Source organism: Taudactylus pleione, unplaced genomic scaffold, assembly GCF_031769625.1.
Source record: "Taudactylus pleione unplaced genomic scaffold, aTauple2 ptg000053l, whole genome shotgun sequence".
Lineage (NCBI taxonomy): Eukaryota > Metazoa > Chordata > Amphibia > Anura > Myobatrachidae > Taudactylus > Taudactylus pleione.
Window position 1 is genome coordinate 18038699 of NW_028284455.1, and position 60948 is coordinate 18099646.

At 43.4% G+C, this 60948-nt stretch overlaps 1 protein-coding gene across 2 annotated transcripts; it reads left to right on the forward strand.

Moving 5' to 3' along the window:
- The first annotated feature begins 10172 nt into the window (after nucleotides 1-10172).
- Nucleotides 10173-49912, forward strand: UBE2E1 (ubiquitin conjugating enzyme E2 E1). 2 transcript variants are annotated; one of them, XM_088463482.1, is made up of 6 exons: nucleotides 10173-10263; nucleotides 10489-10703; nucleotides 23783-23833; nucleotides 44393-44525; nucleotides 46569-46716; nucleotides 49136-49912. In XM_088463482.1, exons 2-6 carry the CDS (start codon nucleotides 10510-10512, stop codon nucleotides 49231-49233), a joined length of 624 nt encoding a protein of 207 aa, XP_088319608.1. In that variant the 5' UTR covers nucleotides 10173-10263; nucleotides 10489-10509; the 3' UTR covers nucleotides 49234-49912. The 2 variants fall into 2 exon arrangements, with proteins under 2 accessions (XP_088319608.1, XP_088319603.1); XM_088463477.1 differs by lacking the exon at nucleotides 10173-10263 and having other exon boundaries at nucleotides 10325-10703.
- Nucleotides 49913-60948: the final 11036 nt, after the last annotated feature.

The following is a 60948-nucleotide window of genomic DNA, read 5'->3' on the forward strand; positions in this document are numbered from 1 at the left end:
AATTGATGCTGTATGTTACATAGGTGTAATTGTTGCTGCATATCACGAATGTAATTGTTGCTACATCTCACATGAATACAATTGTTGCTGCATATCACATGGGTGAAATTGTTGCTGACTGTCACGAGTATAATCGATGCTGTATGTGTAACTGTTGCTGCATATCACGGGTGTAAAAGTTTCTGCATTTCAAGAGTGTAATTTTTACTGCATATCACAACTGTCATTGTTGCTGCATGTTACACTAGTGTAATTGTTGCTACATGATGTAACATGGGAGTAATCATTGCTTCATGTCACACGGCATAAATGCTATCAAAATAAAAACCTCCATGCAGCTCCTGGGGGTTATCACCTGACTGATTACGAGACCCTCTTACACTGATAAGGAGGACTATAGGCCTTATTCAGAGATGGACGCTATTTGCATTGCTGCTATCATTGGATACAGCAATGATGCAAAAATATGCTAATACCGCTGGAGGCGACTCAGGGCAAAAGAAGCCCACTGTCATCTTCCCATATTTGAGTGCTGCGTCATCGGATCACCATCTCTACCATTGGTAGGGGCATCGGCCAGCTGAGTAAGCCTAAGGCTACTCAGAATGGCCGTCTCGGCTCCGTAACCGAGGTCAGTAAATCTGCATCGGAAGACGCAGATACTCCCAGGAAATGGGGCCATCACATGCCAATTTCAGGAATGTTGACTGATACCGCTTATTCCCAGCCCTCAATCGGCTTAGGGGCACTGCGGCTGTAGTGGCAGAAAGAGACCTGCATATGCGTATGCGCTGATCTCCCACTATCGGAGATGTATGTAAACCATTGGGTTTGCGTACATCTCTGAATAAGGCCCTATGTCCAAATCTGCTGTCTTGTTACTGTTATTTATTATTTTAAATGATGTGATAAATTATCTGTTTGCATCAAGTATTACAGCAGCCGGGATAACATAACAGGTGCAAATCACATGAAATTAAAGCTGTGATTGGTGAAATATATTTAGAATACTTTTAAAATTAGAGATGGAAAAATTCCAGGCCCAGGTAAAAGAGAGTAAGTGGAAAATAGAAAAGAAGCTGCGAGGTAGTGGTGCCAATGTAATGGTGTATTACTACAAGCACTGAAAGGGTAAATGTAATGGTATATTACCACCAGCACTGAAAGGGTAAATGCAATGGTGTATTACCACCAGCACTGAAAGGGTAAATGGTAAAAAAAAAGTGGAATAAGTGCAGGTTAGAACAGAAATATCACTCCAATTAGGTTGAAATTAGCATTATGGTATGGTATTTATTATAAAACATAGGGACTGATTTAGAGATGGGCGCTAATGCGATCGCAGCTGTGATTTTGTATGGAACGCAGCAGCGAGAATATGCTAATAGTTCCAAAGCTTACCCAAGGATAATGACGCCCCCCGCTGCATTGCATACGACGTTGCTTACCTGTGTAAATATCTGTAACATCGACGTACATCAAGCGGCCATCTTGCCCTTGCGGCAGGTCTGACCAGCCGCAGACTCGGCGGCTCTCCTGACACGCAGAAAGCTCTTATACTGCATAGGAGACCGCAAGGGCTGATTTATGCACTCCCGTGTAACAGCATTTAAACTACACACCTGCATTTTTCTGACCACACCCGAACGCTAACCACCTGTCACTCACTTTGCGAATGGGTTCTCTATGTGTGCTGAATTGCAAGACAATCGCAGCGTGTGCGGCTTATACGCATGCGCAATGGCAAACAATCGCTCGATCTGTGGAAAAATCAACAAAGCGTCCATCTCTGAATCAGGCCCATAATAAGCTGGAGAAAGTAAGTTGTAGCTACTGAGTCAGAGATGGACACAATGTAAATGTTTACTCAACTGAGCAATCTGTGTATGCACCTGAGTCGCACTGCTCATGCTTTAGGTTTCATTACTGTTGTCACTCACATTGAGGATTTATTTGCAAAGTAATTTACAGGCAGAGACTGTTTATGTGCAGCAAAGGGGGGAGGGGGGACAATGGCGTCTCAAACTTAGGTGTGTCTCAGGCAGCAACTATAATCCCGAAAGCAGTGAGAATGGCTCCGGCGTTGCAGTTCCGGTGGTCATTCTGAGAAACTATAGGGTTACTAATAATCGTCTGACGCGACCAAAGCTGCTTCTTTGTACGCAGTGGCTTGGATTAGAGAAGTCACCTGGTGGGCGTCTCAATACAGATCCTGCTGTAACATTTGCATATTTGTAGAGCCGCTGCGTACAGATTCACAGCAGCGGTGGCATTAGCGTACATCTCTGAATCATGCCCCCAGCATGGCAAAGGAATTGAGCTGTCTATAGTGCAGCATGCATGACTTTTTGCCATTATTGATTCGTCATGCGTTTTCATAAAAATCAAGATACGCTGGGTTTGTTATTGAGGGTTTGCTATTTAGTTTGAAGAGTGAAACTAAAGCCATTCAGTTCTATGGGGTTCTCTAGGGTCACTGGACTCGATTCAGACCCGCTCGCTAGATGCTTATGCGTGCACCCAGCGTATGCAAATTCGGCTAAGTGACGGCATAGCAGGCAATTGCACAGTAAGGCATAAGCATGCCCACTATGTCCCGGCGTTCGACGGCTTTTTGTATGTAGACGTCCACCAGCCTGTCTTAAGAAACCCACTTGCGCACGTCATCTCCAGGAAGTGCATGCAACCTTCAGTACATCAGGTACCATCAGAAGCGAATGCAGCGCTTGAGGTTGACTATACCCTGCTGCAAGCACTTCAGTGTAAAATACAACCAGGTGACGTGTACTATGACGCTGCCTCTTAATCATGTACGCCTCTGAAACGGCGTTAAGACCGTTACCACCCACTAATGGCCTCTCCTGTCACTCATTCTGCTGGGCTGTCTATGCTTTACGAGCGACCGCTTCCCGATCTCTCGCACTGGTTCGCGCACGTGCACTGCGATGCATGAGCAGAATGTGAAAATCGGCCAGCTACGTGTGAACGCTTCTCAGCGACCGGGTCTGAATTAGCCCACTGTTCCAAAGGAAGACATTTCCACAGTGATTTTTTGTAGTGCAGTTGCAGTTCCACTTTTAACACTCTAAACTTCCTTCATAGTCCTACCGACTCCATACTTGAGGAATAAGCAAAATACCTATCCGTTTTCCTAATCCCACTTTAAGGATGAGAATTTCTCTATTGATAACCATAAGTATGCTTTTGCTCTACTAGTATCCCTGATAAATGATAATTCCTTTAGCTAAATTATGGCCTTTTGAATGCGGTATCTTTTTTTAAATGTAACATTTTGGGCCCCATTTATTAACATAACTTATTACCAGTGGCAAATTGAGTTTATTATTGCAGAATACCAACGAATACCCCTCCAGCGAGGTCCGGCAAAATCCAGCGATGATCTCCCCCTCAGCGGCGTCTTTTCTGTTGCTAGCAGCTTATCACGGCCAGCGCTGGGTTTTTGTGCACATGACACTTTTATCCAGCAGTACCTGGAAAGCTTCGCTGAAGCCGGAAAGGCTGCTGCCGGGTCCCCATAAAAATGGTGTGAGCGATGTAGTGATTATTGCTGTTTGTTAAATACTGAAAGCATGACATAACCCCTTTAGTGAGTGCTAAAGGGGTTATTTATCGTTGATGTATGGGGACCTTAGAACCCTATAAAAGACATTATATTGACTATTCCCCACGAGGTGAGTTCCAGTATTTGTAAAGGTAACTTAGAGGTCTATTCATTAGAGGGGAAGCAATCGGGAAGCCAACTGCCTAAATACCGGCAGCCGGCTTCCCGACTGTCATATCCCGGCAAAGATGTAGACGCCCGCATTTCCCAGACGCCGGGAGACCGGCGCTCGGCATCCCGATCGTAGGGATGCCGGGCACCGCGAGCGGATAGCCGCGGGGGGGAGGGTTAGGTTTAGGGCTCCCGGGGGGGACTTAGGGTTAGGCACCCCCCGGGGGACTTAGGTTTAGGCAGCGGGGAAGGGGGTGGTTAGAGTTAGGCACTTAGAGGGGGGATTAGGGTTAGGCACTTGGGGGGGAAGTTAGGGTTAGGCACCCCTAAGGAGGGTTAGGGTTAGGGGGGTTAGGTTAGTAGATACTTACCTATCCACGATCGGGATTTCCAGCGCTGTCGGGCTTCCGCTGCTTTAAACTCTGCTCTTGTCGGGCTGCCGCTGACGGGAATCGAACCGCCGGCCATGCCCATTCCCATTAGAGAGAGGTAACCCATCGATCTCCCTGAGAAGCCCATCAGCCAACAGTAGCTATAGTTGGATATCGCAAACATTAGCATGGGGAAGCCTATTTAATAAGGATCGTGCCAGTACATATACTCCCACAATCATCTTAACTCTATATCAGGATGGCTATTGTGGAAGATCTGTAAAGTAACATTATTAAATAAAATATATATACATTTTTAACTATTTATTTCCCAAAAAAGCAGAACTAGACCCCAAGTTAGGCTTCAATTTCCACTGTGAATTTGTGCCAGCTTGAGAAGGCCCAGAGACTAACTGGCCAAGTGGCAAGAGCCCTTTTACCGCATCCAGCCAGTATCAGCATATTGTTAAATAGACGCCAAAACTAGAAACTGTAGTGGCAGATTTTAGATACACAGACACTAATACCAAGTTGAATTGTGTATGTCAACAAAAGAGTTCACACGCATGTGCAGATATTACCTGAATATGACATTTGTGTCTGGAGAGGCAGAGTAGTGAAGTGGAATTCCATCATAGGCCACAAGGTCATTTTCACGTAATTGTAAACAGATGCAGATCTATGCAGAGATGCTTACACACCTGTCCAAGCCATATCATTTGCAGGTGCAAATTCATGTTGATAATGATGACGGCCGATACCTTGTCACTTACGATTGGCTGATTGCAAATCCTATCAAACTGATAGGGGCTTTCTTCTTTGCTTGCAATATATTGGGGTCAATTCAATTCTAAGCTCGCTTTGATTTTTTTGAGGAAATTTGTGTTTTTTATGCACACCCCCTGAACAGGTGAAACAGTATGAAAATATCTTTATTTTAAGGTAAAAATGTCAAGACATAGGGCCTGCTTCACTACTATACGCAACTGCAAATACGCATGCAATCTGCCGATTGTTTTGCACTGCAAATGCATACACATCGCAGTGTGCCTTCGCAAACCGGCCACTGCTATGGGGACTACGATCGCAGAGGTTACGCAGACCCATCGCAGAGTGACTGACAGGAAGTGCCGTTTGTGGGTGGTAACGGGGGGTGGTCGGCCAAACGCAGGCATGCCAGTGCAGGGGCGTGCATAAATTATCCACTGCGATCACATAGGCAGTGTAAGGCCTCATAGCATGCATGGTTGTTAGCAATTTCTGAGTAATGTCAGGGCTTGTGCAAGGGTGCATGAGGCTGCGATGGTACTCGATTTTACCGATGGTTTCGCTATTCTGCTAAACATTACGGATGTGTGTAAAGTGGGCGTCCTTATGTTGTGCTGAGTTTGCATTTTCGATCGCAGTTGAAAATTTGTGCGTACGCAGTATTGCGATCCGAAGTGAATCAGGACCATAGTGCAGATCCTCTTGTACACCTCTCCCAAAGAATAATCATGCACTTGGAGGGGTTTAAATAGCATAATTTAGCCAATAAAGACATGTCAGTTTTCATGTAAATTTCTCTAAAAAGCTCAGTAATGGGTTAAATTATGTGGGACAGGTATGTGGAGGTGTAAATGATGTGGGGCAGGTAGGTGGAGGTGTAAATGATGTGGGACAATTATGTGGAGGTGTAAATGATGTGGGACAGGTATGTGGAGGTGTAGATGATGTGGGACAGGTATGTGGAGGTGTAAATGATAAATTATGTGGGGCAGGTATGCGGAGGTGTAAATTATGTGGGACAGGAACGTGGAGATGTAAATTATGTGGGACAGGAACGTGGAGATGTAAATTATGTGGGACAGGAATGTGGAAGCGTAAATTATGTGAGACAGGTACGTGGATGTGTAAATTATGTGGGACAGGTATGCAGAGATGTAAATTATGTGGAACAGGTAAGTGGCAGGGTAAATGATGTGGGACAGGTACGTGGATGTGTAAAAGTTGTGTGACAGGTACGTGGAGGTGTAAATTATGTGGGACAGGTATGTGGAGGTGTAAATTATGTGGGACAGGTACTTGGAGGTGTAAATTATGTGGGACAGGTATGTGGAGGTGTAAATGATGTGGGACAGGTATGTGGAGGTTTAAATGATGTGGGACAGGTATGTGGAGGTGTAAATGATGTGGGACAGGTATGTGGAGGTGTAAATGATGTGGGACAGGCATGTGGAGGTGTAAATTATGTGGGACAGGTATGTGGAGGTGTAAATTATGTGAGACAGGTACGTGGAGGAGTAAATCATGTGGGACAGGTATGTGGAGATGTAAATTATGTGGGACAGGTACTTGGAGGTGTAAATTATGTGGGACAGGTACGTGGAGGTGTAAATTATGTGGGGCAGGTATGTGGAGGTGTAAATGATGTGGGACAGGTAATGTGGAGGTGTAAATGATGTGGGACAGGAATGTGGAGGTGTAAATTATGTGGGACAGGTATGCAGAGATGTAAATTATGTGGAACAGGTAAGTGGCAGGGTAAATGATGTGGGACAGGTACGTGGATGTGTAAAAGTTGTGTGACAGGTACGTGGAGGTGTAAATGATGTGGGACAGGTACGTGGAGGTGTAAATGATGTGGGACAGGTACGTGGAGGTGTAAATGATGTGGGACAGGTACGTGGAGGTGTAAATGAAGTGGGACAGGTATGTGGAGGTGTAAATTATATGAGACAGGTATGTGGAGGAGTAAATGATGTGGGACAGGTATGTCGAGGTGTAAATTATGTGGGACAGGTATGTGGAGGTGTAAATTATGTGAGACAGGTACGTGGAGGAGTAAATCATGTGGGACAGGTACGTGGAGATGTAAATTATGTGGGACAGGTACTTGGAGGTGTAAATTATGTGGGACAGGTATGTGGAGGTGTAAATCATGTGGGACAGGTATGTGGAGGTGTAAATTATGTGTGACAGGTATGTGGAGGTGTAAATTATGTGGGACAGGTATGTGGAGGTGTTGTATTGATGGAAGAAGGGTTTTTCAACTTGCAGATGATGTAAAAGTGTTTATTCCAACTTTTTACAAACTCATATAAAGAGCACTGAAAAGTTACTATACAGGCATTTTTCTGCACCACAATATGCTGGAAAGACTTCAATTTGCTCAAAAACACTTGCTATAATTTTTCAACCATTAATCGAAAGCGCAAATAATCAGCAATTTGATACCTTTTAAGAACCTCTGGGTCTTTCCTTACAGCCACTAACAGGCTTCTATATTGTCCTGCTATCTCGTTTCTCCAGGATGATTTTCCCACTTTTTATGTACTTCTCCCAGGTTGCATTTTGTAGAAAAGTTGCACAACCTCACAGCGAGTACAGTAAATTAGCATTTGTAATTTCCATCCATGCCTGAGCCAACACTCGATGTGGATATTCACCCATATGCAGAGTTGTATGCATCTATTCAGCCACTTTATATACACTTGGTTTCATAGCCATCATCTTTATCAGTGAGTACTTTCATCAGCCCTATCCCTGGTGATAAGTTCCGCCTGAAAACAGGCTTATTCATGCATCTGCACAATTCTAAATAGCCCGCAATTTTGGCAACATGTCCTTGCTAAACTTAGCCAACATGCAAATGCCCTATTGCCACCCAATTATGGGCCTGATTCAGAGACAGGCACTAATGCCATAGCTGCTGCAATTTCGCATGGAACACTGCTTCAAAAATATGCTAATAGTTCCAAAGCTTAGCTGAGCATAGGGACGTCCACTGCTGCCTTCTTATCTGCACCCTATGTCACGTGTGCCTAGCTGGCACACATACGCAATGGTAAACAATCGACCTGCGTAAAAATTGGCATTGCGTACATCTCTGAATCAGGTACCCTATGCATATTTGCCCACTCTCTCTGTTAGGGAGACTCCCTGAAATAGTAGCAATCTCCCTGACTCCCTGAAGAGTCTAGTAATCTCCCTGATTGCACCTTACCCCATTATGTAGCTGTTATATACTTGGAAAAAAATAAATAAGATATATATACATTCAAATGAGATTATCAGTGCCAGTTTCCTGCATTGGTTATAAGGTACAATGATGTATCAGTGTTTTCATCAACAAGTTGATCTTACTGAACAACAACTGCTATTTTGGGTCTTGCTTACATTGGGATGTAAAGGCCCCAACACACAGAGCGATATAGCGGCCGATCCAATGGATTGGGATGATATCGCAGCTATATCGTTCCGTGTGTGGGCATATCGTTCGCTGCGCGCACCCGTGGGGTCATCCGTCACTTCTCCAGATCTTTCTGCATGCACAAGAGATCTGGAGAAGCGATGAATGAACCCATGCAGGTCTATGAGGGGGGAGTGGCATATCGGGCGGATCGCTCCGTGTGTGGGGACTGCCCAATATGTCGGCCGTGATGGATCACATCACTGGGTACACATCGTACCGTGTGTACCCAACTTAAGTCAACTTTATGACACGCCTCTCAGGTGGAACAGTACACATCCATTTTAACATTGTGCTAATAGGTGTACTTTTTACAATCTCCCTGAAATGCTTTTTCAGAAGTAGGTAAAGGTGCCTACACACTTGCCGATGTGCTCATGATCCGACATCGTATCCGATTTCCCTTGAGCTCTCCCCAGCAGCTCCCCAGCAGTCGTGGGCACGATTTGGTGTTAAAAACTGTCCAATGTGACAAATGATCTATCGTGCCTCCTAACTATTCTAGTGCATCGTGACTGAGATTGTCATATCTACCCTACAGCACGGCCGATCTGAAGATGCGATGTACGACCTGTGGGGATGCGCATCGGCATTGTGATCGTACACTCACGATTTGGGCATATTTTACAAGATTCGTCAGAATCGGGCAAATCATGTAAAAAATAGCCAAGTGTGTAGGCAACTTAAGTATGGCCCTATGTCCCTTCAGCTGCAAGTTGTGATGTAACTTAAGGTGGCCATGCATCTGCGACGGATCGTCGCGATGCAGGGATGTAATCGGAAATTTCTGATCGCCCACCATTGATGTATTTGTATGTGTATATGATATAACAGAAATACAGGGCAGGTTACTACTTAAAATTAGTAACCTGCCCTGGTGCTCTTCTGGATGTGAAACACTCCATACAATACTGAAAAAAGGAGGCACTTCTGGGTACTTTCACACAAGAATCCAAACGATAAACAGTGTCTTTGTCTAAAGGTGGCCATACATCAGCGACTGTTAGTCGCGATCCGGCGATGCGATGGGAAATGACGGCGTCTCCGGGGTGGAAACGCCGACCTACCACCATCAATGTTCTGCGATCCGGCGCCGGATTGCAGACATTTGCCATGTTAAATGTCGGCGATTTGACGATCGCGATCATTTTTTGATCGCGATCGTCAAAATCCAACATGTTGGACTTCTGCGATCCCGCGTTGCCGGGTTGCAGTATCGCGGGATCGCGGCAATCCATCTCAGATGGATGGGGCCCAGCATCATTCGGCTTCGGAGCATGCACAGTGCAAATACACCCAAGATAATCCATAAAACTGAGTTTCGTTTAACTCTGCATCAGTCCTATGTGTTTTTTGGCACACTAAACATAGAGTACGTTATTACTGAAGCAAAGACGCTGAGTATTCCGCGTTCATTATGTTTTTTTATAACAGACATGCCAAGTATTTACTTATTTCATATGGAACACTAAACAAATTCTTATTGCCATAGCATCCAGCTAGGCATTCTGTTTATTTTAGGTTATTGTCACACTGACTGCTCAAAAGTGTGGTTAAATGGCCACGCTGAAAAATACATATTTAAGATGGCATATCTACAAATTACATGAATAATTATGGATATTCTGAATTTTATCTAATAAACAGTTATTTCATATAAATGTATCACTGTTGTGAGGTTTGCTTTTTTTTGGGGGGGGGGGGGGGATGGGGGGTTGCTAGTACAGAAACTGGTATTAACTTATTCAGTTGCATAGTTACATTCTTCCTTTAGCTTACAGACGTAGACTAAATACTTTTAAGCCACTTTGATTCCTGCCCGAGACCTTTTTTCTACCCTCTCTCTAATTGTAACCTTTTGGATCCTCCATTACATTTAAATCCCACATCCCCCTCCCCCTCCCGGTGTATAGGAAGAGACTGTTGGGGTGAGTAGTGGCTGCTGGCTCTGCATTGTGTGTAAGTGGGTGCACAGAGAGGACATGTAGCCAGGAAATATCTGTTGCCAGCAGACTGGTCTGTGATAGCGGGCACTGGGCAGATTGGGCTTGCAGCAGTCATTGCTGCTTGTTGTGTTTGGGGTGGGGGAAGGCTATTGCATCTGGTCACCCATCTCCTCCTCCTCCTCCCTCTCTCTCTCTGGCTTGGTGCAGGCTTGTGTGTGTGATCTCGCTATGTCGGATGACGATTCCAGGGCCAGCACCAGCTCCTCTTCATCAACCTCCTCCAGCCAACAGATAGACAGGGACCCGGGCAGCCAACACAGCAACAGCAACTCCTCCAACAGCAGCAGCGGCGGCACCAAGAAGAAGGAGAGCAAAGTCAGCATGAGCAAGAACTCCAAACTCCTGTCTACCAGCGCCAAGAGGTAACGCTGCTCTGCGCTGCCAGGGGCTCCCTGCTACCGGGGGGGGGTCCTGTGTGTGGTGCCAGGCCGCGCGCTGCTGGCCCCTTCTGTCCTTGGCAGGCAGGTCCCAGGCCCGCCAGGCAGTGGAGGGGTAACCTGACAGTGTATGTATGTGTGTGTGGCCTCCTGCAGACAAAGGCTGCGCCCATGTTACCGCCGTGCTGCTGGCTGCGCTGCCACCACGCTAAGGTGACTCCTGATCAGGGGTCTCGTTGGGACAATGGGGGCAGCTCTTTGAGACAGAGAGTGCGGGTGACACAACAATAGATAGGCACGAAGTCTGCTTCCCCTTTAACTCTCGGTGGGCACACTGCCACCCTCCCTTCCCCAAGCGCTGGTTATTGCCCCCTTACTCCCCCCCGCCCGCCGCCAGTGCCCCCACCATTGCGGCAACGAAAGGGTGTCGTGTCCTCCCGTCTCATTTGCATACCAGGGTACCGCCCACGACGGCTCATTTGCATGTTAGCTTTTTGGGGTCCCCATGGAGTGCTGAGTCGTCACCCGCGGAGGAATCCCACGTGGATATCCCCAGCAGCGGTGTCCCCTCAGGGTGGGCAGGGGCAGGCGGCAGAGCAGCCACTGGGAGGGGGTTTTTAACGGCATCGGCGGCCATGTTGTCGACCCCCCCCCCCCCCCCCCCTCTCTCTCTAGTCCTCCGGGGTATCTGGTGTTACTAAAGAGGGCAGGGAGCCCCCTATGTGGGGCAGTAGGACGGGGACTATAGTGACTGAGTGAGGATAGTAAACGCTTGAACAGATATACCACAAAGCAAACTGGGTGAGCAGGCTAGACAGCACCCACCTGTAATGTGTGTTACATGTGTACTGTAGCTGTAGTGTCTGTGATACATGTATACTGTACCTGTAACGTTTGTGCTACATGTGTACCTGTAGTTTATTTGCTACACAGATCCCACAAGGTGTGTCTGTGTTACATAGATCCCACCTGTCATGGCTACATGTATACAGAATGTGTGTTACACAGATCCCACCTGTAATGGGGGCTACGTGTGTACAGGGTGTTTGTGTGACACAGAAATCCCACCTGTAATGAGGGATACATGTATAACACACACACACTTTGTACACATTTCCCACCTGTAATGGGGGCTACATGTGTACAGGGTGTGTGTGTGTGTGTTATACATTTCCCACCTGTAATGGGGGCTACATGTGTACAGGGTGTGTGTGTGTGTGATACATTTCCCACCTGTAATGGGGGCTACATGTGTACAGGGTGTGTGTATACAGCCGCTCCACATACCGTCCAGCCTAAAGGACCATGTGTGATACTCAGCAATAATCATCTTTATTTGTTGTTAGCTTGGGACTAAATCGAAAAGGTAATGGTAGGATGGCCTCCAAATGTGTTGAATTAATAATTTTATTAGTCTGGTCATACTAATGGCTTAAAGCTTATAACTACGACTTATGTATAATATATGACCAATTAAATATTAACCCTCTCATAGCATACACTGCTTGTGTGCACAGAATGTATCTGCACATATTTTTACCAAATTATTGTACCACTGTGCCTGTTCAAACTGTACACTAACCTAGGTCAGGCAGCCTGTAAGATAGATCTTCTCAACTGGTTTCCTGATTTTTAACTAAACTTTTTATTCCTTCCTTGTTCAGAATATACATCTAATGTCTTAGCTGTAAAGTTGTATTAGACCTTTAAAATTAAAATTTCTTATGATCTCTTCATTGAAAAAAATGGCTAAAGTATATATGTCTTATTTATATGGCGCCACAAAGCTCCCATAGCCGTACATAGAAAATGGTGCATACAGCAAATTACATAGTACATGTGTGATTAAACATAACTGGTACAGATAAATTCACAACTTGACAAATGCAGATAAATAAAATCTGCATATTATGTAATTACTTATGCTGGGCATACGCTATACAATTATCGGGCCAATCTGCCTGATATCAGCGGATTGCCCCGTGATTGTACTGTGTGTGCGGCCGACCAATGTTAAGATATCGATCGGTCGGGCATGCCGGATCGCCCAGCATGCCTATCTGATGAAATATTCTGTAAATTAAATGTCGTCCGCATCGGGCAGTGTATGCCCAGCCGCAGCTGACAGACATTTCCTCTGTTCCTTCACAGGGGAGGAACAGAGAAATGTCTCCACCCCCGGGGGAGGAGCGCAGCTATTGGGGCCATTACACTGCAAAATATCTCTGTGTATGCCTGTGATATCTGCAGGCTGCCAGGTAAAATTTCTGTCGGTCTGACAGGCATTTTATCTGGCAATGTATGCCCAGCATTAGAGAGAGGGCCTTGCTCACAAGAGCCTACATTAACTGCCCCTTGCAACCAGGGGCGTATTTATAATGGGCGCAGGGTGTGCGGTGCACACAGGCCCCTGGGTCCAGGGGGAGCCCGCTCCGCACACTATATAACACACACACACACACACTCTCCTGATACACATTGAATAAAACTGCCTTCCTCTTTACCTCTCCTAGCGCGGAAAGGAATATTTAGCATACAAATCCGGGCGGCACTCACGGCGACTTGATAAATAAAATCACATACTCGTTGTTTATCAACGTGTCAGGATGCAAAACATGTTGTCCTGAGGAAGGGGTGTCAGCCCCGAAACGTTGACTTGTGCTTTGCACTGAATAAATCCCTCTTGTGAGGGTTTATGGATTATAAGCCTCTTGAGTGCCGCCTGTGTTTGTTGAATATATGGAATAGGGGTACTTACCCCATGAGGAGGGCACCAGAGCAAGTTGGGCTATATGCCCTATGTTATCAGAGTGCCGGAGGACCGCATGATATATAATATATACTTCCCTCTCTGAATTCCCGCGGAGTAGTGCTACACAAAACGCCTGGAAAATGGCCACCATGGCCATCCTCCTGGCGTCATGTGCAGTAGGAAATCACCGGGAAAATGGCCTGGAGTCTACTGCAGTCAGTTCGCTGACGGCAGCCGTGGAGTGAACACTGACACCCTCCTCTCATAACTCTCCTGCTCGCAACATAAGCTGTAAGCAGAGCACTATATGACAAGACGCAGGAGGGGAAAGTACCCGTTACACTGACCTCAAGGCAAAAGAGTATACCAAAGGGGGGAATTCTATTAGTCCCGATAATTTTTCGGGGCTGAAAAAAGGTGGTATCCTCTGGCTTTAACGTTCGGGGCTATTCAATTAAAGCCCTTTTTTCTGTTATCGGTCGATAACACACAGAATCTGGGAAAAGTTCCTGTACCTATGTGTTAACCCACTGTGCCCAATAACAGGCTAATTATCACGTATATCTTTTTACATCTGCTCAGACCTGAAAGAAATACGCGTTAACTGCAGCCTGCGGGATGCCTTTGGGGCTTATTGAATAGCCCTGGGGGATCAATTCGCCCACAGAAGATTATTGTGGCTAATTGAATTCCCCCCTAGTGGGGGGAGCTTGATATAATGGTCCTAATTCAGAGTTGCATGCTATGCCTTTATTCACGCAAACTGCCTGTGTTGGTTTTTCATTTGCGCATGCGTCAGTCCCGCCGCTCACGTGTCACGATTTTGTTTGTGCAGTGCCGCAGTTCTAATTTAGATGCACGGTATGAAGTAAAGGCGTTTCTGGACTGTGGGAGTGCCCTAGTTATACGTACAGTCTGTGTACTGCTCACGTAGGAGGCCATACTTTGATGGAAAAACTTCACCTGCCATAGGGCTGGTACGAGTCTTGATGGTGTGTTAAGCAGTGTTTAAGCGTCTACAGACTGTAACAGTGGGCGTCTCAGTCCTAGCACATTCGGACGCATGGATGTGTACCACGGACAGACTTTATAGCGTCATCAGCATAAAGATGCAGAAGCAACTGCTACAAAATACGTGGCCACTTTTACGTCAGACTCGGAATCGGCCCCAGTTTATGGTTGAATATATGTGAAAAGGTGGATTGCTGAGATCTCACTAGGCATACCTAGTCAAAGCCAAACAAAATAATAATATTTTAATAGAGAATTACAGTGACTGAAGTTTTGCTTTGCTGGTAGTCGCATTAAGCACAGTAGCAAGTTTACAAAGACATGAACTAGTGTGAGTGCACACATTAATGACTAAAGCCCTATGTAAGTGTCATAGTTCTCACAGAGACCCAAGGAGTGATGACATGAACTTGACAGGTTTGAGTATTAATAACAATGAAATTGGAGAACCACCAGTTGCATGGCAGAGAGTAAATCTATGTCGTGGGTGTCTAAAGCTGCACGATTTAGAGGGTTACAATTACCTGGACTTTGCATATGAGCTCCAGCACCCAGTATCACGCTGAACTTTGGGCTGCATTCTTACCTCAGCTACAGCAGTTAGAAAAAAAAAAGAAAACAAAAGTCAAAATAGTGTTTGCAGGTTTTGTATAAGTGCAATCATGTCTAAAGGCCCCCATATATCAGCAATCAATTGTGTATAAAAATCTGTAATGTACGGGCTTCACAGATCGCAGATTGCAACCAAAAAGTGTTTGGAATTGTTAAATAAGATTGTCCAACATGTTGGATTTCACAGATCGATTGGGTCTGTAAATTGTAAAGGTGCCCACACACATACCGACTTTTCATCCAATTTGGCCGATTTCGACGAATCATGACGACAGATCATGTAAAAAATGGCCAAATCGTGAGTTTCTACACTTGATCACGATGCCGATGCGCGTCCCCGCTCGTCGTACATCGCATCTTCAGATCTGCCGTGCTGTAGGGCAGATTAGCCAATCTGGGATACAATGCACTGGCTGCACGATAGATCTTAAGTCAGATTGGACATTTTTAACTCCAAATCGTGACCACGACTGCCTGGGGAGAGTTCAGGGGAAATCGTGTACATTGGCTGAATGGGAGCAAGTCGGTATGTGTGTGGGCACCTTTAGTGTACGGACATGATCAGCAGATTTGCAGACCGTCGCTAGAAAAAGGATGGGCCTTTCAAGATTGGCAGATCTATGTTTGCTGCAATCGATCTGCAGATCACTGAAAAAGATCTGTAATGTATGGGCGCAGATTGCTAGATTGGGAAATCCTAAAATCGGGCAATAAATCTTCGAATTGTTTAATTGTGGTTTTCAGATGGCTGATGTATGGGGGCCTTTACCCTATCTGTGGTTTCTAACTTCTATGGGAATTCTGAAACTGGCAGGGAAAATGACTGTTTAGGTCTCTGTTTTATGGCTACTGAATAGTAACAAAAGCATAGCCACAAACTAGACTAGATGTGAACTGCAAGTCCTCAGTTAAACAAAACTTTTTATTTGTGCATATATTTATACTAAAATGATGGAAGCACACTGAAACCTGAATAAGATCAAATTAGAAAACACTTTTTTTTTATTGTATTGGTACTGCCACAGCAATAATGTATAGAACTACAGTGATATGTTGTAGCGTGGAACATGCAGCTGAGGAAATGGGGCCACATCAGGGATTGGTCTTGAAATTATTTGGATATGTCTGATGAATTGTGACTGGCATTGTCAGCAACAGCAAATGACATATTGGAGGAATTATGGTATGACATCTAATAATACAAGTAGTTTAGCACTTGAATAAAAGTATAGTACAATATAAACCTGGGAATCAGTGCTGTACAAAAATAAATTTAACCATCTGAAAGGGCTTCAGCTTATAATAAGTTCAGGCATAGAGGTATAATTATGTTGTGATATAACATTAAATGCATGTATACAGCAGCTTTGACATTATGGACAAATCTGATCAATAATATTGTCCGGGAAGGGAAGAAAGTAGATGAGGACAAGATGCATACATGCATTCGGCAGCATGGCCCCCGCTAACTATATCGCCCGTCGGATCTGCCCCGCTAACTATATCGCCCGTCGGACCTGCATTCACGCGTGAGTGCGTATAATCAGTGACATAGTGCATACACACTGGACTATATGAACGATTTGAATGAACTAAAGAACAGTGATGTCAAAGCGGGTAATCTTTGGCAGCATCTGTATTACAACTGACCAGATAGCTAAATTGCACTAGTAAGGATGAAAATAAAGCAAATAATACCAGTAAACCAGTGATGTACAGTGAGGGCAATGGCTGGGGAGGCACACATGGAGATGGGTCTGAGTGCAGGAAGACCTGGGGATGCGATACAGAGAAACGTGGGGACCAGATGCTGCGCACAACCTATTCCTTCTAAACTATGTATATTCTAAAGTAGTTGAACCCAAATGATGAAAGGGTACTGTCTAAGTAAATAAATGATGCTTTTACTGATAAAAAGTGTCACAATTTTAGTCACTACAAATGCAATACAATATATGGTGCCTGTATAACATTGGTTGCATATGTAAATAAACAAAAAAAAACGATGCTGCAATTTGTCAACAATAATCAGAAGGAAAAGAATAGACAAAAATATATAGTGTATAGCAAATGTGCCAATTTAATTGTAGATAGGCACTAGTGCTGGTCTCAACCTTAGATGCCAGCAACTGAATAGTCAAATTATGATAGAGATAGTTATTGTATGGTGTTAATCAGGGAGAAATAGCGGCGTCCCGCTAGCTCCAAAGGGGTACCTCGGTGGTATGCTGTGAGTCCTGTGGATGTCTTGTACGTTGTCCGGGTTAGTTCTCCTTGCAGTGTGGGGGTGGCGAGCGCCGGGGATCACTCTGTGTCGCAGACGCCCTGAGTGCCGAGATCACGGACACTGTCCCTGTTGCCAGGGGCAGGTCCGTGCACGTGCACCAGGTGCCGGACAGGGGAGAGGGGTGCCTACGGTCCTAGCTTGCGCAAGCCGGGGGCCGCGGACGACTCTGCACCAGAGGATACTTACCCGGATGCCAAGCTGCCGGTCCCGGCGGTCTTCTTGTCGGCGGTGATAGCGCGCTTTTGCTGCTCGCTCATGTATCCAAGTTCCGGTAGTAGTAAGCTGGAACAGTTGGCGGCAAGTATGGTAATAGAGACGCTGTTAGATGGGGATTGCAGTGTTCCGCCAATGCGTTTCGACCTATCGGGTCTTCTTCTGGGAGTAGAAATGTTCTAGTAATGCTTCTTGAGCCTTCAAATACAGCGACATTGTCTGTGATTGGTTCAGATTGTGACGTCATTGCTGTGCTTGGTTTTAGTGATTGACAGGAGGGCGGGTCACCTTGGTAATTGCGTTCTCCTGACAGTGCTATCTATAGTGTGTGGCTAATAGGCTTGGATAATAGGGTTCCACATATATAGATAAATAAAAATATTGCTTGTATAGGGGTGTGTGTGTGTGTGTGTGTGTATATATATGTGTGTGTGTGTGTATATATGTATATATATGCATATGTATGCAAAGTATATATACACAAATAAACACAGAGAGAAAATAAAATAAATAAATGGATAGCTAAACCAAGAATACTGAATAAAGAATAAATTAATAAATGAATTGAGATTTATCCTTCAGTTTCACCCACGGTGTAAATGATACATAGAGGCGGATAGGGGTTTTCCTTATAATATTCGATACTCTGTATGCGTCTAATTTAGACATTGTCTAAAGGGATATAGTTAGCTCAAACCGGACCTCAATATTATATTTTAATATTGTATGATGTGTAAATGAAAAAGCAAAGCAAAAGGAGACAGTACTTCTGTGGTTAAATGGCTGTATTACTATCCAAGTAGGGGGTATATGGTCTGCATGGTAAATGGAATAGTATTCTTATTTTTACATATTATAGATTTTACCTCATTGTCACGATTCAGACCTTTGGGATGAAAAGTTTGTAATTTATACATCCATTCTAGTTCCACTCTGTTGATGTAGTTATCAAAATTGCCCCCTCTCCAGTTTGGTTCAACTGTCTGTAATTCTATAAAACTCAAATGTTTCGGGTTATTGTCATGATGATCATTAAAATGTTTGGATAAATTATGGCTGCCCAGTCCCTTATTTATGTTTCTGACATGTTCCATGATTCTGACTTTCAGGGGTCTAGTAGTTCTGCCCACGTATTGTTTTGGACATGTACACTGTAGAAGATAAATGACATTCTTATGGTTGCATGTTAGTGTTTCCTTGATGTTGTATGTATCTCCTGTTGAGCAAGATTCAAATGTTGTAGTTGGTTTAGTGCTTATGGCTCCTGTGCTTCTGCATCCGGAGCATGAATGGCAGTGGAAGAAGCCATTTGATGGCGTGCATAAGGTGGTCTGTATTGTTTTTTATGTGGAATGTGGTTCTTTATCAATTTAGACTTCAGGTCCGGTGCCTTTCTATATGTTATTTTGGGTTTATTGGGTATTATTCCTGCTAGCATATCATCCTCTTTGAGTATTCCCCAATGTTTTCTTAGGATCTTCTCTAATTGTCTACTTTGTTGTGAATATTGTGTAATGAATCTGACTTCGTCGTTAGGTGTTGCTTCCTGATTTGTACCTGATACCTTATCAGTCAGTAATTCAGCTCTGTCTCTATCTTGTACTGCCTCTAGTGATTGAAGTACTAGGGTTTGTGGGTACTCTTTCTCTTCAAATTGTTTGGTAAGATCTTCACTCTGTTTAAGAAAATCTACTTGTCTGGAGCAGTTTCTTTTTAGACGTAGGAACTGTCCTTTGGGTATGTCTTTAAGCCATTTTGGATGGTGCCAGCTTGTTGAAAGGATAAAACTATTGACATCTACAAGCTTTTTTTGAGTATTTGTGTGTATCTGTCCATCCTGTATGAATATATTGAGATCCAGGAAAACTACGTCCGTTTTACTGTAGTTGGCTGTAAAGATTAAATTGTTCGAGTTGGTATTAATTAACCCCTATCCGCCTCTACGTATCAATTACACCGTGGGTGAAACTTAAGGATAAATCTCAATTCATTCATTAAATTATTCTTTATTCAGTATTCTTGGTTTAGCTATCCATTATTTATTTTCTTTTCTCTCTGTGTTTATTTGTGTATATATACTTTGCATACATATGTGTGTGTGTATATATATATATATATATATATATATATTATAGCAATATTTTTATCTATATATGTGGAACCCTATTATCAAGCCTATTAGCCACACACTATAGATAGCACTGTCAGGAGAACGCAATTACCAAGGTGACCCGCCCTCCTGTCAATCACTAAAACCAAGCACAGCAATGACGTCACAATCTGGACCAATCACAGACAATGTCGCTGTATTTGAAGGCTCAAGAAGCATTACTAGAACATTTATACTCCCAGAAGAAGACCCGATAGGTCAAAACGCGTTGGAGGAACACTGCAATCCCCATCTGACAGCGTCTATTACCATACTTGCCGCCAACTGTTCCAGCTTACTACTACCGGAACTTGGATACATCAGCGAGCAGCAAAAGCGCGCCATCACCGCTGACAAGAAGACCGCCTGACCGGCAGCTTGGCATCCGGGTAAATATCCTCTGGTGCAGAGTCGTCCGCGGCCCCCGGCTTGCGCAAGCTAGGACCGTAGGCACCCCTCTCCCCGTCCGGCACCTGGTGCACGCGCACAGACCTGCCCCTGGCAACAGGGACAGTGTCTGTGATCTCGGCACTCAGGGCGCCTGCGACGTAGAGTGATCCCCGGTGCTTGCCACAGCTAGCCACCCCCACACTGCAAGGAGAACTAACCCGGGCAACGTACAAGACATTCACAGGACTCACAGCATACCACCGAGGTACCCCTTTGGAGCTAGCGGGACGCCGCTATTTCTCCCTGATTAACACCATACAATAACTATCTCTATCATAATTTGACTATTCAGTTGGCGGCATCTAAGGTTGAAACCAGCACTAGTGCTGATCTACAATTAGATTGGCACATTTGCTATACACTATATATTTTTATATTTTTGTCTATTCTTTTCCTTCTGATTATTGTTGACAAATTACAGCAGCGTTTTTTTTTTTGTTTATTTACATATGCAACCGATGTTATACAGGCACCATATATTGTATTGCATTTGTAGTGACTAAAATTGTGACACTTTATCAGTAAAAGCATCATTTATTTACTTAGACGGTACCCTTTCATCATTTGGGTTCAACTAGTTTAGAATATACATAGTTTAGAAGGAATAGGTTGTGCGCAGCATCTGGTCCCCACGTTTCTCTGTATTTACCCACTGGATGAGGTCAGGCATCCCCCAGTGCAGCAGCATACCTGTGGCAAGCAGTACCATTTACACCACCTGCGCAGGACCTATAATCTCTCAACAAGGATGCGATGTACGACCCCGGGAGAGCGCGCAGCACGATATCTGGTACGATATCGTGCCCATACACGGCACGCTATAGCACCTATATCGTGCCGATCCGTCGGATTGGCATTTGTATGGTGGCCTTAAGACGGGAGGCTCTGCCTCCCCTAGCTGCACATCCCTGCAGAAAACCTTGGGGTAGCTACTGCTTTCTAGGTTGTGTGAATGATCACATTGAACCCTGGATGAGAGAGTGTTACAGGGTCCAGTGATATGGAATAAGTAGGGGTATCTGCTGTCAAGAATGGTATAACAGAAAAATATACTCTTGAATCAGTGCAGAGTGTGCATAATACCCATCAATCTTCACCTGAAAAGGTATAGTATAGACTAGATCAGATTCTCAAACTCTGGGCCTGATTCAGAGCCGACCGCTCTGACCAGAGCGCTCACTCTGAATCAGGGCCCTCCGCCATGAAAATGGAGCGTCCTCCTGGACGCTCGCATAGCTGTGGGTGACCACCCACAGCTTATGCGAGCGTCCATGATGATGGTCGCGATGGTCAAGACCATCGCGACCATCGGGCTTGCGACGGAGACCCTGTGGTAGGGTCTCGCTGCCGCAAGCCCTGGAGTGATTTTGGCTCTATCAGAGCCAAAATCACTCCCACTGACAGCACTAGTGATGTTAGTGGGGCCGGCTTCAGACGGTAGGCGTTCCCATGGGAACGCCTCCGTCTGGCAGCCACGCCCACCAAAGTGGGCTTGCTGTCAATCAACATCGACAGCACGCCCCCTTTGGTGCGAGACCCGGAGCGGCGGAGAGCCCGTCGCTATCCAGGTCTCGCGCATGCGCACGACGGAGCTCCCTCCGTCGTGCGCAGTGGGGCAACATCGACCCGCTTGCGAGCGTCCTGCGCTCACAAGCGGGTCTGAATGACCCCCTCTGTCCTCAGGATCCCATACAGTTCATGTTTTCTAGGTCTCCTCACAGAATCACAAGTGAAATAATTATCTCCACCTGTCGATCTTTTAAAATGTGTCAGTGCATAATGAATACACCTTTGCATCTGCTAGGTGACCTGGAAAACGTGAACTGTCTGGGGTCCTGAGGACCGAGTTTGAGAACCACAGGACTAGATCAATTTAATGCAGATGTTCCCAAATGCAGTCCTCAAGGCTCCCCAACAGTTCAGGTTTTAGAGAGAGCCATGGTTGAGCACAGGTGACTTAATTAGTGCCTTAGTCAATTTGATTTAACCACCTGTGCTCAACCATGGATATCTCTAAAACCTGAACTGTTGGGCAGCCTTGAGGACTGTGTTTGGGGACTTCTGATATAATGGATGATATAACCCATAGGTTCTCAAACTCTATCCTCAGGACACCAAACAGTGCATGTTTTCCAGGTATCCTCACAGAATCACAAGTGAAATAATTAGCTCCACCTGTGGTGGATCTTTTAAAATGTGTCGGTGAGTAATGAATACACCTGTGCATCTGCTGGGTGACCTGGTAACCGTGAACTGTGTGGGGTCCTGAAGACTGAGTTTGAGAACCACTGATATAACCCATAAGAAAAGTAGCCAGGTGGTATTACTCTGGGTGGATCAAGTGGGTGACCTCTTCAAACTGTGAGAAGAGGTATCCCCTGTTTGTGCATAACGGGAGCCTTGTAAGAGGGTTAAGCACATTTTCCCAGGAGGCTTTATCACTAGAAGCTATTGTTCATGTTCTGTACTCTTCTTCACTTCACATATGCACTCTACTTTGTGCTGATCTACCAAGGAAACAATAAGGCGTATATTTACTAAAGTGCGGGTTTTTAGAAGTGGAGTTGTTGCCCATAGCATCCAATCATATTCTACTTATTTAGCACCTTCTAGATTAGATAATAGCTAGAATCTGGTTGCTATGGGCAACATCTCCACTTCTAAAATCCTGCAGTTTAGTAAATATACCCCTAAGTATCTTGGACTACACCAGTCACATATTTTACATTTGTACTTTGTTTTTGTATCATATTAAGATATATTAGAAGATATTAAAAAAATATTTATTATTTACAACCTTGATTATTGTGGACATCCGTGTGCCCCTTTTAGTTTGGGTCCATCCTTTGTTTCTCTTGTTGTATGCAGCCTTACACTACCTGTATTTCTCAAACTTGACCTAGTTGTTTCAAACCATGTGTTGGTCTCTTGATTCCAGTACAGTTAAGAACCTCTTTTTTATCTTTCTTTTTTTTTTATTTTTTGTCCAAAGCAAAACATTTGTATGAAATATAATTGGTACTAGTTAAAATGTCTGTTAGACAAAGACACTGTTTATTGCTTGGATTCTTGTGTGAAAGTACCCAGAAGTGCCTCCTTTTTCAGTATTGTATGGACTGTTAAACAATCCAGGAGAGCGCCAGGGGAGGTTACTAATTTTAAGTAGTAACCTGCCCTGTATTTCTATTATCATATACACATACACATACAAATACAATAGGCTTTAATGAACTGTACTCAACTGCAGTGCCTGAGGTATGTGTCCACACCATTTAAATAAGAAATACAAGCTCTGCACTCAGCTAATTACACTCCACACTGTATTTTATTTAAATTCAGGGAATGTTTGTTCCAAAATACTGCAATCATTTGTCACTCACGCTGGCCAACTTGTCAAAGTCTCCCTTCTGGCCAGTCCCTATACTGACTCACAACAATATAAGAATTGCTCTACATACTTTGCCACCAGGAATCGCACAGGACAAATCTTTTCTGAATTAAAAGTAAAAATTGTTCATTGCCTACTTACCTGAGTCAGTTGAGCCGTTAGCATTGCCTACACGCTAATATGTTGCTTTTATTTTGTACAGGATTCAGAAAGAACTGGCAGACATCACTCTGGATCCTCCCCCCAACTGCAGGTTAGTGACTCTGAGCCATTACTTTTCCTTTCCACATAATATTGTTCTGTGTGACTTTACAGACTTGTGTAGTTGCTTGGTATAAGATAGGAGTGGTGCCGCTTTTGAAATTGATTCATTGTTTAATTCCTTTTTTCTTTGACACAAGAAAGAAGTAGTAATTTAGAAGTGCATCTGGGCTCTTGGCTAATGAAATGCTGACACGATAGTATTCTGTCTATATTTCACGCCTTAAGACTACTTTATTTGTGAAAGCATTAGCATTGGATTAAATTATTTGCTTAAATGTGCATAGAATTACTTACCCTGCTGTAATGTGGTACAAGTGTTATATGGGCATCGCTCTTTTATGTGGTAGTGGTGGTGTTCTGCTATGCCAAGAGAGGGGATTTCCCAAAAAAATAAATATTTTATACCAATCAATTGGAGGAATCCAAAATCAGATTCTGTAACACATTGTGAGGTCCAAACCTAGATTCATTGCACACTGCAGAGTAAACACCATCTATTGGATTACTGACCTGTCTTTTTACATCCTCGAGTCTATTACATAATGAATCTCTCACTCTTTAAGCACTTACACATGGGCAGTTTATTTCAAAGTTATGATGGATATAACTCCTCATAAAACATGGACTATTCTGTCTGTTTCATCATGGGTTTTATATACAGATTATTCATTCAGCATCGGTAATCCTTATCTCAAGATATGTTAGTTCATTCAGTGCAGAGTGAGGTGAACGCAGCTGAGACTGATGAATGCCCTGTGTAAAGTGCTTGATTCTTCACCTGTGTCTCAGGTTTCCATCACAGAACACTGGCACTTTTATGGATATTAATGATTAAAACTATATATGTATACGTTAAAATTGTGTGTTCCATGTAAATAGTAATTGGCTCTTTGTATAGCTTATTTAAATATTGCATTATTTGTACTCCTTCCACCAATTGTATGATCCAGGTGAGTGCCTAGTGTCCTATTGGAGAAAGAGCACTATATAAATAAAATTATCTGATCCTAATTAATTGGTTGATATAATTTACTTCTCAACAATTGAAGTAATGCACATGTATATTTCAAGGAGTTCAAAATAGCTTTAGGAATAGGATGCTCTTCCTAAATTGAAGTGATCCTGCACACTTCTGGCCCTTACACACGGTCAGATAAACTGCTCCATGTTAACGATAACAATCATATTGTTAAAATTGTACAGTTTCTGGCTCCTGCAAACGATGGTCGATGCACGGGCACGAATGGTCGATGACTACCGTTGCCCGTGCATGCAGGCCAACCTGGTTGATATCAACCAGGTTAGCCTGCTTACTATATGGACCCGCGTTCGTTAATCGCGGGTCATTATAGTCGTTAGGGAGTTAATACATGTGTTGGATGCTCAATAACTATCATCCAACACATGCAGGACGATCAGATAACTATCGTTATCTGATGGTCTGATCGTGTGTACCCTCCATTAGCTGTTATGCTGGGCATACACTGTCCGATAAAATGTCTGTCAGACCGACAGACAATTTATCTGACGAGCTAAAACCATCAGATATCGTGGCGATACTATGTGTATGACCACAATATCTGCGTTTCATTTACCGTTCTGTAAAATGGACCCCATGGCTGCTCTCAACCCGTCTTCAAAAGGCCACAGCCTGTCAATCAGGCTACAGCTTAGGGGGCACTGCATGCGACAACGCATGACCCATTCTGCATATGCACAGAGTGGGTCCTGCGCGTGCGCTGCACTCCCACCATCGTAGTTGTATGCAAACCATCGGTTTTGCGTACAACTGAATCAGGCCCATGGTCGAAACTTAGATTTTGGGATATACAGTATGTGCCAATATTTCCCCATGTGTGACCATCATAACTGCGTTCAGGTTTGTTCACTTAAGTTGGCCACATACTATGATTTAGAACAATTGGAAAATGATCCTGTCACTCTGTCTGAGCAAGAAAATAGTGTATATAATTTTTTTTTTGTAATGCAAAAGGAGACCAAATGGGCTTTATACATTCTTTTCCTCTATTATGTGGCTTCTAAACTCCCTATTTAGTTTATCATTGCTGCCTCTGCAGTGATCTCTCCATTTACTGGGTGCTTTCGTATGTGGGGATTATCCCCCTCTTTAGTCATGATGTGGGGCTCTCCTCTCTGTAACTGGACTCATGCCCCCTTTTCATGGGTGAATTCCCCTCTTCATATATGGGCTCCGTATGACTGCTTTGTGTTGTATTTCCCCCTTACAACATAGTTGGTCGTGATTCCCCCTCTCTAACAACCTAGGGTGTCAGGGGACACAAGGAACTCCATCCTCCGCCCCTGTCTGAGATCACCCTAGGGACGGGCATTGCTTCCCGATATTTCTGACCTATTGATATTTCTGCACGACTCAATACTATTCTCCCCAAGATATACACTCGGCGACATATCCGGCAGATGGATTTTAAGTTTGACAGATACCTGTAAATGCCACTCAGCTGCTTTCTCCTACTCTCCGCAGCCCCAGAGCTAGTGGATATTGCTACTGTCCTTTCTACTTCAGGGTCCATTGGGGGTCCACACTGTTGACCTTGGGGTATAGCTGGATCTGGATCCACGGGCACCACGCAGTTAAAGCTTTGCTGCTCCCAGGATGCACTTGGGTCCGTCCTCCTCTATACCCCGCCCCCGAGCCACAGCACCTCGGTTTTAGTTGGTGCCCGGCCGGAGTAGGGTCACCCTGGGCAGTGGGGCTGCATAAGCAGCCCCTAAGCTTTTATTTTTTATTATTTTTAAAGAAGATTTTATTTATTTATCTTTACTATCTTCAGAGCGGCAGCATCAGACTGTCCATCTGGACGTCCACGCTGCCGCTCCAACAGCCCCGCTGGCGCTGCGACGCCAGTACTGATCTGGGGATCGCAGCGGGACCCCGGAGTCAGTACTATCGTGGCTCCAGGACCTCCCACTGACTGCTGCCGGACGCACAGGGCCAGGTAAGCCGCGTGCAGCAATCTGCGCTGTGCGCGAGGAAACTAATGCAGTCTTCAGTCCCGGTCTCTGGGGACAGACCGGCGGCGCTAGTAGCGGCGGCGGGCTCCCCCTTCAAGGCATACCCCGCGTGACCGCTGGACCACCAGGGAATAGTTGCTGGAAGGGAACCAGCGTCCCTGGGGTTAATTGCTAGCCAGGGGAGGCAGCCTTCCCTGGTTTAGCGGCTCCTCCCCTCAGCCCAGCACGCCTTCTCTCGTGTGCTGGCGTCGCTGGGCTGTTCCTCTTGCGGCCACTCCTCCTCAGAGCTGTCTGGCGGCCATCTTCTCAGTGGCAACGCAGATCTCCCAGGTGGCGCGTGGACCGGTCCCCCTGCGTACCTCTCCCCTGCAAAGGAGAGTGTTCGCAGCGTTGCCCCAGCCTACCATCCCCCGTTCCCCGGGTGTTACGCATCTGGTGCAATCTCCTCCTGGGTCTCAGACTGTGGGTCCTTATGCGGGATTGCCTGTATATGTGCAGTCTCCCACGGTGACGCAGCAGTCAATGGTACCCTTTAAGGGGTATCCTCAGACGGTACCCCCTCCCTGGGTGGATGTCCTCTCCAGCTCTGTTCAGAGCCTGGTGGCCTCGTCATCGGCTTTTCAGTCGATGTTACACAGTGATTTGCCCCCAAAGGCGTCCAAGCGACCCGTTCCGGCTTCACTGTCGGTGCAGTTCACAGACACGGACGTGTCTTCGGATGACAGAGAGATCTATGAGGACTCTGACTCGGATGCCGGGGCCCAGGAGGTGGAGACTAAGTCCTCCATTAATGTGCCGGCATTAGTTAGGGCGGTGCGGGCCATCCTTCATATAGAGGAGGATGCGTCAGCTCCTAGGTCCTGTCCGACCAGTTGACGGATCATATGGCAGGGGCCTGGCAGTTGCCCAGCAAGAGATTCCAACTGCAGAAACGATTGGCATCCAACTATCCTTTTCCTGAGGCTCATTGCAGGAAATGGGAAACTCCGCCTGCGGTGGATTCCCATGTCACCCGCTTAATTAAAAGCGCTACGTTGCCTTTAGCGTCTATTTCCTCCCTGAAGGATCCCACGGACAGGAAAGTTTTAAAGTCTATCTACTCTCTCTCTGGGGCTGGGGCCCATCCGTCCATGGCCATCTCTTGGGTGGCTAAGGCCATCGAGAGTTGGGCCAATGCTTTGGAGGATACATTTCCTGGATGATGCTCCGGATATCCAGAGAGCGTTGATAGGACAAATGAGGGATGCGGCTTCCTACATTGGGGAAGCATCATTGGATGCAAGCCTGCTGACCTCTGGGGTGTCGGCTGCAGCTGTGTCGGCGCATCGGTCCTTGTGGCTGCGGTCCTGGAGAGCTGACGCAGAAAGGGCCTTGAGGCTTTACCTTTTAATGGAGAGTTGCTTTTTGGTCCAGATTTGGACAAAATAGTGGATACTCTGGCTGAGTCTAAATCAGCCTTCCTTCCTTCGGCTTCAGCACCTGCCAAAGTACGGAGCTCTGCCTTTCGGTCCTTTCGGGTTCAGGGCAAGGCCAAAGGAGCCCAAGAAGCAGGCCTGGAGTGCCAGGCGCTATTCTTCCAAGCAGGAAGATAAACCTTCTGCCTGATGGGACGGGCCTCCCTCTGGGGGACCCCAGAGTGGGAGGCCGACTTCTTCAATTTGCTCAGTGCTGGCACAATACCACCACGGATGCCTGGGTTCGAGAAGTGGTCTCCCAGGGGTACGCCCTGTCTTTTCGGCACAGGCCGCCCCACCAGTTTTTCTGCACGAGTCCTTCTCAGGACAAAACCAAGGCTTTACAGATTCAGGAGGCTATAGAGTCCTTGCTGAAAGCAGGGGTCATTGTTCCCGTTCCTCAATCACAACGAGGGACTGGGTACTATTCTACTCTGTTTCTGGTGCAGAAACCCAATGGTTCTCATCGCCCTATCCTCAATTTGAAGTCTCTGAACAAATTCTTCAGAGTTCCCAAATTCAGGATGGAAACATTACGTTCCATCATTCTGGCGATGGAACCTGGGGATTACATGCATATCCAGGACGCCTACCTCCATGTTCCGATAGCACCTTCGCACCAGTGGTATCTGAGGTTCGCTATCCTTCAGCATCATTATCAGTTCCGGGCGCTACCCTTTGGCCTCTCCACAGCACCGAGGGTATTCACAAAGGTTATGGCAGTCATGGCCGCACATCTTCGGAACCAGAATGTACGGCTGTTGCCGTATCTGGACGACCTCCTGTTGCTGGTGAGCTCCCCGGAGGCTTGCCTGCAAGCGCACGGGTGGTTAATAAATTGGAGAAAGTCCTCCCTGATTCCATCACAGCGGATGGTTCATTTGGGAGCCCTGCTGGATTCTCGTCAGCAAAGGATCTTCCTGACTCCGGAGAAGGTCTCTTCCTACAGCTGCGGATACACAGTTGCCTGAGCAGTTGCCGCCTGTCGGTCCATTCGGCTATGAGAGTTCTGGGGTCCATGGTGTCGACATTCGACATGGTGGAATTTGCCCAGTTCCATTCCCGGCCCCTGCAGGGGCTGATTCTATCGGAATGGATCCACTCTCTGATGCTGGTGTTGTCCCCGGAGGTTCGGCAGTCTTTGGCTTTGTGGCTTCAGACAGCTCATCTGGTCGAGGGGCGCCCCTTTTGGATCCCGGCCTGGGTCCTGCAAGTCTCCGGGGTTGGGGGGCAGTGACCGGCTCATTGTCACTTCAGGGTCGTTGGTCTGCGGAAGAAGCACTTCTCCCCATCAACATCCTGGAACTGCGGGCGGTATACAGGGCCCTGCAGTCGTCCGGCCCCGCTCTTCATGGAAGGGCGGTTCAGGTGCAGTCCGACAACGCCACCACGGTGGCATATATCAACCACCAAGGAGGAACTCTAAGTCGGGCTTCGATGTCGGAGGTGTCTCGCATCCTTGCTTGGGTGGAGTGCCACATTCCAGTGATCTCGGCGGTCTTCTTCCCCGGAGTCCTCAATTGGGAGGCGGACTTCCTCAGCCGTCATGACGTGCATCCCGGGGAATGGTCGCTTCACCCAGAGGTGTTTCAGCTACTCGTGGACAGATGGGGGCTGCCAGAGCTGGACTTGATGGCCTCCCGTCACAATCACAAGTTGCCCATTTACGGGTCAAGGACCAGACACGCAGGTGCATGTCTGGTGGACGCGCTGTCTGTGAAATGGACGTTTCACCTGGCGTATCTGTTTCCTCCGATATCCCTGCTTCCTCGGGTCCTGCGGAAATTCAAGCAGGACGGCGGCACGCTCGTGCTGGTGGCTCCGGCGTGGCCCAGACGTCCTTGGTACTCCAATCTGAGGAGCCTCTCCATCGACGCTCCGTACCTTCGGATTGCTACACTGCCAGATGTTTACACCTTTTTCCAAGGTGTTCTCCGAATCCAGCCTCCCTTCGTGCCTCCTGTGGCTTCTTGGGACTTGGCGGTGGTGCTACGTACAAAAGATGAACCAATAAAATGTAAAAAGATTAGACCCATAAAAAAATATTCTATATAAAAGTCAAACAAATGAGGGCTAATACCATTTAAATCCATATTTTATAAGAATCACTTTAGTTCAAAATCTATGTTTTGTCCACCTGGTGCTAATGAACTAATCTCATAGATTCACTTCATCTCGGTTTGCGCTAAACCTTTCATCAACTTTTTTCTTTCGCCAATGATTTTGAACTTGTTTAATTCCTATCACTCTTCTCAGAGATTTACAGCAGTTATTGTGACACTCTAAAATGTTTTGATAAGAGTGATTCTCAAAACCATTTATAATATTCCTGAGATGTTCAGACCAACGTTCTTTTAGCTGCCTCGATGTACACTCTACATATTGTAGGCCACAATTGCATTCTACCAAGTAAACACAATTTATCGTGTTACACGATAAGATTTATTTGTGACCGAGGATTTAAATTCCACTATTTTACTTGGCTGTGTGGTATGGTTTCTACACATGAGACACAAACCACACCTATAAAATCCTACTGTTTTTATTCTCTCAGATCTCTTTGGTGGAATGGCACTTTTCACTAATTATTTTTTTTTATATTTGCAGCTTTCCCTTTTAATAAACTGCAGTTGATAGGGAATGATCGAATTTAATATAGGATCACTTGATAAAAGGTGCCATTGTTTCTTCACTACCTTCTCGGGTTATTCCCAGATCGTCACCCTTCACACCGGACCCAGGTCTTGCAGTGACCCAGGTCTTCCAGCATTCAGTGGGCGCTTATCCCTAGCTGAACAGTTTTTTTTGCGTGATATGGGGCATCAAGACCCGGGTTGCACTTTTCACACTTGAGCCGGGCCGCCGACCCGGGTTGCAAGTCCCGGGAAAAATCCTGCTAGCGAGTGCTGAGTGGCCCACAGGTACTTGTAAGTACAAATGGGATTGAGTTGATAATGGCATAACTGGTTTACTTTCTTTTATTTACTTGTTTATCACTGGGTCTTTTTGTACATAAATGCTTGGTACAACATATAACAAAGAACAATTCTGCACAAATAATTGAATGTTTCTGCATTGGTCAAATGGTAACTCCAGCTTAAAACTTTTTTTTTACTTTTTAGACGAGTGTTGGAGCCTTCCCAGCTTTGTCTTTTACGTGGCATGCCATTAAAAGTAACATGACAAGTTACATGTCCCAAAAATGACATCATCTTGGTGTCTTCTCCAAGCCTGGAGTCTACCCTGAGTGAGCAGGTCTGCATGTCCCATGCTGGACCTCAGCAGTCGGTACTTTGCTTATTTCTCATTCTGTGTCGGAGAACTAGTCATGGCTTTGTTACCCTGTGAGCAGAAAGCATTTGATAAAGATTATAAACGTAATGCCATTCTGATGATGCCTGTCTGGCACATACTCATTAACAGTTTCTGAGTTTCTGTTTGAAGTCAGACTTTAGGCTTAAGATCAATGTGTTGGGATGGTTATACCTCTAGAACTGTATCCAAAAAGCTGTAGGTAGGGATTGTGTTTCCCCGATAAATTGTGCCATTATTATTCTCCTTTAATATGTATTTTGTGTCAATCAATTTGTGGCCAAGGAATATGAAGTGTTATTTTGAGTAATGACACTTTCCTTGTTTTCTGGGATCGCAAATATAATTTTTTTTTAAAAGTCAAAATAATAGTAGCACAGTGGCCCAGTACTTGGAATCACTGCTTCACAGCACTGGGGTCATGAGGTTAGGCCCTGGTCAGGGCCTATCTGTAGAGGCCTATCTGTTTTTGTACGTGCGTTTCCTCTGGGTTTCCTCTCGCACTGTTAAAATGAGAAAACAAGCCCACACAGCCTATATACTGTCTATTGATCAACTTCTGACTAAAATGCAACAGTGTGTACTTGTGTATTAGGGATTTTAAACTGTAAGGGGTAAATTTACTAAAGTGAGAGTTTTTAGAAGTGAGTTTTAGAAGAGATGTTGCCCATAGCAACCAATCAGATTCTACTTAACATTTAACTAGCACCTTCTAGAAGATAATGGCTAGAAGCTGATTGGTTGCTATGGGCAACATCTCTTCTAAAACTCACTTATAAAGACTCTCACTTTAGTAAATTTACCCCTAAGCCTCAATTGCCCAGGGACTGATGTAAATAATATTCTCTGTACATAACCGTGTAATTGGTTGCCCTATTTATAAACAAATAGGAACTGTAAGTACTGGCAACTGTCTGTAAAAACAGCCCAGGTTTTAAGGATGTCCATGCTTGAGCACAGGGGGCTTAATTAGTATAATTAGTACCTCCAGTCAATTTGATTAACCATATGTGCTTAGCCATGGATATCTTCAAAATCTGGCCTGTTATGGTGCTTTGAGGACTGATGTTTGGGGATCTCTCCCCCCCTCTCTCCCTTCCTCTCTCCCCCCTCTCCCTCTCCCTCCATTTTTATTTTCTTTTTAATATTAAATTTTTTTTATTTTTGTTTTTATATTATTTCTGCTTTAGTATTTATGGAAGTAGCAGATGAGCTAGGTTGGGTTGTATTTCCCAGCTCCTTATTAGTGCTACAATGTATAACTTACATGCTGTCTTTGTTTGTGCCTGCTGCAACCTTCGTCGGTTTGAGACACAAGTAAACCAACATAGTAATTAGTAGAATGTATGTATACTTTCCCCTGCTGATTGTTGCATTTTCATATATGGCTTTACTTGCACCCTTTTATATTAGGTGTTGAATTCCTCTGGTATTTAAATGCATCCACAAGCAGCGTTTTTAATGCCTTGTGTTAGTGACCTTTGCTCCAGGGACTCCTGCTGTAGTGTCATTACTGCATTTGCTATCATTGTTATTGCCACATTGAGTGCCAGGCTGAAAGCACAAAAGGCAATTGTGTGAAGATCAACAGTAAATTAACAGCCATGTATTTCCCTGAAACGTGATTTCTAATGAAACCTAAAAGGCCACTAGAAAGAGCAATCCTGTGTAGTCTCTCTTCAGGACTGATCTCAAACGGCAAAACCAAGTCCTGTGTTTAGAAACTGTTAATGAAACATGCATGCTTAATGGTATTGCATTTAAATTTGATTATGGTATTTGTTGGACTCTGTTCTGAACAGTTTTCCAGTCGACCACATATAATCTACTTCTAGGTTGTAATTTGTGTGTGGTATATTTTGTCGACATGCAGGCAATGTCTGCATTGACCAGGTCGATATTTATCATGTCGACACTGATGAAATGTTGGCATAATTAGAATTTCAACAAAACGTTCCAGGCGGTCTATCAGTGACTTATAAGCTACATTGGTTTTGGCGGCTGCAGCGATGTCTTTCAGCGGTGAGGATGCCTAAAGGCGGGTATCCACTACAAGATCTGAAAACGACTGCACGATTACAACATTGTAATCATTCAGTCGTTTGTCAGTCATCAGTGCAGGGTCATCAATCATCTGGAAACATGCTGAACCTGACTATATCGTCAGGTTGACCAGCATGTTGGAAAGATGATAGACATCTAAACGACCAGCGGGCATGCACATCGCTGGTCGTTTTAGACACTTTTGCAAACGACTGAACGATTGTTATCGTTCAACTAAATCATGTGGTGGATACCCCCCTTAACCCCTAACCCTTCCCCTAGTGTCTAACCCTAACCATCTGCTGCTGGTCCGTGTAGAATGTCAGCATTTCACATTTATTTCGACATGGTTGATGTCGACATTTTAACAATGTCGAAATCGTTACTGCTGTAATTGTGATGCCAACTTTATGAATGTTAACATTGTAAAATGTTGACATTTTGACTACATTGCTGTAATTTTACTCTTCAGTCCTCAGAATGGCTCAGTTATGAACATAGAAATGCATTGGTTGAATGTTCATTGGCTGAGACGAGCCTCCACCTCTCAGCGCTTCCCACTACCTATTGCAGGGCTTGACAAATCCCAGGGGCCAGGTCGCCATGGCTACCAGATTTTGCTGCTTGGCTACCAGATTTTGCAGTGAGGGAGGAAGCAGATCCTCATCAGCCCCCGCGGAGATTCGTGCCTATAGTATTGCGGTGTTCATTTCATGCACAGGAATGCATGTGCTGAGTGTCGTGTGCGGTGACTGCTGTGCCTGTGTCCGTCCTGGCCTGCGCTGACTCCTGATCCCTGCTGTCTGTCTCAGTCTACGCTGATCCTCATGTATGTCACGGCTGTCTACTGTCGCCTATCACTGGCTGCATAGAGCTCCCCAGTAATAGGGTCTATGCGTAGCCAGGGCTGCGGAGCGGCTTCAGAGGGATAGTGGTGTGACCATGAGGGGAGGGGGGGTTATGTTGTACTTTCTGGCACCATTGGTTTATATGAAATGTGATCCGTTATTACTGGAGGGTGGGGGGTGGAGCAGGAGAGCTGTGCAGAGCAGTGAGGGGGCCTCCATGTTACTATACCCATTCAACTGCGACCATTTTGATGACTAGTATAGTGTGTATAACAGTTGCATAACACACAGAGCTGTGCTCTTCAATCACTCCTGTAATTTTTTGGGGGGACAGTGATCTGGCTCCTACACTTTCATCCTGGCTCCTAGATTTTAGAAAAATTTGTCAAGCCCTGACGTATTGACTTCAATGGTAGGAACCACTTGGTTACTAAAGTGCATCCCCACCATTGAAGTTAAAGTGCGGTGCTGGTTGTGCTTTTGGGGGAGACCCCACTTTAACAATTTTATAGCTTTTTTACACAGAAGCCTTCACGGATCTCGCTGATCTATGAAGGCTTCTGTCTGACTCGCACCCTGCAATGAAAGTCGCATTGCAGGTTGCGAGTTTACTGTAGAGTATATCTCACATGCCAGTCTAATTCGCACTCTATAACATTTTGCAGGACAAATTCACACCTTCAAAATGTGCGAGTTTGTACTTCAGAAAAACTTGCACCCAAATACACCCTGCCTCATAGTCTATTTTAATAATAAAAGTAAAAAGAACAGTACATGAAATTGACTGTTACTTTTTCTTCACTTAATTGCAATGTAGGAGCGATGTGCCGTTGGGACGGCTTGTGAACTCTGGCAACTGCACCCTACAAAGCCTGTACGTCACCTCTACATTAACATTATTAGGCGACCATAAATTCAGGTGATGTGGGCACTGCACACATCGTCTGTATCTAGCCCTGACACATGCAGTCTTGCGTCATATTTAACTGAATTGCCCCTGAAGTGTTGGCATACGTATCTTAGGGAAGGCACGAGATTCTAAGGGGTATATTTAGTACAGTTTGGGTTTTTAGAAATGGAGATGTTGCCCATAGCAACTAATTAGATTCTACTTAACATTTAACTAGAACCTTCTAGAAGATAATAGCTAGAATCTGATTGGTTGCTATGGGCAACATCTCCACTTCTAAAGCTCTCACTTTAGTAAATATACCCCTAAGTCTTACGCAACTCGGACGTTTCTCACAGACAGCTGAATGGGCGTTGCTAAATGGCAACGGAGCATTTGCACATAAGAGAAATGTCCTGTGACCCTGTTCACAGTGCACTCCATATTCAGTCCGCATCTTCTGCACCTACTACTAGGTACTCAAACCACGAACTGTCAGGGATACGTCAGAACTGGAGTTAATAAACAGTAATCTGGAATCCATGCTGTATGTTCTCTATTTATCTTTAATGTTGCACGTTTGTGTCCGCTATTAAGATGAGTGTACTTTTTTTTTTTTTTTTTTGAGGTTTTCTATTGGAAATGTATTTCTTTGGATAAGACCCTCAACGTATGGTACAGATTTTTTGTTTTTAATCATAATTTGGCCACTAGGGACACTGTTCCACTGACATCTACAGCAGATTATTCGATTCTGCAGTACCTCTGCTACAAACATAACATTAATAACACAGGTCTGCGAAATTTAAGGTATTGAAAGCTTTTTTTAATAATACTTTTATATTCTTAATTATACTCCTGTGAAAACAAGAAATAGTATATTTAAAAAAAAAAATTACTGCATCACATTTACCTATAAGGGGGTTACATTCAATTTTAAGAAAAAACAAGATGTTTAATTGTTTTGACATATTTACTGGGAAATACGAAGAAGTGCAGATGATATCACTGTTTTTGTCTTAATTACATAATAAAACAATAAAATCAAACAATAGAAACAAAACCATAATTATTGAAAAATCGTTAATATCTTGGATTTTTTTTGTCTTAAGACTTCGTTTTATCGCTTTTCGTTTATAAGCTTTTTCTATGTCGTCTCTGTGTATCATCCAGCAGTAGTCAGCCATCATGCTGATGTCCCAATGACCCTGGTATCTTCTTTCTACATCTTTAACGTCTTGGTGGAACCGTTCACCCTGTTCTTCAGTGTAGTCACCGAGATTATTCGGGAAATGCTCAATATGGGAATTTTAAAAATTTACCTTTTAAACTCCTATTGCAGCCAAGGTTTCTGTAACTATTAAGAATTTCCCTGACAATTTCTTTGTAGTTTGGACCCCTGATATTGCCTAAAAATGTTGAAATCACTTGTAATGTATATGTACTGTGTGTGTGTGTGTGTGTGTGTGTGTGTGTGTGTGTGTGTGTGTGTGTGTGGTGGTAGGCAGGGGTTAAAATGAGCCGGCACAGGGCAAAACTGTGTTGCAACGGTTTTATTTGGTTCCACCTTCGCCAGCTCACCTTATAGTTGGTGTGTGCGCGTGCGTGCAATGTTCCTTTAGACAGTATGGTGTTTAGGCCCTTTGTAAATTTCAGCTCCAGGACCATGCGGACCTTAATCTGGCACTGGTCGGGGGGGAAGTTTTATGACGAGAACTGAATTGCCACGTTCTATACTACCGACTGAATTCATTTAAGACAATGTTTTATAATAAATGTAGGCAGAATACATTTATTACTTTTTAAAGAATATGAAAAAAATGATTTCTTCATAAATATAAGTTTTGCAGAAAAATGTTATGTGATATGCAAAATCAGTATCACATAAATTCATTAAGAAAAGCTTTTTCATCGCAGACCTGTGTAATTATTAACAAATGACAATATGCAGAGAATTGTAGTATTATGCCTCTTTGTTATGAAGTGAAATTGCCCATATCTATGAGTAGGGATTGTTTGCCCTGTTGTATTCCAGTTCTAAGATTCCTAGGGTTTATTCATATATATCTACTGTTAATGCGCATTTCATATGCAAATGAATGCCTGAAACGACATTTAAATAAATATGTATTAGTTAATTTGTATTAAGTATGCAGATTATAAATTGGCCTTGCTGGCTTTCCCCATCAGCAGCTACAATTGTATTTTGGCTACCTTTTATGTATCAATTGTTCTCCCGCACCTCTTACTCACATGGGCAGTAATTTGTATTCCGATCCCCTCAGTGTACAGCATTGTGTAAAGATGTGCTTTATAAATAACTGATAATGATGATGCATTACGTCACACTGCTAGGATAATAGATTGTATTGATAAAAATCTTAACACAAAAATACATTATAAATAGTGCCTGAAGCAATGGTTTAATCCAATTTTCCCAGCACATGTGTGAACCAGTCAGCCAGTGGTGTTTTAGTCATTTGTTAGCTAAAACTGTTTTTACTGCCTCTTATCTATAGCTTCATTTAATCTTGTAAACCATTGGCCATTAACCAGGGATTTGGAATGAACATGAAATGGATTTTACAAAGTAAATAGTGGTTTACCAGGTGCTTGTCTTAAGACTGTACTCTTAAGGTGGGTACACACTATAGCGATATATCTGCAGATGATGGTCGTTCATGCACACTGAACGATCATCATCTGCATGCTGCAGCGGGTCGGGTCGGCCTGGGGGCGGGTAGGGGATGTGGCCTAATCGCGGAACTCGTGGCAACGCCCCCTTCTGGGAAAAATTTTTTTGTGGCGCTGGGGAGGGGGGTGCTGTGTGCCCCTCAGCCTGGCGCACAGGCCAATGGGGCGTGATCGCTCCCCCCCCCCCCCCCTTTTGGCATAGGAGACTCTCCGGCGTGTGCTGGGCTGCTGTGACCTAAGAGGGAAGGGGAGCAGTGCCCCCCCGCCTCTCGGCTTCCCTGTGTACGGGCGATTGGCTGATCGCCCGCACACACTTGCTGATGGACAAATATGTCTGCAGACATATCTGTTCATCAGCTGTGCAGCACAGCCAATGCGATATGTCTGTGAACGATGTGGTTCATAGACGTATCATCTGTACACACTGGCCGACGAATCAATTGATTGGCCAATATATCGGCCAGTGTGTACCCAGCATTAGATTCATTTATAAATTGTACATTATTTTTAACCCATTAGTAGCCGGGCAGCTTGCATCTGTCTAATGCTATACCAGAGAATAAAGATGATTCACTACTTTAATTACCAAAGTGCATATTTTTTGTTAAGTTAAAGACATTAGAAAAGAGCTGCACATTGACAGAAGTATTACATAGCTAATACCTGACTAGTATATTATTGCAGATCTGGTACCAGGTACATAGGTTGAAAGAGGAGCAGAATTTTTGTTCTTATTAACTTATACATATTTTATGTTTTGTTAAAGTATATATTCTACTTTTTGTGTCCAAATAAAAGCAAATACAATGCTTCAAATAAATGATATCCTGGAGTTGAGAATGCATTTGTGGTAATTATTGTTACATGGAGCAAAAAAAAAACTTCTCAGCAGTTTGTTGCATCAGCGAAGTGTGCTAGAAGCACCAGAGCAGGGAGCAACATCCCAGGCAGGAAAGAGGAACTGCATGGGTTGTGACAGGTGCAGGGTTCTAGAATGAAGACTAATTATGGGGTTAAATAAATGGCCCTCACCGCCTCTTTCATCCCTTGATGCCCAGCCAATGTGGTCCTACATTGACCACCCATAGGCCTTTAAGATCCAATTAAAACCATTTATTTGTAAACTTTCTGCTTGTAGTCATGTAATGCTTATGGGGCATACACAATAGAACTGAACGATAATGATATCGTTCATATAGTCTAGTGTCTGTAGTCCGAACAACCAATGATGAGCGCTCCCGCGAGCTGTTAACGATATCCCCAGTTGGCTGTACATGCAGCCCAATCTGGGGATATCGTGAGCGACACCACGCTGCTGAATGCAACATGGCCCCGCTCCATCCCCCACCCACCGCCGTCGTTTGTCGCTGGTTGGCATCTGCAAGTGTGTATCCTCTTGCCAATGCCGGCACCCCCTGACGGGCACGCCGCTGACTGTCGCCGCATACACACATCGCCTAGTGTGAACGCGGTTTTACTCTCCTCTACTAGAAACTAAATGTGGTTTAGAGCTAATAAATTCGGGTACGTAGTACTGGCTTGCAGTAGCATTATATACGTAGGCAGATAAAAATGTTTTGGCTTCACAATTTCAAAAATTAAATATCTGAGACCTGGGTTTATTTTCAGTTTTGGAAAAGTGATGTCTCTTGTGTATTGCCATTTTCATCGTGTTTCTCACTAAGTTCTTCCACTTTGCTTTAGTTCAATAAACTTCACAAAATGGTTTTATCTCTGACTTGTTTCTAGGTTTACAAAAATAACAATCTAGCTGGAGATAGAAGGAGCAGTTTTGCACCTTGAGAAAATGAGTGACCCATTTTGTGTTGTAGGGATGGGGGGGATATTTTTTTTGTTTTTAAATGTGCAAACAATGCAGAATACATTGCACATTTATTAGTTTCAGTTCTAATTAAACATGCAATGCATTCTTCTATTTGGGATAGTTAGGACTTAAGGCCCCCATACATCACCAATTGTGCAATTTGCAATCGATTGAAAAAGGGAAAGATTTTTATACACAATCGATTACAGAATTGCCACAATCGATTGGGAAAGATTTTTTATACACAATAGATTGCAAATTGCACGATTGCTGCAATCAATTGCTGATGTATGGGGGCCTTTAGAAATAGACATTTAACACTTTTTCTTTGATGCATCAGCAATGTTTTACAATTTAAACAATCTTTCCACCTGTCCTGATTGGAAAAGACTGTCCCATAAATCAAAACTTTTTGTCAAGGAGAGCAGGTGTGTGTAGCATTGAAAGGGAGTGCTTGGGGAAGCCTGCCATACACCAGCTTATTCTGGCCGCTCCCCTGAGTATGGTATGTATAACCATTGGATACCGATGGTTAGTCAATGCCTTTTCGATGTCTTTTCGATGACGATCCCATGCAGCACTGCTTGTCGGGCACCGGATCACCCCATGTGTAAGGTCCGCCCGATATGACGGCCCTCGGATCGTCTGTCACATAGGTGGGTACATATCGTATCCACCTTAAAGAGCTCAATGTGGAGGTGTTGTATTGATAGGAGAGGGGTTTTAGAACTTGTAGATGTGAGTTAAGTTTTTTTTTTTTTTTTTTTTTTTAAATGTTTTACAAACTTGTATATATATAAAAAAAAAAAATCACTTTGTGGCATTTTTTCTCTACCCCAAAATATTGTAAAGACTTTAGTTTGCTGAAAAACACTTGCTGGCTATCATTTTTCCACCATTATATAAAATTGCAAAAAACAGCTATTTGACACCTTCTAAAAACCTCCAGTACTTTCCTTCTGGGCTCTAACAGAGGTCCTGCTGTCTTAGTTGCCACTTTTTTGTGGTCCAGGATGATTTTCCCCCTTTTTCATGCACTTCTCCTACGTCACATTTTGTAGAAAAGTCACACAACCTAGCTCTGCGTCTCAGAAATCTGCATTTCTAATCGGATCTTGCACTATAGGATTGACACCAAAGTGTCAGGACCCACCACACTGTCTCCATTATAAAACTCTGTAAAAGTTGTCATTTTTGTTTATGCACAAGAAGTGTGGGTTATGCACTGCAAGTAACAATCAGCAAGTTTATAGACTGAGTAGGATTATCTTTTTATTATTCCCAGAGTGGATAAGCACAAACAGTTCTTCCGGGATTAAGATTTAATTAAAAGCAAAAACCGGTTTATCTCAATTAATAAAACTTTAATTGATGCAATTTTGTTTAGAAAGCCGAGGGCTACTACATTAAGTAACAAATACAGATGTAACCATTTTGATAGTGCACAGGTTTTCAAACTCTGTCCGGACCCTAAACAGCGCATGTTTTCCAGGTCTTCTCACAGAATTACAAGTGACATAATTGGCTCCACCTGTAGATTTTTTAAAATGTGTCAGTGAGTAATAACTACACCTGTGCACCTGCCGGGTGACCTGCAAAATGTGACCTGTGTGGGGTCCTGAGGACCGAGTTTGAGAGAGCCACTGTGATAGTAGGTGAAGCAATCTATTTATTTTAAACTAATGCCTATTTAAAATATACACTACATGACCGAAGGTATGTGGACATCTCATTCCAAAACCTTGGGCATTAATATGGAGTTGGCACCCCATTTGCAGCTATAACCGCTTCTGGTAAAGGCGGGTATCCACTACCCGATTTAAAATGAGCAATTGAACGATAATGATATCGCAATCGTTCACAAATCGGCCATAAAAATGTCAAAAGCGATGTGCGCTCCCGCTGGTCGTTTTTGACATCTATCATTGCCTGAACATGCTGGTCAATCTGCCGATAACGACAGATTGCCCATGTGCAGGGATGATTGATGTGCCCACACTGAACGACTGAACGTTCAGTGTAGGCACAGCACAGACTGTCCCGACTGCACGATTACAAATACGAAGGAATTCGCATCCTTTCAGCATTTGTAAGGTTGGGCCCTGATGTTGAGCCATAAGGCCTAGCTCGCAGTCCTGTTCCAAATTTATTCTAAAACTGTTTGATGCGGTCTGGTCAATTTCTACCACATCAAACTTTGTAAACCATTTTTCAATGGATATTGCTTTGAGAATGATGGCATTGTAATTCTGAAACTGGAAAGGGCCTTCCCCCAACTGTGGTCACAAAGGGGGAAATTTTATTCCACACAATGTGCTAGTCTGGACTGGCACAACACTGGCATCCATTGCATCCATTTACATCACCAGTTTTGCTTTGTACCCCACAGAGGAGGGTGAACATGAAAACTTGCAATGTACCGGAACTATCTGTTATGTGTGCAGCCGAGCATTGTCAGTTACTAAACTTCACTGTCAGTTGTGAATCATCTTCCACCCAGGTGCTTCTTCAATGGTCCAAAGAGATGGAAATCACTCGGTGCCAGGTCAGGGCTGTAGGGAGGATGATCCAGTACCTCCCAATGGTAGCCAACCGCACAGTTGAGTGGTTACAGTGCTAAGTGAGGCCTGGCGCTATCGTGCAGCAATATGACAACTGTTCACAGCAATCCAGGTCATATTTGACAAATTGCCCTTCACTACCTGCTCAATGTGTCACAATAGCGGACACAGTATCTCCCTGGTGAGGAAATCAACAAGAAGAATGCCCTTGTGGTCCCAAAACATGGTTTCCAAGACCACCTTTGCTGATTGAGTTGTTTTGAATTTTTGTTTTGAAGGTGGGGCGATGCGTGTTTCCATGTACTTGGATGCTTGCTTTGTTTCCGGTGTCACATGATGCACCCATGTTTCAGCGCATGTAACACACTCCCTCATGGGACAGTGTTCAGTGCACGAGAGACAATCCCATCCTATTGGTTTTGTGACCGTCTGTGAGTTGCTTTGGAAACCAGTGTGAACTTTTTTTTTCTGTACTCCAATTGCTCATGAACAATGTTGTGCACAGTACCCACTGAGATATTCAGATCGTCAGCAATATCACTAACTCGAATGAGTCTGTCTGTATCAGACCAATGCGGCACAAATTGTCATCTGTGGTGGACGTACTTGGACGGCCGGATCGCTGCCCAATTTGACCGTCTGTTTTGCCGTTGTCAAAGGCAGTGCGCCAAACTTGTTTCCGTGACCTGACGTTCTCCCCGTGCACCTTGACAAGTTGGTGATGAATTTCAGCTGCTGATGTGCCCTTTAGACGCAGAAATCTAATCACACTACGCAATGACCATGTGTCCGCCAGCCCCGCCATCTTACAGCTGATGCAGGGACAGTATGACTGATATGAGGCGCAGTCTAATGGCCGTGAGGGGAAGCCGCGGTCTACCTGCTCTGGCCTGGCAAAAAAATGTAAATAGAAAAGGTAACCGCGCTCTAGTAATATGAATCGGCAGCACTGTGTGAAATTATAAAATTATGAATATAATATAGATCTGAGTGTAAATACGAGTACACAAGAATTACATGAATGTAAAACACCGGTATTAACACAATTAATATATTAAGTAGCACAATAAAAAATGGTATAATCAATCTTATCTATTAGGTAGTATCAGCTGGTTGCTAAATGTTCTTTGTGTTGAATTCACAAAGAAAGAGTTCTCATGAGGTAGATTCTGATGTTGTTAATTAAAAAAATATTTAATATGTACATTGATTTCCATAAAGTCTTGTATATTCCTGACCAATTAGCCACATCTGGCTAAATGGATTGTATTGAAGGAAGTTCACCAAATGGATCTATATAAAAAGACCAATCCCCCAGGGAAGGTATATATGTTGCCAGTACCCACTTTGTTCACAATAATGTGAAATGAAGCAGGCAGAGAAATGTATCTCTCATTCCGTTTTGCTTTCACTGATTTTATCTGTGTGCACCAGACATTCAAGTGTGCTCTGTCCTCGTTTGCGGGGATATAGTGTCACTCATCCGTTTCTTGTATATCAAGCCAGATAGGATGGACAAGATTGAGGGTGATTGATTTGAGAGCGCTGACAGCGCTATGATCAGAGCTCAGTATCCGCACGATGTTCCTAGCGCTGTCGGGGATGGGATCCTTTCGGTCACCCTGTCCCTGCATATGTTTTTGGGATAAATCCCACAAATCTTCATTTCTGATTGCTTGCTCATTTTTTTTTTTTTTTTAATTTTCACTTTAAGAATACTGAAGTTTATAAAAGCATCCCAGGAATTGGACTTCATGTACAGGTGTGTTTGCAGACTCCTGTACTGAAAACAGATTTATATAGCTTGTTTTTACACCTTTTGTCTTCTGTTCGTGTGTGTGTGTGTGTGTGTGTGTGTGTGTGTGTGTGTGTGTATTAGGGTTTATGTATATATTAATATATATTTTCTATATACTTTTAAATTCTAGTGCTGGTCCAAAAGGAGACAACATTTACGAATGGCGATCTACCATCCTGGGTCCCCCGGGCTCTGTTTACGAGGGAGGCGTGTTTTTCCTGGACATTACATTCACACCTGAATACCCTTTTAAGCCTCCAAAGGTAAGTGCAGTCTCCCTCCTGGGTTCTGCTTCCTGAGTAGGTCGCTGCAGCAACAAGTGGGTGTACAATTCTGTTTCCACATATACACTCTGTAATTGTAACCTCAATATACTATAACTCTGAATGAAGTCATCTAGCCATTTCTTGGGGAGAGTAGGTGAACTACAGTTAATATATCTTCATATCCGGACCTTACATGATCTCTTACACACGTTGCACATACCAGTAAACTGTTTGCATTGTGGGAAACTGTTCCTCATTTTAAGAAAGGAGAATGTATATTCTTCCCGTCATGATCTGATGTAGTTTATATCATCATAACAGAACAAATTTCACAACAAACCCTAGGTTCTTGTGAAGCAGTTAGTTGCATCCGATTGAACAAAGACACATTTCTGGGTGAAAAATCCGCCCCGGTGCGACTCACTCGGGCCATGTGTCACCACATGGCATATTGAGGCTGGGTTTATGAGGATACATCTGTATGTACTCATCTATAGGGTGAAATAGGAGAAGGTTGGTTAGACTTAGATTTAGGGATAATCCTACAAATGTATTGGGTGATTTTCAGGCAGGTTCACCAAATAAAACTGCCTACATGACTGCACTGCCTCCAGCATTGATCACAAGAATTGGGGTACATTTTGTGAGGGTGTTTTAAACATCTAGTGAATTCTTTGCTATGCCCTCTGGGGTTTGCCTAGTGATGAAAAGCACTAGGATACCCCTTTTCCCTCTCCAGTCTCCCCTGCTGTCACCCTTTCTTTACGGGTAACACCTATTCATTGATTATCTGCTATGTAAAGCAGCATACTTCCCGATCAGGACCAAGCCCTCAAACAGGTACTGTCCAGCTGAAATTAGGGCGATTGGTAGGTGTATTTTGTCTGAACCTCACTCACAGCTGCATAGTCAAGAAAATTCCCCCAATATGAAGACCCATGCATTTATAACACTAATTGCAGGGCCTCTATATCTTTGTTTTATTATGTAATCCTAGCCCCAAAGACTCCAGACCTATGCCCCCATGAGGTAGCCTGGGAATCCGATTATAGGCTTGTTCCTTGAAGTACAGTAGCAGCTTGTGGAAAAATCTGTGCTAGAATCTCTAAATTCATAGATGGATATTCTTTTGGTTTTAAGCAAAAGAAGATGGGTGCATGGGCCTACCTATGAGGTAGCAGTGTTATGTGCAACTGGGGATAAGTACGCAAGGTAGTTTATTTATGATGGGGATGTCCAGTAAATGTTAATTTTGAGTTTAGTGTTCCTTTTTATATGGGCGTATGTTTTATGAGATTATAGCTGTGTTAATTGATGTAGACCACAGCTCACACCATCACTAGAAGCAGATTGATTAGTATTAAAAACAAGAAAATTTATGGTAAAAAAATTGAAAATAAAAATATGAAACTTATTTGCAATCTCCAGCCCAGCTGGTGTATTATGGAGATAATCTTACTGAAAGATGTAAACACTTCAGTGTATGCAGCAATTTACAAGTTGCCAGGACCAAGGTCCAAAGTGGCACCTTTCAGCCACAAACAGTACAGAAACCTTTACTCCATTTAATTAAGTATACTTTTTTTTTTTTTAATACTTTTTCACAAATATTTGTGGCAGTTAATACACAACTAGCGCCATCTTATATTGGATAGCTTTCCATGCTGGTGATTCAAAATGTGTGGGATTTATTTTCTATACATCAAGCTGTAATTCTTAAGATTCACCACAAGAGGTCAGGAGATTAAAACAAATGTAGGGATCAATTTTACAACTGTTGTGTTTTTTTTTTTAAATATATATTATAAAAAAAAAAAAACACAATTTCAGCTAGCTCTATTCCTGAAGAGTATTTTTGCTGGAAGGTTTGAAGGTAAACATCATTATTTTGCAAAATGCTGGTAAACTTATTTTTGCATGTGATAAAAAATTAATTAAATATTATTTGCAGGGACTTACCTTCTACTTAGCTTACTTGCCAAATCAAGCATTTTACATTGAGTAAACAAGAGATGTAAACTTAAATCCCTCTCTGCTTAGGTGACCTTTCGGACAAGGATCTACCACTGCAACATTAACAGCCAAGGAGTAATCTGTCTCGATATCCTGAAAGATAACTGGAGCCCGGCACTAACCATTTCTAAAGTTCTCCTCTCCATCTGCTCCCTGCTTACAGATTGCAACCCTGGTAAGAGTCGTCTTACATCAGAAATCAGTGCTATACTAAGTATTTGTCCAGATTCCACAACATTAAATGTTTGCAGATGAGGAGAATTAAAGATTACGCAGAAGAATGTTAAAGTAAATTGCCTTTCCTGTTTCACACGACTGTGTGTGTTTAGTGCAATGCATTAAGTGTTAGAGTAGAAACACTACACTGTTATTAAGAAGCTCAAGGTTAATGTCAGTGGGTTTTTTCCTTTTCTCTATTTAATCTTCTCTTCAAGAATACTAAAGTTTATAGGTGTACCCCAGGTGTGTGTGTGTGTGTGTGTGTGTGTGTGTGTGTGTGTGTGTATATAGAAATCACAGGGGCTCTGCACTCACCATAATAACTAACAATAACAATATATATGCGATACTGTGTGCACATGTACAGTTCATACATACACATATACAACAAATGTGTAGGTATGTATGTGTATATATATATATATATATGTATGTATGTGTATATATGTATGTGTGTGTGTATATATATATATTTATTTATTTTACACCAACATACACAATCTTTCTATATATAATTATATTCGGCACTCACTTGCGTAATCCATGTAGCTTGCCGGGTGCCCTCTGTAGGAGTCGCCAATCGACTGGTCCATACACAGAAAAAATAGTAAGAGACAGCAGCACTCCGGTCTATGAAATAATGTTAATGAAACTTAGTTTTGTCAAGTAATACAGTACAAAAATGTTTTTTGCCAAAAGTCATGGGGGTGAATCCAATTAAATGCGAAGGGTGCAAGTTGCCGTTACAACGCTCCAAGCCCGAATTTGCTGAATTTTGCTCGGAGCCCTATGGGGCTGAGAGCATTTTAAGCGAATCTGGGCTGTCATGAAGTGCGGCCATTGCCGTAATGACTCGCACGCACATGATTATCTTGGCTGATTCGATTGACCCCATGGAATCGATGCATAGTATCATGTAGGACTCCCTCTGTCCTGGCATAGTGCAGGAGCTGGACATAGCATTGATTCCACAAGTGGACAGAAGACCACTGAAGGAGATGTTGACACATGCCGTCTGGATCTGATATTTGTAGGTGTAGGATCTTGGGTGCGAATTAACCTCTCCATCATGTCCCATAAATGTTTGATTGTGTTTATGTCGGGCTAATATGGTGGCCATACCATTAATCAAAACTCTCCAGAATGCTCCTTGAACCAATTCTGGACACCTTTGGACACAGTGCATTATCCTACTGGTATATTCCATAGGTGTGGGGGTACATGAAGTCCATGAAGAGCTGCAAATGGTCATCAATTAATGAAACCTAGCCGTTACTGGTCAATGACTTGTTCAGGCGTGCTAGCGGACCCAACCAATTCCACAGGAACACCCCACACCATTATGGAACTACCACTAGCCTGCATGTTGCCTTGCTGACAACTGGGGTCCATGGCCTCATGGGGTCAGCACCAAACCCGAACCCTACCATCCACCCGAAACAATTGGAACCATTACTCAAACAGCACCACATGTTGCCAGTCCTCCATGGTCCAGTTATCAACGTCACAAGCCCAGGTGAAGCTCTGTGTTTGGTTTTGTCATGTTAACATCGGCACTCTGGTGGGTCTTCTGCTCCAATATCCCATGGAAGCTAAAGAACGCTGCACTAACCTGCTGGATATGCGCCTGGTACCTCCTGTATTGAATGTGGATGTGATTTGAGCCAGTGTCACTTCTGTTACACGGACAATTCTAGCTAGACGCAGCTGTTCACGATTATTAAGCACCTGTGTTCGGCCACTGCACTGTCCACAGTGGATGGTAATGCCTTACATGAGTTTCCCTGCACATGTGATGCTGTAGATCGAGGAATGTTGAATGTCCGCACAACATCGGAAATAGAATGTCACATCTGTCGGGCACCCTATATCATGCCCCGTTCGAACTTTGATAATTCATGTCCCCTTGCCATGAGCAGTCTAGCCGGTATTTAAATTGACTCACAAGATGTCAGATTTCAACTGGTGCAGGTCTGGGCATTTCCAAGACATTGTAGTTCGGTGCCACCACCTACCAGTACCTTAACATACTGCTGTCCCATGATTTTTGGCACTTCAGTGGTGTGTGTGTGTGTTTGTGTTTGTGTATAATATATATATATATATAGTAAACATTTTGACTTTCTAGTGCTCATCCCAAAGAAGACATTTTAATAGGTTATGTAATGCATGTTTAGTTCTGGTTCAGACTAAAAAAAAAAAAACAATAATAATATAACTTAGAAACCTTATATATAATCTTTCTTCTCCAGGAAAAAATAAATAATTATATATAATATATAATCCATCACATTTTGTATATGTTCACACTCAGTCAGTGCTGTGGAAGTTCTGCTACATAATCTGCAGCAGTGACGCTATGTTCTCTCTTGCAGCTGACCCTCTTGTCGGAAGTATCGCCACCCAGTACATGACGAACAGAGCAGAGCATGACAGAATGGCCAGACAGTGGACCAAGAGATACGCTACATAGATACACTTCCACATGCCACCAGTTTGTTTGTGATGACAAGAGCTGCTTGTTCATTGAGCAATGGAGGGTGGGAATCTATAAAGAATAGGTTATTTCTATAACAGATTTTATTCAGTCTTTTATTTCCAGAGAATTTTGTTATTGTAACTTAAGGTATCTTTCTGCAGCAAGTGACTGGAAGAGTCATAACGTCATTGCAAAACAGACATTAAGCCTCTGAAAAAGTATCTAATGAGGAGTACAAAGAATGTAAAGTTGTTGTTCCCCTATTTTTGTTCTGGATGCGATATGTAAACTATTCAAGCAATTTAATTTTGTACATTTAAGCTGATTATACTGTAGACCTCTGTGTTACGTCTTTTGTTGATGGATTGAATGACTATTTTGTTGTGTATGAGCAATGAGCTGAGGTGTGTGCATGAGAATAACCACCATGAGGGGCCTGAGACCTGAGGAATTGCTTATCTGTATTATGAAAACATTTTACACTTTATATCATTTTTCTTCCTTTTTGTATGTCGGTGATTATTGACAAGAGGTGTTACCTGAACCTGTAGTGAAATACCTTAAGCTGTTTAAATGTAAAAGTGGATAAGAATTTACTCAGTGGATTGGTTATATGTTGTAGGCTGATTAAGTCTACATTTGTTACTGTGCTAATAAAAGTGGAGAAAGTGTATTGCTGACGTTTTTTTTCCTCTAAGTGCTACCGTCCATACCCCAGTGTGTAGTTAATAGGGTTCCTGCTTTTTCTTGCCATCAATATATATATATATATCTATATATCAGAGGCTGTTTATTGCTGAGCTGAAGTAATACAATATATAACTGTAGTGTTTATACAGTTCTCTGCTTGTCATATTACACTACTTGCGGTGTTATCCCAGGAACCATTATATTGGTGTGTGCAGTATTGTTGGTTCTCTCGCATTGCATTTCATCTAGACATAACAAGAGAAGACACTTATGTTTAAAGCACATCTTAGGGGTAGATATACTAGCAGTTGGGCTTACAAGATCACCGATTATCTGCAGCTTTGACAGATTGATTTCAAAGGGCAATAGAAATGAATGCTAAATCGGCATGGTGTAGCATTAATTACTATTGCCCTTTGGAACCCATTAGTAAAAGCTTCCTTTAGTCTCTGACAAACAACATCAGAATCACTTTACTGGCCAAGTATACAGCAGTATACCAGGAATTTAGCTCCGGTTTACTGCGCGCCAGAAACTCTCATAAAGGAACAGCTCACATGCCAATCACAAAACATACAATAATACATATGTAATAGACCATAAAAGAATTGAATCCTATTTTAAAACAATACTACTAGACTAGACAGACTCTTTCGTCAACTGTCCAACACACGAATGGCCTGCGGGAAAAAACTTATGTCTAGAGGTTTTTACAGGCAGCGCTCTATAGCAATTGCCTGACTGAAACATGGAACAACCTGGATGTGACTAATCCCTTACAATATTACTTGCCCGCTTCCTCAACAACTCCTGAACGGGAGGAAGACCTACCCCAATAATCCTTTCCGCTGTTCTCACAATCCTTTGAGCCTAAGCCTATCTCTTTCACTTGCTGAACCAAACCATACTATAACCGAAGAACATAAGCGACTCTATTATAGCAGAATATAAAAGAATCTGCAACTCTCAAAGGAGAATACATATTTTAAGTTGCCGCAAAAAATAACCTCTTTGCTGGGCTTTTTTGACAATGGCATCAATATTGGGCAACCACTTAAGGTCTAGTGAAATAGTAGACCCCAAAAACTTAAATGAGTCCACCATTGACACAACATTGCCAGCTATCTTAAGGGGGGATACAGGAGCTGAAGTCCACATCCATCTCTAAATTTTTAAGCGGATTTAACTCCAACTTGTTCATGCAGCACCACAGGACCAACTGGTTCACCTCTTTTGTATGCGGACTCGTCCCCCGTCTTTGATCAAACCAATGACAGTGGTGTCATCTGCAAATTTAAAAAATTTCACGGGTTGCTCACCAGCGATGTAGTTGTTGGCATACAAAGAGAAAAGCATGGGGGAAAGGACACATCCTTGGGGGGGGCCCTGTGCTGATCCTATGCACACTTGAAGTGACCTCCCCTGCTTTCACATACTGCTTATCTGTCAAGAATTCTACAATCCATTCTCTGTTAGATACTGGAACCCCCAAATTCAACAATTTGGAGTACAATATCCCTGGGACAATCGTATTGAACGCCGAACTGCAATCAATGAACAGGACCCTCGCATAGGTACCAGGCAGGTCAAGGTGTTCCAAAATAAGATGCAGCCCCATATTGACCGCTTCCTCAACTTACCAACTAGACCATAGATTCCCAACCTCGGTCCTCAAGGCACACTAACAGTCCTGGTTTTAGTAATATCCATGATTGTGCACAGATGGTTAAATCAAAATAACTGAGGTACTAATTAAGTCACTTGTGCTCAAGTATGGCTATCCCTAAAACCTGGACTGTTAGTGTGCCTTGAGGACTGTGGTTGGGAACCCCTGAACTAGACGTTCAAAGTTTTCATGGCCACAGATGTCAAAGTGATTGGTCTGTAGTAATTTAAACCCGAAATGGCAGGTTTCTTAGGTACAGGAACGATAGCGGAACACTTAAAACAGGAGGGAACCACACACAATTCCAAAGATCTATTAAAGATCTTTGTAAAAACGTGGGCCAGCTGCTCAGCACAGGATTTCAAGACAGATGGTGATACGCCGTTGAGACCGGGGTCTTCCTGGGCTTTAACCATCTGAATAGCTCAGCCACCTCTGCCTGAACTCTTAGTCTCCGATGGAGCAGTTGCCAAAGGATCAATAATAAAATTAGATTCAGGCCTTTCAAACCTACAGTAAAAAACATCCAACTCGTCGGCCAATTTCTGGCTCATAACAGCGTGGCTGGGTTGTTTCTTATAATTTAATAGCCTGCATGCCTCTCCACACAGGATCATTGGCTGAGAAATCATTTATCAGTAAAGCATTTCTTAGCAACCCTGATCTCCCTAGTCAGTGTTTCTGGCCTGCCTATACAAGGCCCTATCCCTGCTGCCATAAGCCGCCTCCTTGGCACGACGCAGTTACCTAAGCTTAGGACTAAACCACGGTTTATTGTTGCAAAAAATACGGAAAGCTTTTGATGGTTCACACAAGCTAATATATGATGTCACAATATCCGTTAAATCATCCAAATCAGTGGCTGCATCCTCAAGAACATCCCAGTCGGTATATTTCTCAATAGTAGTATTTATTATGGATGCTGATATACGAGGTTCCTAGCAAAGTTAGACAGATCCTACCAGACCATTGGTGGGCAACATACATTTGAGACTTCACCAGTTCCTTGATAGAAAAGCATCAGTTCATAATTGCATATGGAGTGACCAAAATGGAGTTTTCAAGGCCATTTTGATGTTCAGTGCTCTGTCAGTATTGCATCATATACAGATTGTGACAAAGTCTAGTATATGCCAACATGCTTTAGAATTCTAGCTAGTTAGCGATTACAAATGTTTATTTTGGATCAAGTATGTCTGGTCACATAACTAAACATTGTGTTACCTTCAATTAATCCAAAATACACACCATAAAACTTGTTATTCCAATATTCAGAATTGAGGCAACAGTGCCCACTACTGTCTTAATATTTATATATATTTCTAAAAATGACCTTTATACCTGTGAAAATTCTTATTCAGGAGTTTCTCTTCGAGAGCAGCCTATATCAGCTGTAATTTGTCCGTATAGAATCAGCCTTATTCCTGGAACAACACTGACTGCAGAAGTGCTAGGACGTTTCAACATAATCCAGTCTCTAGATGCTGAGAGAAGGGCTCCTGGATTTGCTGATGTGATAGCTACAATTGTCGATTAATTCAGTAGATACAGCAAAGTATTAATAAATGTAAACTTTATATTCAAGTTGTTAAGTATAATTTCTGGGAAGCCACCCATCTGGAATCTCTTACGTCTGAAACTTTTGGCGAGCCAGGTAGGAGATCCCGTTTGGACCCCCAGAAAGTCCTATATACTGTATTGCACAGGTTCTCAAACTGTCCTCGGGACCCCAAACGGTGCATGTTTTGCAGGTCTCCTGACAGAATCACAAGTGCAATTAGCTCCACCTGTGGATCTTTTAAAATGTGTCAGTGAGTAATAAACACAGCTGTGCACCTGCTGGGTGACCTGGAAAACGTGACCTGTGTGGGGTCCTGAGGACCAAGTTTGGGAACCACTGCTGTATTGTGTAACAACCTGTTTAAATGATTATTCAGTAAGAAAAAGAGGGCAAGTTTTCCTTCATGCCTGACTAGATCCAGACCCTGGGGCTGACATGATTATAACTGCCTGTAAATACATGCAACCAATCAGAACTGTAACACCTTTAGAAGATTTAAGTATGTATTCTGAAAATGAGAGTTGAGCTGTGGCTGCAATTCTAAATCTCGCTGCACAGGCTGTCTGGGAGCTGGTCTCACAGACAGTTCAGCGAGATTCTTTAAGGGAACAGAATGTTGTACCGAGGACTTGTGTACGGACACTGTACCAGTGAATTGCAGACTCAGTTTGAACAATATGTGGTAAACAGTGAACCGTAAGAAACAGCAAGGTAGAAAAATCATCAGTAATCAATGCACAAATATGTACATTGATTACTGCTCAGAATTGGGAACAACTGGACAGTGATTCTGAGGTAGAATATGAGGAAGATGTAATGGGGCAGCTGCGCCCTGTTAGGCACACTACTTGTACATCCACACAGGAGAGTAGACCGCAGCAGCAACAGGTCCTAGCAGATGGGATAGCTATGGACTCAAATATTCAACCTTCCATGTTACCAGCGGTAGGAAATGATGGGAGAACAGCTATAACAGGACCGGGAGGGGTACAACTGTTTGTGAGGAATTCTCTATATACACTCCCCCCAATTCTGTAAACTTACAAGGGACGAGTCAAGGAGTACGGGAGCAGGAAGCCACTGCTTCAGAGACTGAGCGGGCTTCCATGGCAATGGAAGATTGGAAACCGAGAGATCTAATTGACATGTCCTGCAGATTGAGACAGGGGGCTAATGAATCCCTTCTAGAATGGGTACTCAGACTGTGGGAGGAGGGAGAAGATTCCATTGAGTTAAATGCCAGGGAGATGGCCCAAATGGGAACTTTGTCAATAGATCACTTGGTGCGTTTGCATATGTATTGTAGTAGGGATGGTATATGGACTCTACTGATAGGAGTATGAGCAGCCGTATGAGAAGTGGTTAAAACTCCAATGTCTGATGCCTACCACCCCACAGAAGGTATTCGTAGATTGCGTTTACTGGGCTGGTGAGAGTTGTGGCCACGGATGGTACAGGCACTACCCTGACTCCCTGGGATGGTCCTGATTTGTGTGCGTTGGATGAAGAGATGTGTTTGTAAAATCAGCACCAACAAATATGAAAGCCCCGCTGTATTTAGCTGTGGGTGCCTCAGCTGATATGACTGTGTGGAAATTGAGCCAAATGTTAGGTCAGTTTGGGCATTTTAGGGATAGATGCACAACGAGAGACAGCTGGTGCAAAAAGGGACCCCAGGCCAAGAGTAATACACATCACAAAGTATCCCACAAACATATTTTTCGAGTTAGTGAATGCGGATACCCCAAGAAAATAAATAGATGGGGTTGGGACTGATGTCCCTGTGCACATGAAGCAATACCGCATACCAAGTGGCCACAAAGAAATTACAGAGACATTGGTGGCCTATGTGGAGGCAGGAATATTCAGACCGGCCATCAGCCCATTTAATGCCCCTGTGTTCCCAGTGAAGAAACCTGATGGATCATGGAGAATGACTGTGCATCATCGGGCTTTGAATGAAGCCACACAGCCTTTAACTGCAGCAGTTCCTGACATAGTCTCAATTGAACAGAGGATTCAAGATACTTCTTCTGAATGGCATGCAGTACTTGATCCAGCTAAAGCATTATTTTCCATTTCTATTGATCCATGCAGTCAAGACCAGTTTGCCTTTTCCTGGGAGGGGAGACAGTATGCGCCTACAGTGTTGCCTCAAGGGTGGAAACACAGTCTGTCCATATGCCACAGTCTTGTTTCCAGGGACCTGGAGAGACTGACCGGACAGCTGAAGTGTCAGATATACCACTACATTGATGACATCATGTTGTCCAGGGCAACCGCAGAGGGGGTAACTGAAGATCTACACAAATTGACCACCTACATGGAAGTTCGAGGGTGGCCAATTAACCAGAACAAAGTACAAGGTCCTGCCCAAACTGTAAAGTTTCTAGGCATGATGTGATCTGGTCCACAGAAGAAGATTCCAGAGCCTGTGTTGGATGCTATTGCTCAACTAAAGACTCCTACCACAATGAAAGAAGCTCAACAAGTGCTGGGGACACTGGGATATTGCAGATCATTTGTGCCACATTTGGGACTCATTCTCAGACCAATACAGTGTAACCAGAAAGAAGTCCGAGTTTGTATGGACCAATGAACAAGAAGACACATTTCAAGCTGCAAAACAAGCTATCAAGGTGCATAACGCCCTGGACCCATACAGCCAGATCAGCTATTTTATCTGGATGTAACTGTGACAACTCATGGAATGTCTTGGGGGTCTATGGCAGAACAGTGGGGAAAAGAAATTTCCCATAGGGTTCTGGGCTAAACAATATGCCTCTGTACAATGCAGATACATGCCTTTGGAGAAGACTCTGTTAGCGGCTTACACTGCCTTGCAGCATGTGGAGACTACAACCAAGAGTCAGCCAGTCACCATCAGGACAGAGTAACCAGTGGCTGGTTGGTTGAGACAAGAGGGGCTAGCCATCACCAACATGGTGGCCCAGAAGTCAACTCTGATGAAGTGGAAATAGTATCTACAGGAGCTGAGTGGTATCAGCAGCCAAGAACCATCACAAGTAGCTACCCACATTGCAGGGTTGGTGAATTCCCAGAGTACAGAGGTAGCACCTTTACGGATTAAAGGTTCCAGCCAGCATGCAGAGCTGAGAGCAGTGGTCATGGTCCTAGAAGAGCAATCTGTGGACCGGCAAGCCACTCTGAAGATGTTGGAAGACCTATAAAGACATTATGGTGTACCTCAAGAAGTACAATCAGAAAATGGTACTCACTTCACTGGATGCCAAGTTCATGCCTGGGCTCAGGAGAAGTGAGTGTATTCGGTGTACAATATGTCTTACCTTCAGGCAGCAGGCCTAATAAAATGCATGAATGACCTACTCAAGGACCAGATTAGGAAAAAGAGGCCCACAAATACTTTGATGGGATAAGGTCCTTGGGGAGGCAGTGTACAGTTTGAATGAAAGGGCTGTTGGGGAAGACATGTCACCCTTTGAGAGAATGTTGACACCAGTACCACCAAGACCCCCACATGAGGTTATCATCCGGGTGAAAAAGAGTCTAGAAATATCTAGTTCTCACGGTTTGATTCTGAAGGCAAGTTGTGTCTACACTTTCCAAGAAGTACCATGTGAATTGGAGGTAGACACTGGATTTGTACACTTGATACAAATCCTATTTTCCCGCACACAGGTTGTATCCAAGGACTACATAGAACACCACCAAGATGCCATATTTCAATCTGCTGGACCAAAGACCTAATCAAGGGCATCTACTGCGGTGATGTGGAAGTGATTCTTACAGTGCGGATGACTGTACAGGAGACTGCCCTATCTCAACATGGAAATTATACAACTACTGGAGCAAAGAAAATAACATGTTGATACTTTTATCTGAAGTGTGGGTAAGGTAAGCCCAATACAGAATTCATACTGCAAAAAATCAATCATTTTAGTTACAGAAGCTTGGATTTATTCTGGGTTTGCACCATGAAATACACTTTCTCCAAACCTTGTAATATATTATAGAGGAGTTCTTCTTTGCATAAGAGTGTTAGTTACAGATTTACACACTCCCTTTTTTCAAAGTGATTCCTTTCCGATTTGTATACTATTAGAAGTTGCTGGTTTTTATATATTGGCAAAATGTTGGACCCTGGGCCAGTGGTTTGATTGATGAAGAGGCTCTGATTTTCCTTGAGGACATCCTTGGGTTATTGGAAACATAGAGCCGTATTCAATTTGAGCCGAGCCGCGTTAAGTTAACGCGGCCCGGACTTAACGCCGACTTCGCCTGTTTTGGAGGCGGAAAAGTATCGCGCGCGTGCACGCTTTACCCCGTGTTCGATTTGAAAGTACGCGTAAACGGGACCCGGCGATACTTTAACAAGCGGAAAGTACTGTCAGTTTTGGGGAAATCAGCCTGACACCCCCCAAATGATGCTCTGACATGGGGGTTCACTATGGTACCCCCCGATTTGGATTGCTGAAGGTATTTGGTGTTTTTAAATGGGCTCAATAGCTGCTAAATAGCGTTTTTCTATACCTGATGCAGAATAATATTTAGGAGTATTTTATCCCAGCAAATTTGGGGTACTTAAAAATGGGGGTCAGCATATTTAAAGTTGAAAAAGTGAAGTTGAAAAAATCTTGAAAAATCCACCTGCCGCAAATGCCTGCAATCAAAAAGACACTTGGGGCATACTTATGGACCCCCCCAGAGTCAAGTTCACTAGTTTTTAAGTTTGTACCCCAACATTTTTTTTTACCCCCTTCAAAGTCATTTTTTGGGGTGTCTAAGTTTTTGAAAACATTTTTTTTACACAGATTACCTTTGGGGGCCTGTCTGAAGGCTGCACGGGGGTTCCCTCAACGTTGCACCCCAAAACCCCAATTCTGCACTTTTTTCCGCCTGCCATTCATAGGCAATACCTTACCGCCTATTACATTGCATTGACTTTCTGCCTAGGCGGAAAGTCTTTCAAATTGAATACGGGGACAAACCAAAACAGGCGATAATGACGTCATTGGCGGTAACTTAACGCAGATCCGGACTTAACGCTTCAAATTGAATACGGGCCTTAGATGGTTTAGACAAATTAGAGGAGAACAGATGCAAGAATGTTTCTTCAGATTGCTTTTTTGGAATATTGAATAGAGACTTAAGACCTAAATCAGAAGTGCATTTCCTAATATCGTAGTAAGTTCCACTTGTGGAAGGTGACAGTCTTCACCAGCTGAGGGCATTCCCAACTTAATTTTGCTGGAATCGCTTGCTTTTGAATCCAATTATGCTGAGCCTTTCATCTTGTCTAGGGATGGCCATCGACTGGATAATCATCGATGGTTCTGGCCTGTGCATCGTAAAGTAGCAGCAACTGTGGCCGCACATGTACAGTACTTTAAAACAATTTATTTTAATATATCAGAACTATTTCAAGTTATGAGGAAACCATTGATGGCCATCCCTAATCTAACGCCGTGTACACACTTTGGCCAAATCGGAATGACAAATTGTGCAATGTGTATGCATGATATGCGCACTCCCGTGGTCGCATGTGACGTTGTCAGGTTTGATGTACTGCACATCAAACCTGACTGTCGCATGTAGCCCCATTCATGTCAATGAAGGATGGAGTGAGTGATCATTCTGTCGTCCATTACATCGTTCTGATGCGTACAAGCGGTACGATATGACAGGCCGACAAATCGTTCCGGTACATATCATCAAGTGAGTACCCACCTTTAAAAACATGAAAAGTTAATACTAATTTCCGGTTTTACCGCTCAGACTGGCAGTATTTACACATCTGTGTTGTATGGAAACTTTTTCTTTAAATTAATCTGTAGGAATTACACTAGTAGGATTACCTGTGAGAAGTGTATCTTCCAGATGCTGCTTCCCTGGCATAATCTGATGATGATTATTTATCTTTGTTTTAATTCTATCAGGATGTTATACAGATCTGAGTACACCTTGTTTTTTTGTTTTTCCATTCTGTTCTTTGTATCTCTGGAGGGGATGAAAAGCTGTATAGTGGAAACATGAGCTGGAGGACCTAGATGTTAATTAGTATTTTTTGCTTCAGTGCAGCAACAATTTTGGATTGAGTAACATGAAGATTTTTTATCCTTTAACAGTAAATGTTCTAGCTCCAAGTACCGATTTTCTGAGAAATTGTACAAATGTGTACATTGAGGGTATACATGCATACACTATATTTATATATATATATATTTATTTATTTATTTTTTAAAAGAAAAAAAAAACCCTTATTTTGCACTAGGTCAATTCAAACAGCACCTCAAAGCAGGATCCCTGTCAGCAGGAACCTAACAAATAATACACAGATACAATAAAGAACCTGAGGGCGCTAATCAACAATGAAAAACATTAAGTTAGAACAAAATTTTTGAACAGTCCATAGTTTTACAGGAAATAATGCTTGTTCCAATTTAGGGAGAATCACAGTAGTCCAGGAAAATTATTCATTAGACTTTTCTTCATAAGATGTGGAAGAACTGTTACGATTGGAGGGAATGTCCTGAAATATACCGTCACACCAAAATGTCACCCAAGAAAGAAGGCCGATAGGCCTAATTACAAACTGATACATGAATATATCTTTAGGTTTTATTAAAAATTATTTAAAAACAATTTCTTACATCAGAATACAATGGTGTCAGATAACCAACATCTTGGTAAGGTAGATGTACACCACTATTCACCCCAAAGGGTGAGCTCCTAGATGGAAACCTGACGTGGGACAGAAGGGTACGACCCTTCCTCAGGGGTACAATCAAAAAAGGAGATTTTGCACCATTAAGAAAAACAGATTTTTAGCTTTTCACCACTGAATAATCCTTTTAGGACCTGATGTCTTAAACTGTATGCAAGCAATGGGTGTTGCCTCAAAAGAAACTTCCAATGAAAGCCTTGTTAGTAAGCATAAACGTAATCCACAGATAGCCACTGCTCTCTAATGGAAGTAATCTTACCTCCATTAGAGAGCAGTGACTATCCGTGGATTACATTTTAAGTTTATGCTTGTATCAGTTTCTAATTAGGCCTATCGGCCTTCTTTCTTGGGTGACATTTTGGTGTGAGGGTATATTTCAGGACATTCCCTCCAATCCAACAGTTCTTCCACATCTTATGAAGAAAAGTCTAATGAATAATTTTCCTGAACTGCTGTGATTCTCCCTAAATTGGAACAAGCATTATTTCCTATAAAGCTATGGACTTTTATTCCAACTTACTGTTTTTCATTGTTGATTTGCGCCCTGGGGTTCTTTATTGTGTGTGTGTGTGTGTATATATATATATATATATATATATATATATACATACATACATACATACACACACACACACACACACATACATACACACATATATAATCTTTGTTTCGCAAGATCAGGCCAAGGAGTGTTTTTTCCTGGGGTAAACAGCAGCACTCTGCATGCTGCAGCCGATCAGTATCTCACAGGCCAGGGCCTTGGTACAAATATACACAGCTAGATTTATTTGTATAGCAAAATAAAATCAGAAAACTTCCTAGCCTGTCTGGCTCTATCAAAACAGAAGTCTCTCTTTATAAGGGAAGGAGGACCTAATGTCCAACTTACACAAAACAACATTTAAATAAACCACTTACATAAAGCCATAGCAGTGTCTCTCAACAGGTCTGTCAGCTTGCTCCCAAGGTAGTGAGAGACTGTCCAGAGAAACTTTTAATCAGCCTCTCACTGGTGCTCTGGCAATCAAGACTGCTCATTAACTGGTTATTTACCACACAGAAGCTGAGAACCCGGGACATATATAC

Excerpts from the sequence above, each read along its gene's own strand:
- UBE2E1 (XM_088463482.1), top strand. The coding sequence starts at position 10,510 with ATGTCGGATGACGATTCCAGGGCCAGCACCAGCTCCTCTTCATCAACC. Across the intron at positions 10,704-23,782 it reads CTGTCTACCAGCGCCAAGAG|GATTCAGAAAGAACTGGCAG; the intron begins GTAACGCTGCTC and ends TATTTTGTACAG. Across the intron at positions 44,526-46,568 it reads ACCCTTTTAAGCCTCCAAAG|GTGACCTTTCGGACAAGGAT; the intron begins GTAAGTGCAGTC and ends CTCTCTGCTTAG.